At 38.1% G+C, this 72,089-nt stretch overlaps 1 protein-coding gene across 3 annotated transcripts; it reads right to left on the bottom strand.

Annotated features, from left to right (window-relative positions):
• Positions 1 to 14,455: 14,455 nt before the first annotated feature.
• Positions 14,456 to 66,782, bottom strand: Ppm1b (protein phosphatase, Mg2+/Mn2+ dependent, 1B). 3 transcript variants are annotated; one of them, XM_013017961.1, is made up of 7 exons: positions 66,293 to 66,695; positions 43,099 to 43,955; positions 33,619 to 33,736; positions 27,783 to 27,894; positions 26,922 to 26,979; positions 16,414 to 16,499; positions 14,456 to 16,245 (listed from the first exon to the last, which is right to left on the bottom strand). In XM_013017961.1, the coding sequence occupies exons 2-7, from the start codon at positions 43,939 to 43,941 to the stop codon at positions 16,230 to 16,232; spliced, it is 1,233 nt and encodes a 410-aa protein (XP_012873415.1). In that variant the 5' UTR covers positions 43,942 to 43,955; positions 66,293 to 66,695; the 3' UTR covers positions 14,456 to 16,229. The 3 variants fall into 3 exon arrangements, with proteins under 3 accessions (XP_012873415.1, XP_012873416.1, XP_012873414.1); XM_013017962.1 differs by lacking the exon at positions 16,414 to 16,499 and having other exon boundaries at positions 66,293 to 66,782; XM_013017960.1 differs by lacking the exons at positions 14,456 to 16,245; positions 16,414 to 16,499 and adding an exon at positions 17,200 to 18,242 and having other exon boundaries at positions 66,293 to 66,782.
• Positions 66,783 to 72,089: the final 5,307 nt, after the last annotated feature.

The raw sequence follows: 72,089 nt of genomic DNA, 5'->3' as shown, positions 1-72,089 counted from the left end.
ATATTCATTATTATTATATATTAATAATTATATATTATGTAATATATTATATAATATCTCCCATATATATTGTCTCCCCATATTATATAATATAGCTATATGCATTTATATATAACACATATAATATATATATAATATATATGTATTTATATATAATATATATATTATATAATTATATATATAATTATAATGTATAATTATATATATATATAAAATGTCTCCCCATAAATCCCTGGTGCTACTTACCTTGTACAAGGTGACAAAGAAGGTATTCATGTGAAAATTACCTCAGGGCATAAATAAAATTTGGAGTACTCTTGTCTTACTTTCATCTCAAGTTCCTAATATTTTTGAACACTTTAAAACAAGAATTATGAAACATAAAGCAGATTTGACTTTTACAACAAATATCCATAAATCCATTATCTAAATATTATTTTTCATAAAAAAACCAAGTGAGATACAAAATACATACTCACCACTTTAAAGGTAGTTTGCTGTTTTGACACAATTTATGGAATGCTCAGCACCATGATTTAGAACATTTTCTTTCATCCCATAAAGATCCTTTATACCCCTCCCTCCAACACAGCCCCTCAAAATATTTTGATGTTATTACCACAAACTTGCCTTTTCTAGCAATTCAGATATATTGATTCAGATGAGATATCTTCTGTCTTCTTTCATTTAGCATGATGCTTTTCAGATTCATCCATGTTTTGCTTAATATTTTTTTTCTGTCCTGGGCCTGGAAGTCAGGACCTGGGTGCTGTTCCTTAGCTTTTCTGCTCAAGGCTGGAGCTGTACCACCTGAGCACAACTCCACTTCTCACTTTTCTTCTTCTAGCTAATTGGAGACTTTATATCAAGGTTAGCTTCAAATCACAATTCTCAGATCTCAGCTTCTTGAGCAGCTAGGATTATAGGTAGGAACCACCAGTACCCAGCTAGTTTCTTTTGATTGCTAAATACAATTTATTGCATAGATATGGCTTGGCTACTTACCAGGTAACACATTCTTTGAGGGTTTCTAATCATAACTATTATAAGGGTTTTAGCAACATCCAAGTTTCTGTGAACATTCATGTATAAAAGTCCACAAGTTTTTGTATAAACACATTTTGGTTATTGTTATTTTTGTGTCAGTACTGGGGCCAAACTCATGGCCTCGTGCTTTAGCTTGGCTTTTTCTGGTCAAGGCTAGCACTCTTTCACTTTAGCCACATCTTCACTTCCTGTGTGAATGTATTTGTATTTCTCCTGAACAACTGAGGGGTAAAATTGCTAGGTCATAGGGATAGTAGAATATTTTAAAATGCTTATAAGAAACTGCCAACTTGTTTCCTAAAGTATTTGGGCCTCTGTACCTGCTCAGGAGAAGTGTGCAAGATTTTGGCCTCCATTCTTGCTTATAATTGAATTGTCAGCTCTAATTTAATCATTCTGGTTGGATTATATTTTGAACTTCCTTAATGATTATTCACACTAGTACAAGTTTCCATTTGCATATCCTAATGAAATGCTCAATTTATAATTTATTATTGAATCCTTAATAAATGGTTAATCAGAAGTGCTTATTATAAGCTTTTATCAGATATATTTTGCACAGGCATGCCTTTTTTAACAGTATCTCTTGAAATATAGATGTTTCTAATTTTTATTAGAAACAATATTTTATGGTGCTTGTTTTGTGTCTTTTTCTCTGGTGTTGTCTTAAACACTTCCATTCTTTTTGGGGATTGGGGGTTATATGCAGACTTGAACTCAGGGGCTCATACTCTCATTCAGTTTTTGTTTTGTTTTTGTTTTGCTTACAGTTCACATCCTACCTCCTGAGCCACACCTCCACCTATTTTTTTTCCTCCTGTACAAACTGGAGGTCTCAGATATATCTGCAGGCTCAGAACTGAAATTCTCAGATCTCAGCCTCCTGAGTAAGTAGATTATCCTCAAATACTATCAGATTGTAAATTTCATTTTGTTCTGTTATTAATTTGTTTAATTCTGGTATTGTATAAGGATAGAAGATAAGGCTGTGTGCTTGTCCTAGACTTGTGTCTTGGGAATTATTTTTCTTTGTTGCTAAGATACCTGGGCTGTTTCCTACTTAATGCTTTTGTGAAGAGTTTGTATTTTTTTATGAAAAAAATACTTTTAATTTTTTGAGGTTAAGTGCCTAAGACTGTAACTGATGGGACCTAATATAGGTATATGTTTTTTGTAGGAAACTCCCCCACTTTTTCCAAAGCAATTACATCATTTATACCTCCAACAATGATGCTGCGAACTCTAGTTGTTATACATCTTTGTTATCATATGGTATTTCTCAATCCTCTTAATTTTAGAAACTCTATCCATTTGGGTTTTTTGTTGTTTTGTTTTTTGTGCTGGTCCTGGGCCTTGAATTCAAAGCCTTGGCGCTGAGATTTTATTCTCAAGGCTCCTGCTCTACCAATTAAGCCACAGCTCCACCTCCAGGGTTTTTTGTTAGTTTGGTGGTTAACTTGATATAAGAATCTCAGGGACTTTCCTGCCCTGGGCTGGAAGGCCTCCAGAGTAGCTAGTATTACAGGCAGTATCTTGTTTTTTAAATCTTGTTTTTGCATCATGATCAGTGCCACCCTCAGCGCCATAGAATGTATACAGCTATCTAGAAGGAAGGGTGGAATGTGTTTTTTCCTGTTCTGGGAAATGGCTGTGGCATCAGAGGTGGCCCGGTATTCTCAGACATGACTTCACAATAATTTCGTGGTAGCTAGGCTACTCAGCCAGGGATAATAATTTCCCAGCCTTATACATTGCACACACAGGGAAGAGCAGCCATGTAACTAGTGTTCATCAATGAATTATTGACAGAAACAGTGCACCACCTTCAGGCTGAGGTTGCAAGATGCTGAGAACCTTTCTTTTTCCTTCCCCATCAGTCACTTGGATACAGATGGCAGTAAGGCTCTGGGTGCAGAGGTGCTACACACAGACAAAATTTAGATCTGAGATACCATATGGAAGAGAAAAGCCACACTGACCTGTGTAGCACCCAGCCTAGACCCAAGTGAGTAAGAAACGTCTAGGATGCTTGCACCATTGCAGGTTTGGTTTTTGTTTCTTACAACAGAAGGTTAGCTGCCTATCCCTTTAAGGTGCTCTGCTCCAAAAAGTAATTTCTTTAGTAGAATATGTAAGCTAGATTTTGATTTGTCTCTCAAATATTTGTCTACTCAAATATTGTCATGTGCCCTACCAACACAGAAAGTTCACTTAAAACACCTACGTGTAACTGCACCAGCTTGTAATCCTAGCTACATGGGAGGCTTAAGTAGGAGGCTGGAAGTCTGAGGCTGGCCCTGGGCAAAAACCATGAGATTCTACCTAGAAACGAACTAAAGGTAAAAAACAGCAAAGGTGTGGCTCAAGTGATGAGTGTTGGTCTAGTAAGCCCAAGGCCCTAAGTTCAAACCTCCCTGCTGGCCAAAAATAGTTTGAGGGCAGGCCTATTGGCATCTGCCATTATCATCTGAGAGGCAGAGATAAAAGGACCACAATTGAAGGATAGCATGGGCAAAAATTTGAGTGAGACTCTCTATTCCAGCACTCTAGAGGCTGAGAATGATTACAAGTTCAAGACCAATCTACATAAGATCCTACCTCAAAAACAAGTGAGAGAGAGAGAGAGAGAGAGAGAAAGGGGGAAGGGCAAAGAGGAGGGGGAAGAGAGATACCAATTATATCAATATTTGCTATGCAATTCCCTAAAATATTTATATAAATTCTCTTTAGAAAAGCAAGTGCTACACTTAAAACTTTGTGCTCAAGGAAGGACCTAATGAACTCCGTCCTCCAACCATACCTCCTTACACTTTTCAGTATGAAAGTGGGATATCATCTTCTCAGAAAAGGAATGTACACAGCTACTCTAGGGATGTTATTCACTCCATGATTCCAAAGGCATAATGCTTAGCAAATGAAATTGTGATAAATGGTTGGGGGAGGGGGGGAGGCTCACCAAGGTGATATACTATGGTCCTAATGTCCTGATATCCCTTAATACAGATCTTGGAAGTTACCTCTATTAAGCCTGGAAAGGGCTAACCTAAGAGGGTCACAACGATTTGTTTTCATGTTGAATATCTAGTTTAAAAAAAAAACCAATTTCCAGGCATTGGTGGCTCATGCCTATAATTCTAGCTACTTGGGATGCTGAGATCTGAAAAATCTCAGTTTAAAGCCAATGTAGGCAGAAGTCTATGAGACTCCTCATCTCCAATTAATTACCAAAAAGCCAGAAGCAGAGCTGTGGCCCAAGTGGTACAGCCTTAACCTTGAACAAAAAAATGAGAGTGCAAGGTCCTGAGTTCAAGCCCTAGTACTGGGACAGAAAACAAACACAGTATCTTTTTCACAGTAGTAGGTATACACACTACCTCTTTTCAGGAAAAACCTAGGAATGATAAACCAATCACAATATGGTCTCACATAAACATTTAGAAATCTAGAAAGTTCTGGGGCTGGGAAGGTGGCTCAGTGGTAGAGTGCTTGCCTTGCATGCATGAGGCCCTGGATTTGATTCCTCAGCACCACATAAACAGAAAAAGCCGGAAGTGGTATGGTGGCTCATGGGGTAGAGGGCTAGCCTTGAGCTGAAGAGCTGAGGGACAGTGCCCAGGCCCAGAGTTCAGGCCCCATGACCAACCAAAAAAGAGAGAGAGAGAGAGAGAGAGAGAGAGAGAGAGAGAGAAAAGAAATCTAGTAAGTTTTGACTTTAATGGTGCTTTTTGGATGTGAAAGCTGACCTATACCCACAAGAGTCCCTGTAATAAAACTACAAGAACTACCCAAGAAGCCACAAGTGTTTATCACAAGAACAGGGGCAAACATGACTTTGAAAGGCATGATGACGGCTCTTCTCTGCCTCCACTAATGGGCTAGAAGATTAAAGGTTAATAGCAGCATAAATATTATAATTACATAATGCTGGACTCATTTTTCTTTCAGGTTTACAAAAAAAAAATCAACACTTTTCTCCTTGTACTTCTGGGCTCTTGGTAGGTTGGTCAGTCACTGCCTTGTCACCAGAATTCTCAGCAGGTTTACAAGAGGATGTGCCCAACACTGCCATCTGGTGGAAATGATAGAAACCAAAGTGATTTTTTTTTCTCCAGTAAGTGAATAAAGCCAGTTGCCTAAGAAGGTATGAACTATGGTGGGAATAAGGAGATGGTTCATTCACAATAGCACTAATAAATGGAAATAAAATAAGGCATTAAAAATCAGACCATATGGATGAAACTATATAAACACTTCCATAATTAGAAAGATATAGCATGTTCCTGGAATGGAACTCACCTCTGCTTAAGATATCAATACCTTTCAAATTAATCTATCCAAATAACACAATCAGCTTAATAGCAGGATTTAAATTTTGCAAGGAAATATTGGCTATACTATTCAAAAGGAGTAACTTTTTTTTTGTAAAAGCCAAATAAAGTGCACCTTCCCTACCAGGAATTAAAGTATATGACAAAACTATGATATTTAAGGTGTATGGTATTGATACACAATATAAAGAAATGACATAAACTGCTCATCAAATTCAAGCATATCAATGGGGCTGGTGGCAGGGCTCAAGTGGTAGAGAGTTTGCTTAGTAAACACAAGACCCTGAGTTCAAACCCCAGTAGTGCCAAAAAATGAATATGAAATAATAAAGGGCATTGAGAAAGGACCAGCTTATGTAAACAGCTGGAGTGAAAGTTATTGGATAAATAACTTTTGGCCCATAATAACTTTAGCTTTATTAAATACTTAAAATACAAAGGCCAAAGTCATAAAAGAAAGTGAAAATATACTTACTCATAATATGAAAACATTGTCAGTGTATGCAACTGAAGGCTGATGAAACTGTTAAAGAAAATAATTAAAATCCTGAAACTTTTGAAAAACACGTCTTAAAATTCATCCAACACCTAAGATCATTGCAATTATTATATGTAATTTTTACTTCAAAATTATGTTGAAATAGTGAAGCAAAATACACCCCACCCTACTTTTTATTAAAAAGGGCACATGAGGACAAATGAGTGTTTTGACCAAAAACTTTTCAGATCTGAACATCTTAGCTCCCTCTAGTGCATAAAAACTGAAGCATAAAAACTGAAAACCCTTATTTGGTTTGTAGGGGAAAAAAGAATGTATGTGTAAGAAAAAAACCCACAGGAATAGAGTACCAAAAATGCAAAATTTAGGGGAGAGGGGACTATCATATATTGAGATTTTTTATTTTTTAGTAAAAAAGTCATTAAGCCGGGCACGGGTGGCTCACGCCTGTAATCCTAGCTACTCAGGAGGCTGAGATCTGAGGATGGTGGCTCAAAGCCAGCCCAGGCAGGAACATCCATGAGACTCCTATGTCCAATAAACCACTCAGCAAACTGGAAGTGGTGCTGTGGCTCAAGTGGTAGAGTGTTAGCCTTGGGCTGAAGAGTTGAGGGACAGCGTCCAGGCCCAGAGTTCAAGCCCCACAACCAACCAAAAAAAAAAGTTATTATACTATGGATGGGTGCCCTTTATTCTTTGTTTCATCTCTCAATATCTTTCTTTAAAAATTACACATAGGGTCCTCAGAAAGCTAAATATTGACCTCCCTTATGACCCAGTCATACGACTTCTAGGCATCTATCCTAAACAATAGGAACCAGTATACAAGGACACATGCACCTCCATGTTTATTGCAGCACTGTTCACAATAGCCAGGATATGGAAACAACCCAGATGTCCCACCATAAATAAATGGATCCAAAAACTGTGGTATCTATACACAATGGAATATTATGCAGCCATTAGAAAGGACAAAATAATGGCATTTGCAGGGAAATGGATAGAGCTAGAAGAAATCATGTTGAGCTGGGTAAGCCAAGAGCAAAGAGACAAATGGCGCATGGTCTCCCTGACAAGTGGCTGTTAAATCCAAAATGTAAGGTGATTCGACAAAATTAACAAGACTTAAGAAACAAAGGACTTCCACTCATCTGGTCGAATCACTACTAAATAACCCCATGCTGTTGATCACATATATGGTATATATGTGCACACTGGAGGGAAACCAGGAGGACGACACAGAACTAGAGGGAATCAGGGAAAAACATACAACAGTGGGACCCATCAGCTGCACTGGACATTGACTAAAATGAACTAAGCAACTCAATGGCAGCAATGGGAGGGAGGGAACAAGTGGGAAAGAAGGAACAGCTGATGCTATGCAAAACAAAAGAAATGTACATATCACCCAATGTGTTAGAGGTAACTGTATTGCAAAGCTCACAGAACTCAATATTATAGACCACGATAGACAATTTGCCCCCATGAAAGTTAGAATGTGTTTGTGGCTTAACTAAGCATCATTATCCCACAATACTGTGAAACTTGGGGAATTATGTAACCACTTAATCACAATAATTTGAAAAAAGTACACATAAACAGCATTATATCTATATCTATATATCTAAAGGCAGATAGTGAACTGGAATAATTCATGACATATAAGTTCCTAAATATAAATAAGTCTCAAAAATCAACAGGAAGAAGCCAGGTGCTGGTAGCTCACAATTGTAATCCTAGCTACTCAGAAGGCTGAGATCTGAGGATAATGGTTTGAAGCAAAGGTAGGAAAGTCCATGAGAATCTCATCTCCAATTAAACACCAAACAAGTTGAAAATGGAGCTGTGGTTCAAGTGGTAGAGCACTATTCTTGAGCATATGAAGCTCTGAAACAGCACCCAGATTCTGAGTTCAAGCCCCAGGACAGCACATGTGCGCATGTACAAGCACGCACATCACACGCGCGCATGCACGCACACGCGCGCGCGCACACACACACACACACACAAAATCTATAGAGGAAGAATATGTTAAAGGAAGAATTAATCTATATAAACAAACTTTAGTAAAAGACATACAATTAGGATCAGGTGTGGTGGCCCATGTAGAGGTAGGATGACTCTGAGCTAAGACCTTCCCCAGACAACCATCGAGACTACTTGAAAAGCAAAAGGAGCTGATGGCAGTTCAAGTGGCAGAGCATGTTGGGTAACATGCTAACAACAACCCCTAGTACCATCCTCTCCTGGAAAGCTTATAATCAAATAATTGAGAATTAAACCAAGAAAACACAATTATGTCACAGGCTAGAATTCTACATGGGCGAAACGGTCCAAAACACAGGCATTCTTGTACCCTATAGGGACAATTACAAATTGGTACCGTTTTTATAGAAAGCAATTCAGGACCACCAAATTGACTTTGTTTTACTTTTTCACTTAAAAATTTATTAATAAAACCTCAAAAATATTAAATTATGGAAAAGAATGGCATTCACTGTTATCTACTACCCAACTTTTACAGATGTATTTTAATGTTTTGGAAGGTGAAAATCTTTTCCCTCTGAAAAAGTCACCACTGCCCTAAAGTTAATGTGCTATCATGAACTTTCTATATCTTATTATGTATTCATAGCTTGTACATACCACACTTTAAGATTCCATTATCCTGTTGCATAAAAAAAAAAATGTTAGCTTGACAAGGTGGCTCATGTCTGGAATCCTAAGTACTCAGGAGCCAGAGATAGCAAGAAGGTTCACAGTTCAAGGCCAGTTTGGGGGAAAAAAAGTTTATATACAAAAGAAAGATGTAGAGGTGATTAGAGTGCGTTAAATTTAAACAAGAGGTTGGAAAGAGAATTCTTTCCATAATACCAAATGTGGTGGGTAATGGGAGTTGGTTATTTTAGAGACAATGCCTAACTAGATCATCCAGGTTGGCCTCAAACTTGCAATCCTCCGTGCTTCAAGCTTTTTTTTTTTTTTGCTGGTTGTGGGGCCTGAATTCTGGGCCTGGGCACTGTCCCTCAGCTCTTCAGCTCAAGGCTAGCGCTCTTAACACCTGAACCACAGCTCCACTTCCAGCTTTTTCTGCTTATGTGGTGCTGAGGAATGGAAGCCAGGGCCTCATGCATGCAAGGCAAGCACTCTACCACTAAGCCACCTCCCCAGCCCCGCTCGAAGCTTCTTAAGTGTTGAGATTACACATATGCACATCCAGCAGTGACTGACTTTTTATTATTATCTAACTCTCCTAATCTTTTCCCATCCTCTACTTGTAAATATATCACAGTAGTGGGTAGATGGGCAAATCAAGAACTATACACACACACATGCACAAAGCCTATACATTTCAAAACCCTTTTTTTCTGTCAATCATGGGGCTTGAACTCTGGGCCTGGGCACTGTCCCTCAGCATTTCAGCTCAAGGTGAGCACTCTACCACTTGAGCTACAGTGACACTTTGTTTTCTAGTTGTTTATTGGAGATAAAGAGTTGCACAGCCTTACCTGCCTGGACTGGCTTTGAACCACAATCCTCAGATCTCAGCCTCCTGAGTAGCTAGGATTACAGATGTGAGCCAACAGCACCTAGCTTTCAAAAGCTTCTAAAAAATATTTTTCAAAAAAAATCTCAGATAGAAACCTAACAACAACCAAACAAATAAAAAACAGGAAAGTAGTAACAGCAGAATTCCTCTGTAAGTTGAGAGAAGTGGTACGCTAGTAACTTGCTGATTTCCTGTAGGAACTAACACTCTGGGAAGACCTTAAATTATCTGATGAACCAGCTGTTTCCTTTTGTGTATAAGGGCTTTTAAACATGAAGTCTTGTGAAAAGGTTTATAGGCTCCTAAGTAACTTTTACCCCTAAGAATGAAACCTAGTGCTGTAAAAATGATGTCCTGTTTGAGGTCAATTTTCATAGCAGGCATTAAAATAAGTTCTATGCTGCATCAATTTACTAGCAAAATATTTATTAAATCCATGTTAATGTGGAATTTTGTCATTAAATGCTTCAGTTTCAAGTTACAGATGAAACAAAATCACTTCATAGCAAACACACAGTAAAAATAAGTGAAAACTCAAGAGAAGGAAAGTGGGTAAGAGATTCATGAATAATACCAGTCCTCTTCCCAAATGCATCCCTAGGTATAGTATAGATGAATGTGATCTGGAAAGAACTAAAAAGATACAATTGTTAAGAAGCAATCACTGAAAACACCACTATGTTCCACAGACAAAGTGTATATTAGTCAAGGGAAAAACAAGCAATTCAAACCATTGAGGCTACATGTACAGAGGCTCTTCTGCGATACACTAGAGTTGGGGTTAGTCAGCTTCATAACTCCCAGCTCTGAAATTAAGGACCCTCATTCCTCAATTAGGAAAGCCTAACTTCTGGATATATATATATATATATATATATATACATATATATATACACATATATATATATGGGTATAAAATGAAATAATAGTTAAAATCAATTTAATTGCAAAATACAGTAATTTACAAGAGAAAAATGTGGATTTGAGGCATCTTTTCAAAAATAAAAATAAATGTGATAATACATTGTCCAGATTTTTTTTTGGGGGGGAGGGTATTGGGCTTGAACTCAGTTGAAAGCCTTGTGCTTGCAAGGCAGGTGCTCTACCACCTGAGCCACACCCCTAGCCAAGACATCTTCAGGTCAATTTCAATGACAGCTGTATAAAGACTCATGAAACAAGTATTACTCTGTATGTACCTCCCAGATTTTCGAAAATACATGTGAAAGCTGGATACTAGTGGTTCATGCCTGTAATCCTAGCTAGATGGTTGAGAACTGAGGATCATGGTTTAAAGCAGGTCCAGCAGGAAAGCCTGAGACTCAGCTCTAATCACCAGAATACCCAGAAGTGGAGCTGTGGCTCAATGATAGAGCAAAAAAGACCAGCAATAGCACTCAAGGCCTGAGTTCAAGCCTCTGTGTGAACACACACACACACACACACACACACACACACACACACAAAGAAAATACATTTGTGTCACTAATTTATAATTTGCAAACAAAAACGTGACTGGTGGGGAGGGAAGGGTATACAAATCATGCTACCCAGTATACCCTATGTGGAAAATGACCTATATAACTTGTGGGCAAGGATGTGAGTGGGAAAGTGAGGGAAAGCAAAAGGGGTGACATTGGCAAAAAAAAAAAAACCAAAACAAAAGCAAGCCAGGTGCTGTTGGCTCCCGACTAACTACTAGTTATACTAGCTACTCATGAGGCTAATGGTTCAAAAAGCCAAACTGGGTAGGAAAAGTCTGTGACTTTCTTATCTCCAAAAAAACCACCAGAAAACCAGAAGCAGACCTGTGGATCAAAGTGGTAGAATGCTAGCCTTGAGCAATAAGAGCTCAGGGACAGCACCCAGGCCTAAGTCCAAACCACACAACTGACCAAAAAAAAAAAAAAAGTGTGCTCACTGCCTTACTTATGAAATGGTACCCCTCTGTACAACACTTTCATTATAAAATTGTAAAAAAAAAAAAAACAAAACAAACCCAAAACAACATTTAATAAAAAAGAAAAAAACTTGATTTGTGCCATAATACTTATTTGTTCATACCTAGTCTCATTCCATCCAGTATTCCAGATACTTGACAATGGGAACTAGTAAGGTTTTCCCATTTCCAGCTCAAATGTTGTACTAATATTGTTATTTTCTTCAAATGGTTACTTTGTTATTAACAAACCATTTTTAATTCCAAATAGAAAAAAAATGAATCTTGAAGGGTATGCATTGCCATCCTTTTCAAATAATTTTGTATCAATGAGTGCGATTCCTAAGAAATTCTGAAGTAGAATTCTAGGTAATAAACTGTAGTCAGATTCATTGACTACTGGTGCAGAAGCTTTGAAGCATTTATTGAATAGATTGTTTCTCCTTTACTACGGTATTAAAAAAAAATCTTAGAAAATGTGCAATTTGACATGTAAAAGAGTCTGCATTTATGTACTATACTTAACACTATACCCCCTTCATTATTCTTAAAGTTTGTTTCTTATGAGGGCTAATCATCTACATAGCTAATTTCATAAGGCTGATTTGAACTATAAAAAGACAGTAAAACCCAAATAAATCTCACAATTTGAAAATAAAGCTCAGTTAAGATGTTAGTAAACATTGCAATGCTCCAGACTTACCATTACAAGAACTTTAATTTTTGTTGATACTGCCATGGAATCTGTGCTCAACACTGTTGAAATCTCATTTTGAAAATGGAAATAACAAAAAAATAAAATCGGACCCACTTCATTGTCACAAAAAACAAGTCATAAGCCTACTGGCCAGCCTGTGGCAACATTTCAGTTGTGGTAAGTGAACTGAAACATTCGATAGAGTGCTGCCCAAAGGACACAAATCCACAAAGCACAAAACTCAATTTCAAAGATGAAAACTGCCCTGAATATAGATACACATATGCAATATGAAGAAGGCATAAAATACATATATGAAGCTCTATTGTAAAGCTTAACCATAAGTTAAAAGTTTCCCAAATCTAAATGATTCCATCTTGTTTATATTGTTTTCAAAGTTCTAGTATTATAGTATTATCCAGACATAACTTTTAAATCACCTCTGTATGTATTAAGACTCACTATTATATGTGATAGGAAGCCAATAGAAAGCTATCCAAAAAGACTAAGGCAACAGATGTCAAACTCTGGGGGTCTTGAAAGAATCCTGAGGGGTTCATGAAAACAATTTTCCTAATAACGTATCTTAGCATATTGAAACTTGGACTGATAATGCAAAAGAAACAGTGGGCAAACTGCAGATGCCTAACACACACAAATCAGGACAGTAGAATCAAAATAATTATTGTTTCATCACTGCCACAAGAAGAAAAAAAAGCCAATTCAGTCAACAATAACTCTGGGTCTAGGTGCTGTCCCTCAGCTCTTCAGCTCAAGGCAAGCGCTCTACAGCACCACTTCTGGATTTCTGTTGGTTAATTAGAGATAAGAAGTCTCATAGACTTTCTTCGCCGGGGCTGACTTTGAACAGTGATCCTCAGCTCTCAGACTCCTGAGTAGCTAGGATTACAGGTGTGAGCCACCAGTGCCTGGCTTAACAATGATCTTGATGAAACAATAGAAAATAAGTTTTATTAAACTTCTATCAGGAAACAGTGGCATCTGTATGCCTATCATCCCAGCACGAAAGTTTAAGGCCAGTTTTAATTACACAGTTAAATCTGGCTACATAATCAAACTTGGCTATGTACTGAAATCTTGTCTTTTAAAGTAAACACCAACAAAATACCACTAAATCCACATATGATATCCTGTTTGATGAAGTGGTTAATTCTGCTTCTAAAACATATCCAAGTGTAATGAATTAATTGTCTCTTGAGCTATTACTTTTAGCTGTGTACTGAACTAGCCACTTTTCATAAACAACCAATGTTAACTTCAATGGCTGATATAGACTATGATTATTCAAGAGACATTTCTTCTAAAATCAGTGAAGTCAAACTGTCACTTAAGGAAAACAGCTAACAGTATTTGCTGGCAGTAATAAAATTTCAGCTCTCAAAATCAGAATTTTCATCACCATAAACTTCCCAACTTCATAATATTTAAGATTTTTAGATCAGTTACATTAACAAAGAAATTTTAATCACTGTGTAATAATGGGTCAATACTCCCAAGAATTTCATAATTCAGCGAACCAGTTTTCTAATCACCAACTCATGACATTACAAAAATGATGGATGAGCAGATTCAATCAATGTACAAGATAAAAATCACCCAAATATGCTCATGTTAACAGGGTATAGAGTCCTTTGATAAGGCTTCAGATGTCACAATCCAGCCAATCAATTTTCAAGTTTTAATATCCACATTAACTAATGTTATTAAAATACTATTTTCGGTGTACATATCTGGGTAAAGTTAGATTTCTTCACATACTTCCAACTAAATGTGTGGCATTCCAACTTACTGAACACAAAGCAAATCTGAGAATGTAGCCCAACATTTAAAGGGTTTACAAAAATAAAACCTAGCACATTTTCACAACTTTTTTAGACAGACATGGACAATTATTTTGATACACCAGTGTTACCTGTGTTAACATGTAGTGGGTTCATAATGACATGTAAAAGTTGTTTTGAATTCTGAATGCAGTACATATTAGTTATTACACAGAAAAGTAAAAGTTCTTTGAGATATTAAAAATTTCAGAGTATAAGTAAAATGTGAAATAAAAATGTATGTGGACAGGCAGATGAGAAAAATTCAGTGAGTAAACATCAAATATGGCTTTTTCTTTTGCCGATTTATATACTACTTGTATTTCAAGGGCCATGAACCCCCCTGAAACAAAGGACACCCACCATAGTATAAAAATTATTTATGGAGTATCAAACAGGCCAGCTAGTATTTTCCTATGTGGTTTAGTTAATTTCTCGAGTTAAAACTCATCTACATTGTTTTGTATGCAATTTTCACAAGTATGTTAACAATATTTAAAAACAGCATTTAAAAGTTTTATTTTTCATAAGCACAACTGAATAGTAATATGTCACACTGTTTTTAAAATCATCTTTTTATTTAGGTAATAAGTTGGTTATGTTCACTGCATTGTATGAAACATCACAATATCATACTGGAAAGGTACTATCAGTACTCAGTACAGGGTTGGATCAGAGTGGACAGCTTGAACAATAAACCATTTGCATTCCTCATTCCCTATCTTTTAACAACCCTTCAAACCAGGGAAAGGGACAAATAGCTTTTAACACCATCATGTAAAGTACTTTAACTTACAAAGCTAAAATCTAAAGAATAAATAAAATATATTGTGGCAGTAATTCCTTTTAGACCAAAAATCAGGTGCACAATAAATCAAGTGATCAGGAAAGCTGTCTGTATTCAAAAGTGTGGCTCTCCAGAACAGCTTCAGGAAAATGTTACAGAAAATACCATGTATTCCATTTCACACAGGACCAGGTGATGACTCATTTTAACTACGCACAAGGGCAATTACAACCTGCTGAAACACAATTTAAACATATATGAAAATGTTTACAAAGCATCCACAACATGTAAATCATGTACAAATGGATACATTCATAACTTTTCCTATCCCTTAACTTCTTTTAAATACTTTACTCTTCCATGTTCAGCATTAACTGGACTTAACACATGCAACACCCAGGAGAGTTCAAGAATTCAAGGTTATTGTAAAAATAGAATTAAACTAAATTATCTTCAAGTACCTTATGTGACAGCCACTCTGTACCGTGCCCAATGTTATAAAATGAAAGGTTATTGAGCCCATGAAAATATCTCTGTAATATTTCCTTAGATCTAAAATAGATTATTTTAAATGTATTTATAGTAACTTCAGTGTGATATTCTGAGCTTTTAAAATAACATAAATAGTTAAAAATTATACCAAATTACATAAAACTTGCTGTATCTTAAAAGCTGAAAAAATTAAAACTATAGAAACCCACATGAAAAACAAAAATCACAATTTACATTATAAAGTCAAATCTCATCATTTAAAAGAATTCTCAGCAGGGAGATGTCAAAGCAAATTATAAATAGCCATAAATTAACCCATTTGGTTTCAAAAGATTTTCTAGAAGGAACTGAAGTATGTAGTAGACACATGCATAAAATTTCTAAGGGTTTATATTATTGCCAAATACATTTACTTTATCTTTAAGCAAGGCAACATTACAATTTGGACATTATTGGAAAACCCAATTTGGTAATACAGGTAGGGGGAAAAATTAAATAACAATTAGTAATAAATACATATCCTATAGCAAATTGCTCAAATGAAATTCCAAGTCATAGAATTGCAAAAGGCTTCCAACTTGTTGAATTAAAAAAGGAACACATCATACAATTGTTTACTTTTACATGCTAATATGTTGTGTTGTTCTGTTTTTTTGTAAAAAAAACAAAAAATAAAATAAAATAAAAACCATAATGTTATTGTCAGAGTGTAGCTAACTATATTCTCATGCACCTCAGGCACATGTTGATTTGTGGTAAAAGAATTCCATTGGTTTTTAGGGCCAAAAGTTCAATACAGGTTTAACCAGTGTGCCTGAGGTTAGCAAACAATACTGTAGGTGCAGGCAATGCTACGAGTGGCAATTACCAAAAACACAGATATGAACAAGTGACGGGAAATGCTAATGATTTTCTGCTCATATCATAAAACGTTGGGAATCCACAGAATATTTTCCCCTTGGATTGAAGAAAATTGTGATTAAAAGTTTTTCCCCAAATTTTCAGAATCAAAAGCATTTTAGAAGGTTTATAAGGCTACCATGAGTCTTCTAGATCTCCAGCACCCTACAGGAAGAGAAAAGGAAGAATATTATTATTATTTACCTATTCCACTTGTAAGTTGGATTGAATTTCAAAAGAAAACATAATTAGATGAACAAATTACCTTCCTTTGTCTGAAAAGGTACTCACAGAGAGATGTGTGTAATGTATTTTTTGTGTATAACCACGTACCTATCTAACAGGGACAGATAATTGATTGGGTTTTTCTCTCCCCTCTCCACCAAATGCTTTCCTTTCACAAAACACTTCAAAATATTCTGACATTGAAAAAATATATTCAAACATCAGCTACAGCATCTGAAGATTCCCAAGTTTCAAATTATTATATCTTATGCAACTTTAAACATAGGATACAAAATATAAACAGAAAAGTTAAAGTTCTCTAGTAAAAAACTAATTGCTTAAAACAATAAATCTTATACTTATTACTTGTAGCAAAATTAATAATGTTGCAATCGTTGAACTTTTTTGTTGTTGTTGTTGGTCGTGGGGCTTAAACTCTGGGCCTGGGCACTGTCCCTCAACTCTTCAGCTCAAGGCTAGCGCTCTACCACTTGAGCCACAGTGCCACTTCCAGTTTTCTGGTGGTTTACTGGAGATAAGAGTAAGACTTTCCTGCCTGGGTTGGCTTTGAACCTCGATCCTCAGATCTCAGCATCCTGAGTAGCTAGGACTACAGGCATGAGTCACCAGTGCCTGGCAATCGTTGAACTCTTGATGTGAAAATTTTCTTACATATCTACTGATGTGATATGTAAGAAAATGAGTATTTTGTACCACCAAGAGGATAACAAGATTACTTTGAGTAAATAATGAATATTAAACTTTCCCTTTCTGTTAGTGAAAAAAATGCTAAGCCAAAAGTGTGCTAAATTTAACATAAATATATATCTATTTCTAAAGGGTAGTTTTCTAATATCCCAAACCTGGTTGTTTAAAAAATAAGTACAACATGCATCGATTATTCCACATCACATGCTTTATTTGGGCTTAAACACTTATAATTTCATTCTAAACACTTGATTGACATACATTTTGGTGTGTGTAGTTAGGCTATACAGAACATACAAACCAAGAGTGTATGAATACATAAGTTTTTCAAAAATTATGTTTCATAAAGAATACAGCAAAATGAAAAATAACCACACATCCAGTATCTCACAACTTCTAAAAGTAAAACTACAGAGATGTAAAGTATAAACAAATCAAACAATACACAAATTATCAACCCTGAAAGAAAAACCTTAGGCTAGCATCAGCTATTCTTTGAAAAACAAATTATTAAAGAAAACACAAATTTATTACAAAGCTAACTATGAGTGTACTATTATTATATAAGATGTGAAGCAGTATAATTCTTCTACAGTAAACAGGTTATTCCACAATGTATAGTAATTTCTCTAATCAGTAATTTCTGGTCATTTCTAGTATGAATCTACTGCCTTTAAACTGGAAGCCTAATTTCTTGCATACAATGTGAAATGACATAGAATTTCATTAGATTCCAAGTACTATAATCAATTTTAAACTATCTCATAAAGGTATATGCAAAGGCCTTTTTAAAAAACAAGGCTTTTTGAATATAATAAAACTAGTTTTCCAAGATTCAAATAACAAAATGGTTATATAAATGCACACAATATACTTCCTAATTAAAAATCAAATCAAAGATCACAAAAATATTACCAAAAAAGTCATAGTTTTTCAGCACTCATCTTTGCCCCTGCATCTTCATTAGAGCTGTCTAATTCAGCAAGATCACTCTCTGATTCAGTATGGCTTTCCTGCATTGTCACTGGGTTTCCAGCATCACTGTTCGAAGAAGTAGCTGCAGCAGCTGGTTCAGCCGGGCTCTCTTCTCCCTCTACTTTAGCTAGCCTGTAACTAGTCAGCATCTCCTCCAGAAGTTGTCGGTAGTTTCCCCTATGATTAATTCTCATTTGCCTGAGAGCTTCCACCAATTTTCCCTGTGATCCACTTCCCTCTGCTTCATCGGAGGCCTTTTTTTAAGATTCAAGACCCCAGTGTCAGTAGACAAACTAGGATATCACACGTATTTCATAACATATCACACAAAACACTAATTTTTCTATCATAAGAAAATAATCGAAGCACGAGAACACTTTATTAAATATCAATTCTTACCTGAATCAAATGCTTAGTTTAAAACTCCTAATTATAATATCTCAAAAGTTATTTTTAACAAATCATGATTAACTAGTTTGTCTTATTTCAAATGCCATTTGAAGACAAATATGAAATTTATTCTGCTTTTAGAATTCCAAAAGTAACACAACCATTTCCTAAAAATGACTTACTTTTTGTTTTTTAATCTTGCCAATAATGACTTACTCATTAAAGGACAGAAAAACCAGCCATAAGATTATTAGTTTGTTTTCACTATAATTTACTCTTCATTTTCCCAGGTTAGGTAATGACATTATGGGTACGGAGGAAAATATCCTCTTTTTTAAAAGCCGCATTCTAAAATGTTTGCTGATTAAATATTGTGATATCTATCATTTGTTTCCAAAGGATGGAAAAGATTTTCAGCTAGAAAAGATTAAAAAACTGTACACACATACACATACAAATACACACATACACACAGAGTTAAAGCAACCACAGCAAATGTTAACAACTATTAAATTTAGGAAGAAGGTACAATGGTGTTCCCTATCATTTCAACTTTTCTATATCAGAAGTTTTCATCATTATATGTTGGGAAAATAAAAAACAAAAGTGCACTGTACAGGTTTTACAAGAAGAGATCTTAAACATCTTTGGAGGTTATCACTCCATAATTTTTCAAAAAATTATAATTTATTAGTTTTTATTATATGTATTTATTATTGTTTTTAGAACAATGGAAACACAATTTTTTTAAAGAAGTCTTTAATGGCAAAAGCAAAAGGTGACTTTATGTATATCTTCTATATGTTCTGGAAATGAATATTTGGTTATTCATTTTAGCTATATAAAGGAAATATATCAAGACAATGGTAATAGATAGTAGAGTTATTACAGCTGCTTTGTTTTCAATGAACTTCCCTGTTTTCTATAGCTAGCAAATTAAGAGTCCCTTTAAAAAAAATTGTAAAATTTGCTACAAATCAGTTGGCTTACATGTAGAAGTATCAACTCTGATTTTAGAATCAACCCTATCTATTAGCAACATTTGTGAGCCTTGTAAAACTACAAAGATCCCAAAGTTCTAATTCTAGAGGATGTAGGTTGGGTTTTTAAAGCCTGACAGTTGTTCTGCCTATTTACTGGCTGGTCTCCAACTCAAGATGCTTCTGCCTCCTAAGTGCTGACAGTTTGTAATTCTCATGGCTGAGAATCACCGATACAGAATGAATTCTACTTGAAGTGATAATGTGATACAGATAGATCAAAGGCTGTTATATTTGATTTTGGTGGGTTCAACAAAAAGATTTAAGATCTTAATTATAAAAATTATCACATTTCAAAGTCGTGCAATTTTACAGCAAATTACATTTCCCCACTGTGTTGGATAGATACTAGAAACATACTAGAAACATTTTCCTCAGATACTGCATTTGATTTTTCAAAATACTATTACACAACCTCATGAACCTTCACCAGTATCAAAAAGATATTATTAATTAGGCTCTTCTTTTTTTTTTCAGCACTGGAGTCTGATCTCAGGCCCTAATATACTCATCAACTGGCACTCTGTCATTTGAACTACATCTCCAGGATGCTATCTTCTATTATTTTGGAGATGTCTCATGGACTTTTCCACCTGTGTTGGATTCGAACCCTGATCCTCCAGATTTCAGCCTCCAGAGTAGCTAAGATTACTGGTGTGAGCCACTAGTGCCTGGCAGGTTCCTGAACTTCCTTTACTTGAACTCATACAGGAAGTAGATTTTTTTGTGTGCTAGTCTTGGGTCTTGAACTCAGGGCTTAGATCCTATACCTGAGTTTTTGTGCTCAAGGCTAATGTTGTATGACTTGAGCCACAGATTGACATCCAGTTTTTTGGTGTTTCATTGGAGGTAAGAGTCTCAAAGACTTTCTTGCCCAGGTTGGCTTCAAACTGTGATCCAGATCTCAGCCTCCCTAGTAGCCAGGATTATAGACATGAGCCACTGGTGCCCAGCCAAGTACATCTATTTTTATATATTTGTTATAGCAATTAACTCCACTGTGCAACTGTTCAGTCTTTCCAACTAGACTTGTAAACTCCGCAATAATTTCAAATTCCTTTGTATATTCTCCCTTGGCCTAGGAAAGAAAACCAATGCTAATACTAAAATGTTATTTTTCTATATACACATATGTGTATATATATACATAATATATATATCGTATATAACTTTTGGTAAATGTATATAATCTCATAGAATGCTAAGAAGCACTTCTGACTGTTAGCTTTAAAGTGAGGAAACTCAGAGACTTGTTTGTTAGTAAGTAGTAGAACTCAGATTAGTATGAGGGTGAAACTGACTTTAATGTCTATCTGAATGCTCTATTTAATACTGTTGAATACTGTTACTTAGTAACAGCTTTTGCATCAGAAGTACCCTTTGTAACTACTGTAGAATTATTCCAAATGTTTCTTATTGAGGCCTATATAAAAGTAGTTCCATGACACAGTAAAGAGCAATACAATCATGAGAATCTAGAGTTGGAAGTGTAGCTCAAGTAGCAGACTACTTGCTTAGCAAGCTCAAGAACCTGAGTTCAAACCCAAAAGCTGAGGATGGGGCAAGAAGGAAGGAGGGATGGCTTGAGCTTTGATTCAAGTCATAGAGTACTTCTCCAGCAAGCACAAGGGTCTAAGTTCAAATCTTATTATCTCCAAAAAATAAAATATAAAATAAAGTGGCTTAAAAACTTGTAGGTAAGCTAATTATGTTGATTTTTCTGTTTCTGAGATAAGACCTCATCATGTAGCTCTGGTGGTCCTCTAACTCACGTTCTTCCTGCCTCTGCCTCCCAAACTGCTGGGAAAACAGGTATGACAGGAGCATGGCCCTGTAGGTTATGCTGACTTTTTAAAAACTACATTGAATGAGATGCTGAAAATTATTCAGCAAAATAAATACAAGACATGTTATGAAGATGAATTTAGTACTCTCCCTCTAGTATTTCTCCTGTCAGCTAACCTAACATGGTTTAAGAAATAAATTCTCTTATTATGAAAATATAGCCTTATAACAAACAAGACATAAGAAAACAGATAAATCAACCAGAGTGCAAATGAGTTTTTAAACTTTTATAGCAATATGTATTTTTTTAAAACAAACTCTCTAAAGCAACGTTCTTCAAATGATAACATAAAATTTGGAAAAATATAAAAAACACATTTTGCGGCCCTACCTATATTCTGTCAAGTAAAGTTTTTGTTGTTGTTGTTAATGCTGATATTAGAGCTCAAACTCCAAGCTTATTACTATGCTTAGCTTTCTTTGTTTTGTCAATTCTGGGGCTTGAACTCAGGGTCTGGGCACTGTTCCTGAGCCTTTTCACTCAAGGCTAGTGCTCTACCACTTTAAGCCACAGCGCCACTTCCTATTTTCTGGTGGTTAATTAAATGGAGAGAAGAGTCTCAGGTTGACTCTGAATCATGATCCTCAGATCTCAGCCTCCTGAGTAGCTAGGATTACAGGCGTGAGCCACCAGCATGCGCCTGGCTTGCTCAGCTTTTTTGCTCACAGCTGGTACTCTACCATTTGAGCTATGCCTTAAATTCTGAAAAAATTTTTATAACTAAAAATTCTCAAATATGTAGAAGAAGCTGTACTATATTACATTTATCCATTTGGGGTAAAATGGGAAAGATTATATATACAGTTTAAAAATATAAAAACAATATAGAGTTTTTGGGGGGCTTAAAGGAGGATAAGCATTAGTCAATGTCATTCTGTGAGTTGTAGTCTCATGTAAAAGACGCTCTTTACTAGATTACAGATATTTTCAAACATAAAAATATGGATAAACTTTTATGCCTAATGGCAGTATTTGTAAGTATTTATAGCAGGAAGAAGTTTTTTTTGGAGGGTGCCAGTCCTGGGGTTTGCATTCAGAGCTTGAGTGCTGTCCAAGCTTCTTACTGCTCAAGGTTAGCCACAGCTCTACATCCACCTTTTTTGGTAGTTTACTAGACATAAAAATCTCATGGACGGGCTGGGAAGGTGGCTCAGTGGTAGATCACTTGCCTTGCATGCCTGAGGCCCTGGGTTCGATTCCTCAGCACCACATAAGCAAAAAGAAAAAAGCTGGAAATGGTGCTGTGGCTCAAGTGGTAGAACGCTAGCCTTGAGATGAAGAGCTGAGGGACAGTGCCCAGGCCCAGAGTTCTGGCCCATGACTGGACTCCCCCCCAAAAAAAATTAAAAAAAAAATAAATCTCATGGACTACCCTGCCCAGGATCAGCTTCAAACTGCAACCCTCAGATCTCAGCCTCTTGAATAGCTAGGATCATAGCTGTGAGCCACTGACTCTGGGCTAAAAGCAGCTATTTTAAGAGTGTAAAAGAATTTGATCAAAATATATGTATGTACACAAATATCACAATGAAACCCCATTTTGTAATACACACCAATGGAAATGTTAAAAAAAGGATTCAACTTTGAATGGCATTTTATGTATTTAAAAAACCTGAATATTTTTATGCTTTTATAAAAAGCATAATTTTTATAATCCCTTCCAACATTTTCATCTTCTGTACTTCTACTAAACTTCTACAAGTTGAGCCTTTGCTCCTAGCAATACTGAGGATCTAACAGGAATTTATGGAGCACAAGTGATTATGTCTAACTGCTAATTATAATGGATCAATTTAAGAGTTATACATAATGTATTTTTTCCACTCTGTTTGTTTGTTTTTTTGGTCGGTAGTGGGGCTTGAACTCTGGGCTTGGGCGCTATCCCTCAGCTCTTCAGCTCAAGACGAGCACTCTACCGCTTGAGCCACAGCACCACTTCTGGTTTTCTAGTGGTTTACTGGAGTTAAAAGAGTCTCACAGACTTTCCTGCCTGGGCTGGCTTTGAACCATGATTGTCAGATCTCAGCCTCCTGAGTAGCTAGGATTACAGGCGTGAGCCACTGGTGCCCAGCTTTCCACTCTTTCTGTTTCTTTGGTATTTTCAATACATTTCAACTATGTGTGCTATTTGTTTGCTATTTTTCTAAGGTAGTGATTATTCTGAAAGAGTAATAATAATGTTCCCCCAAAGAGGATTTTGGTATATAGCCAGTTTTAGTAGTAAATGGGTAAATGCTCTAACCCATATCTACTAATTATTTAGTCTCTGTAGATTATTTCACAGCTATCTGACTTCCAGCATGTCTAATATACTACTGCAAATGCTAATAAAACTGCTACAGAAATTCCAAACGTATGATAGTTCTTCATACTCAAGTTCAAAAGACTAGTCTCTCAGAAAATAGCTCTGCAACAAAGTGTTTATTTTTTATATAGCAATTTTCTACTCTTAAGAAAAAGATGCCTTTTCTTTCTTTTTTTTTTTAAGAGCAAAGGAGTCTTTATTGCAAGCTAGAACTTGGTCTCCCCACATACATGGCAGCAGCCCATGACGCTGAGAGGCCCCGAGCCCAGGGTTATAGTACTTTTTATACAATTTTTAGGGAAGGCAGGGACTTTGTATACATCATAGCATCTTACAACAAATTATAACACAAAAAAGATGCCTTTTCTAAGACCTATTTTGTTCTTGCCTGTATCCTTCACTTGAAAGGTTATCTTTCTCATCTCATTTCTGCTATTCATACTATTTATAAAATCCTAACTTTCCTCTCAGAATCTTTTACTTCTTCATTGAACTTGCATAATAATCCCTATAATTCAATTCACATGACAGTTAATTTTTTTTTGGAGGGGAGGCTGCTAAAGGTACTGAGGCCTAAACTCAAGGTCTGGGTGCTTGTCGCTTTGCTTTTTCATTCAAGGATGATATTCTACCACTTGAGCCACAGCTCTATTTTCCAGCTTTTTGCTGGTTAACTGGAGATAAGACTTTCACAGACTCTCCTGCCTGGGCTCCAAACCTCCATCCTCAGATCTCAGCTTCCTCAGTAACACTAAGATTTCAGATATGAGCACTAGCACCCGGCTTTTTTTCCCCTCTCCCCACCCCAATACTGGGGATAACTGAGTATCATAGTAGCCCGAGCCATTGGCTGAAATGAAGTCTCAACAACTATCATCCCCCAGGTAACTATGATTACAGGTGTGAGCCACTGTGCCCAGCAAGTTTTGAACTTTAAAAAAGAAAACATAACTACGCAACAATGAAATTGAGAACAAATGCCTAAAGTATAAAACTTGGCATGTAGGGATAAAGGTCTTAGTCCAGGCCAGCCAGGGCTTAACTGGAGACCCTATCTCAAAAATAACCTATGCACAAAAGGGCCAGTGGAGTGACTCAAATGGTAAGAGGGCCTGCTTAATAACAAGCATGAAGCTTTGAGTACTGAAAACAAGTTCAGAAGTTATTCTTTTCTTTCTTTCTTTCTTTTTTTTTTGTCAGTTGTGGGCCTGCACCTTGGGCCTGGGCACTGTCCCTCAGGTCTTCAGCTCAAGGCTAGCGGCCTACCACTAGAGCCACAATGCCACTTCTGGCTTTTTCTGCTTATGTGGTGCTGAGGAATTGAACCCAAAGGCTCATACATGCGAAGCAAGCACTCTGCCATTGGGCCACCTTCCTGACCCAGAAGTAATTCTTGATACACATGAAAAATGTAGGGCTAATGAACAAGTTTAAAATCTTGTTTGGAGTAAAAATTTTCTTCAGAAAGAATTATTTTTTAAGATTAGCCACCAGGATTCTAATTCTGAAGGAAATGAGAATGATCAGTAGCTAATGATCAATCATTATCTTTTCTGAAGACTTATTTCCTCTAACAAAGGCAGTGGATATCATGTTGAATATATAATCTAATTGAAGAGAGTTTTCTGCTCCTCACCACTTCGAGATTATCACCACTTTTTTGGTTGTGCCAACTTCCTATCCTCATTTGCATGAGGTCTCTCTGAGTTTATCACAAGGCATATATTTTTATTTTGTTTTGTTGGCGGTGGGGCTTGAACTCAGGGCCTGGGAGCTGTCTCTAAGCTTTTTCACTAAAGGATAGCACTTGAGAGCCACTTCCTGCTTTCTGGCAGTTAATTGGAGATAAGAATCTCATAGACTTTTCGGCCTGGGCTGGCTTCAAACCACAATCATCAGATCCCAGCCTCCTGCGTAGCTAGGATTATAGGTGTGAGCCACCAGCACCTGGCTTACTTTTAAATTAATGTTTACAACTTCTGTTTTGGTGGTGCTGGGGTCGGAACTCAGTGCCTTGTACTTGCAAAGCAGATATTCTCCCATTTGAGCAGTACCTCCAGCCAATGAAATTCTCAATACTTTGAAATGCCAACCACAAAAGGACTAAGAATCACTGCTCTAGACTCAGGTACCAACTTGGTTGTTAGCAATATACATTTTTTTTTTTGGGGGGGGAAGGGGAGTTGGTTGTGGGGCTTGAACTCTGGGCTTGGGCACTGTCCCTCAGCTCTTCAGCTCAAGGCTAGCACTCTACCACTTGAGCTTCTGGTTTTGTGAGTGGCTATTGGAGATAAGAGTCTTACGGACTTTACTGCCTTAGGCAGGCTTTGAACCGAGATCCTTATATCTCAGCCTCCTGAGTAGCTAGGATTACAGGCGTGAGCCACCAGCACCTGGCTTATAATTATATTTTTATTTAACCTTGTAAATTTGTATTAACAGTGAAATTTTCCTTTTACCAGGAAAATTCTTTTTAAAAAAACGAAAAAATTAAAAAATGTATTTACTGTTATTTAATAACAAACTCTGAAAAACAATGCAGTGGGAGTTGCATTGAGAGGTAACGTCTCCCAATGGCTTCTGCTTCTCTCAGATTTGCCAAGAGGTGGCAAAATCTGGTAGAGTGGGTATATGTCTTCTTTGGAATTTCATTATTAAGTGTGCCACCATTAAAGCTTTGAAACATACATATTAAAAAATAAACCATTTATGTTTACATGTCACAAACCTTGAAAACTCTAATGTGAAAAAGAACATGTATTTGAATTACTAACTTTGGAAGTAAGTCTTGGAATGTGTATTAAAAAGCTATGTAGAAGGATAGCTGCAGCTCATCAGCATATTAAAGGAGTAAAGAAATAAAGAATCTGTTGTAAAGCATAGCACAGTACACAGAAATGACTACTTCAGAGCTCACTGTTCCTACAGTCAAGAGCATGGTACTATAACTGGGTACACAGGGGAACTGAAACGACTGCTCCTTAAATTGGTAACTTACTAACCTCTGATGCTGGTACAGCAAGCTGGAGGAAGAAAGATGTACTTGCTTCAAAATTAAGATATAAGGGAGAAGGAAGGACAGACATACAGATAGTGAACAAGCATAGCCCAAACAAATAAAGGTTAACAATGAAGCTAGCTATAAAACAGAATTTTACTGTTTTAATATATTTCTCAATCTTTGATTCTTTAGAAGTGAAACAGAATTATAATTTGTTATATACAAACATACTATGCTCACATATTATTTGTATTTATATTATTATTGTATTATTATTTGTATTCATATTTATTATTAATATCTATTATCTGTAAAATTACTGCAAATGCTTAAGAAATAAGAGAAACTTACCCCATCACTTTCTGTATTTGGATTCAGTCTACTATAAACAGCTTCGATAATATTGCGCCTAAAAAAAAAAGCTTTAGTCTTATTAAACTATGAAAATTTTTAATCTCTTATTTCAAATAATATTGAATCTAGACACCAAGAGTCACACTCAACAATCTTCAAGAAAATTTCCACATTTCACTCAGAATTTGATAGTGCACAATCTGTTTGTTCTTAGTTAGCAAGATGACTTTCATCCCCAAAGACTTTTTTTTTGTCAGTCGTGAGGCCTGAACTGTGGGCCAGGGCGCTGTCCCTGAACTCTTTAGCTCAAGGTGAGCACTCTACCACTTGAGCCACAGCACCACTTCCAGTTTTCTGCTTGTTTATTGGACATAAGAGTCTCAAGGACTTTCCTGCCCAGCTGGCTTTGAACTGTGATCCTCAGATCTCAGCCTCCTGAGTAGCTAGGATTACAGGCGTGAGCCAACAGCTTTCAAAGACTGTTGTTTTTTTTTTAATCTAAGTTTTAAACTTCTTCTTTCAGGAACATTATCTCAATCTCTAGATAATGTTATACTTCCAATTTGTTTTTTAACCTAAAATTATTTAATTACTATTTATAAATGAAGTCATAATTAGTTTTTTTTTTTTTTTGGTCCGGTCGTGGGGCCTGAACTCTGGGCCTGGGCGCTGTCCCTCAGCTCTTCAGCTCAAGGCTAGCGCTCTACCACTTGAGCCACAGCACCACTTCCGGCTTTTTTCTTTCTGCTTATGTGGTGCTGAGGAATCGAACCCAGGGCCTCGGGCATGCAAGGCAAGCGCTCTACCACTGAGCCACCTTCCCAGCCCCTCATAATTAGTTTTTTATGTTGTACTTACTTGCTAGCAAGACCTCCCCCAGGAGGTAAATTTGGGATATTTTCTGCAGACAAAATGCGCATGACATGGGCAAGATCAGGCATTCCTTCCTCACCAGACTTCTCCATAATTTCTGTAAGTTTTTTTGAAAAGTTCCTTAATTAATGCTGACAGACAATCCAGTATTTGAAAAAAAAATGAAATAAGAGGCACTATTCAGTCGTACCAACTTTAAAATGCAAAGGAAAAAACCCACCACTAAACCACCAACTACAGTTATCTGCATTATATGTTCATTGGAGTATTATTACTCACAAAAGCACAAATATAATAAATGTGAAACAATAAGATGGCAAAGAAAATTGGCATAGCCATGGAGAGAGATGATTAATAATTACTAAAAATTAATCCTATATATATAGTAACTGCTACATAGAAAAGTTTTTTTTTATTGTAAAGATACTGTACAGAGGTATTACAGTTACATAAGTAAGGAAATAAGTACATTTCCTATCAAGCATTGTTACTCCCTCCGGAAAAGTTTTTAATCTAATTTTATGTAAAAATTAATTAAGCTATTAATGCCATAATTACAAGAAAACAAAAGTAATTATGTAGAGGCTATAAAGAGAAAGAGGGGCCGGGCACCAGTGGCTCATGCCTGTAATCCTAACTTCTTAGGAAGATTCAAAGCCAGCCCAGACAGGAAAGTCCATGAGACTCTTATCTCCAATTAATCACAGAAGAAAAAAGAAAAATAAATCCAGAAATGGTGCTCTAGCTCAATTGGTACAGTGCTGGCTCAGGACAAAAGAAAGAGAGAAGGAGAGAGAGAAAGAGGAAGCGAGACAGAGACAGACAGACAGAAAGAGATAGAGATTTTAAAAATCACTTCACTTCTACTGGTTTTGGGGTTTTTGTTTTTTTTTTGGTTGTTGTGCTGTTTCTAATATGTGAACCTAGGGCCTGGGCGATGTCTAATATGTGTTTTTGTTTTTTTTGTTTTTGGGTCCAGCCGTGGGGCCTGAACTCTGGGCCTGGGCGCTGTCCCTCAGCTCTTCAGCTCAAGGCTAGCACTCCACCACTTGAGCCACAGTGCCACTTCCGGCTTTTTTCTTTCTGCTTATGTGGTGCTGAGGAATCGAACCCAGGGCCTCAGGCATGCAAGGCAAGTGCTCTACCACTGAGCCACCTTCCCATCCCGCGATGTCTAATATGTGAACTTAGGGCCTGGGCAATGTCGCTGAGCTTTTTGCTCAAGGCTAATGCTCTGCCACTTAAGCCACAGTTCCACTTCCAGATTTTTTTTTTCTTCTGGTTAATTAGAGATCATAATCTCATGGACTTTCTTGCCTGGGCTGGCTTGGAACAGTGATACTCAGATCTTAGCCTCATGAGTAGCCAGGATTACAGGCGTGAGCCAGTTTCTATAGGGCTGTTTTTCTGTTGTCTGTCATGGGGTTTAAACTCAGGGCCTGGGCCCTGTCCCTTAGCTCTTTTTGCTCAAGGCAAGTGCTGTACCACTTAATATTAAATGTCCCATTCTATATGGTTTATAAAAAAGATATTTTAAAGCATTTTTATTTAAATAACGGGAAGATTAAATCCCTAAAAATAAAAATCAAACAATGGTGACTTAATACTTGGGGGTAAGACAGGGTAGGGTAAAGATTAGATCTTGCAGTCTGGGTACAAATTCCCAATCCTCTTGCCACCACGATGATTGGCAATTTACTAGTAAGACAACAATAAAGGAGCAGCCTGTAAGAAACAAAATTCAAACCTTTCATCATACCTCACTACAACCCTGGCTTTGACTATAAAGTTACTTTCTACTCTGCCCAACTCCTTCATCTCCAAAGATTCTAATCAAAGAATTACTCTGCAACCAGGCTCTATGGCTCAGGTTCAGCCTCCTGGGAGGTGGAAGGGTTCAAGGCTAGTCCAGGCATAAATGGGAGATCCTACCCAAAAAATAACTAAGGGAAAGAAAACTGGGAGTGTGGATCAAGTAGTAGAGCACCTACCTAGCAAGAACTTTGAATTCAAATCTCAGTATGAGAGGGAAAGAGGGAAGAAGGGAGGGAGGGAAGTAGAGAGGGGAAGAGGAGGGAGGGTCAGAGACACTCCTCCCCAGCTAGGTTTTGCATGTACTCTGTACTCTTCCACAAGTACTTTTCATATCAGTCCAATCAACCCCTTTTGTGAAATTATATCCCATGCATCCTCAGTTTCAACTTCAACTGGTCTGTCTCTTTCTCAAATCCTTTTTGATCCAATACCAGAGCATGTATGTTGCTTGGTAAGCCCATTTACAAGATGTTTACTGTGATTGTGTTGCTACAAAGGCCATAAGGATGATCAATGACTCAATCAATCCATAGCTGAAGGGGCTATTAGGAGGTGATGCCTAGTTGAGGGAAATAGACTAGGAATGTGCCCTTGAAAAGTACACCTGTTTGTATATACAGGAGAGAGAATGTGCGCGCACACGCACATGCGCGCACGCACACACACACACACAACAGCTCATCATGAGGAGAGCAATCTCTTCCACCACTTTTCTGTCTCTGACACTGTCTTGCCTCAGACCCAAAGCAGTGGAGATAGCTGGCCAAGGACTAAAACCGCTAAAACTGTGAACAAAAACAACCTTTTTTCCTTTGAATTGTTTCTGTAAGGTATTCTGTCACAGTGATAAAACTGAAAATTAAGACGGTCAAGATTTTAATTTCTCTTAGACTTGTACCTCTATAGCACAAGGCTTCTCAACCTTGGAACTGCTGGCATTTTGGTCAAGACAATATTCTGATAAGGCTGTCCTGTGCACTGTTAAAATAAATCTAAGGTAGTACCCCTTAGGGTGCTTCATCATTACTTCAATGGAAACATCAAAAACATCTACAGGTAGCCAGGAGCAGGTGGCTCACGCCTGTAATCCTAACTACTCAGGAGGCTGAGATCAGAGGATCAGGGTTCAAAGCCAGACTGGGCAGGAAAAGTACGTGAGACTCTAATCTCCAATAAACCAGTAGAAAACCAGAAGTGGTGCTGTGACTCAAACAGTAGAGAGCTCACCTTGAGCTGAAGAGCACAAAGACAGCACCCAAACCCAGAGTTCAAGCCCCACGACTAACAAAAAAAACCTCAACAAAACATCTACAGGTATTAGCACATGACATCTAGGGACAAAATCTCCCCCAAATGAAAACCACTACAGTTTGGTACATTGCCAACCAATTTTCATACCCTCTACTATTGTCATCCCAATTACCTGTGCCACCTGCCATGCATTAATGCATAGCTTCTAATTGGTATTTCATTGCTTCCTTTCTTGTCCCTTCTCCACACAGCAAGTGAGTGAAATCTTTTGAAAATCAATAAAACCAAGTTGGTTTGTGCTTAAAAGTTTCCAATAAATTTGACTTAAAGTCTTCATTTGTTCTAGCCACCTCTCTTTTTTATATTGGTATAAAGGTGATTTACAGAGAGGGTACAATTACTTAAGTCAGGTAATAAGTACATTTCTTTTTGGGCAATGTCACCCCTTCTCTCACTCACGCCCAGTTTTTTCCTGTTGTCCCACCCACAAGTTGTATAGTTTATTTTTAACATAGTGTCCTGTGAGTACTACTGCTGCATTTGTTCACTCTTTGTCCCTCCATTTCTGTGCCCCTCCTCTCCTCTGAAAGACAGATAAGTGAAAAACAAGACAAAATGAAAAGAAAGCATAAACACAACAAAGAAAAAAGCCTCTTCTTTTCATGTCCTGGAGTTCATTTCGATAAATATTATTTTATATGATCGGACGCACACAGATATTGTTCTTTTCTGCTCCTCTCCTAAAAATAGCCGCCTCCTCCTTTGGTCTCTGTGTGTAAATGGCTAAGAGTCCGGTATAATTTATGATGTTCTGGTGCATATTAGATCTAGCTTCTGCATATGAGAGACAACATGTGCTGTTTATCTCTCTGTCTAGCCACCTCTCTTAATACTTAATATTCTTCTACTTTCCATTCTCAGGCAATGTTGCTCTCTGCCTGGTATGCTCTGTATGTTCTTCAGATATATGATCTCAAGATAAAAATCTTTGCTTAAATGTCCTGCCTCATAGTGACTTCCTTAACAACATTCCTTCTTTATTTCTGGATTTGTCCTTTATTAGATTATAAACACCATAAGGCTTGTCTAACTTTTTTACCATAACCTTGGTGACACACACACTCAACAAACACAGAATAAATGAATATAGGTAAAAAGCATTCACTAAGTAATCAACTTAGGTTAAATACTATTCCTTGTTTATTTACACTATATTCTCCCATTTGCCTCTTCTTACTGAAAACACATATACAGCGATGGGGATGTTCTCAGTGGTAAAACACTTAGCTTATGTGTGAAATCCTAGTTTGATTCCCAGCCTACAAAACAAAATCCACATACATAGCCTTGCTCAATACCCCAGAATGCTTTTGCTTAAAAAATTTAGCATAATTTAAAATTCTAATAGAAATACAATACTCTTCAAGACCACTATTTAGTAAAAAGAAGTTATTCTTAAGTACCAACGAAAATCGATTTGCAGTGGCTGCTTGCTAAGGATTTTATAGTCATCTGACTGAATCTGAATTACAACCAGGTATTAGCCACAAGCCACGGAAGTTTATGATATTACCTATTTGCTATATCTGACATATAACATATACTTTGCAAAGATACAAACTATATAAAATTATTAACTATATCTATATTGGACTGAGATGCTTTTGAGAATTAAAATTAAGCTGTTACAGAAGTCAAAAGTTGATAAAGACATAATCTGCTGAAGACTTATATGCTAGGTATCATGCTAATTGCTTAAATATCTCATGTTTCTGCTTTAATCAACATTTTATCAGGATGGAGTTCTGACTAGGCCAACCTTGGGCTTCCCTCTCAGCCCTTGAAGAATATGGCCTGATGAATGAGGATGAATACAGTCCAACAGTTTGTATACATTCATGACAATGAAGCCTGTTGTGATTATTTTAAGAAGGGGAGAAGAGAGAAAGGGAAAGTAACAGAGGGTGAGACGAGGCATATCAGGATGCATTATACACCTGTATGGAAATATCCAAATGAAGCCCCTCTTGTGCCACAATATATGAAATACAAGAAAATTAAGTCAGTTTAGGGAAAAAAATTATTCACCCTTGATATCTATTCTCATTACCCTCACTGGCTTTCAGCAATATAGTCCTATAGTGCTCTACCATTTTGAGCAACAGCTCTACTTCTGGGGTTTTTTTTGGTAGTTTTTAGTTGAGATTTGAGTCTCACACTTTCCTGCCCAGGCTGGCTTTGAACAGTGATCCTCAGATGGCTGAGGCCACCTGAGTAGCTAGGATTACAAGTGAGCCACTAGCACCTGGCTCTTATTTCTTTCCTGAATGTGAAAATAAGATATTAATAACTATTCTTCTGTCTTCTGATAGATTTTAGCTATCAATACACCACCCCAAAGTATTCCAAATATGCTTCTCATTTTCTCATCACTCCCAAAGCAGGACTCACTGAGACCTATAAACAAGACTAATTTAGAGGTAAAGAAACTACAGACTAAAAAGCCAAAGTATTACACACTTGTTTAGGGGAGTTATGCAGGTACTTACAAACCTAGAAAAAAAATTAATCAACTCTCTTCAAAGTCAAATACCTTGGGGTACAAGATAGTAAACGTTAGGCAGATAGACACAGTTTTAAGGTTTTGTTCTCAAATAATTGTTCCTAAGGAAATTTTAAAAGAATCATCTGATACTCAAGGAGGAAAATCCTTTCTTTCCTTATGAACTAAAACATAACTAAAAATCTTTCTTACCTTCAACCCTTGATTCCAAGTGTTTATCCAATTCTGAATCTCTTTTCACTGCTTCATCTGAGACCTTAGGAGCATTTGGAAAGCAAACTAATACAATACTCATGTTATCTCGACTCCCCTATAAAGAAAGAAAAAATATATTTCTATAGTCTTACCAAATTTTTATTACTTCTGAAATTACTTTTAAAAATTAAGATTTAATTATTCCTCTAGAATGTATTATTCAACACATTAATTTTTATTCCAAAATAATATATTTTTTTTTGGGTCCGGTTATGGGGCCTGAACTCTGGGCCTGGACGCTGTCCCTCAGCAATTCAGCTCAAGGCTAGCGCTCTACCCCTTGAGCCACAGCGCCACTTCCGGCTTTTTTCTTTTGCTTATGTGGTGCTGAGGAATCGAACCCAGGGCCTCAGGCATGCAAGGCAAGCGCCCTACCACTGAGCCACCTTCCCAGCCCTCCAAAATAATATTTAAAATACAATCTGAAGAGGCAAAATGTCTAGGTGTAGGCATATAGTTACTTCTGAGCTTTAATTCTAACTATTCTTAATGACGATTTCACAGCCTTAGAAATAAGAATGTCCTAAGAATGGCTTAATACCACAACTCTACTGAACTTAACGTAGCTTGTCAGGATACCTGAAACTGTCTGAGAATATAGTATGAAACAGTAGAACATAACTAGATGGCTGACACATAGGGTTATAGGCAGGTAACTTTTTCTTTTCTTTTCTCTTTTTTTTTTTGAGACTAGGCCCAGGCTAGCCTTGAACTCAAGATCTTCTTTTTCTTTTTTTTGTCAGTCGTGGGGTCTGAACTCTGGGCCTGGGCACTGTCCCTGAGCTCTTCAGCTCTTCAGCTCAGAGCCAGAGCCACTTCTGGCTTTTTCTGCTTATGTGGTGCTGAGGAATCAAAGCCAGGGCCTCATGTATGCAAGGCAAGCACTCGACCATTGAGCTACCTTCCCAGCGCCTCAAGACCTTTCTGCCTCAGCCTCCTAAGTGTTCGGATTACAATGCATGTGCTACTAAGCCCTGAGCTCATTGTGGCAAATTTAAAAGCTATCAGATAATACTGTTTTATAGAATCACAAATAATTTCAGGTTCTTTAGAGAGCCACTAAAAGGGTTAACTTAAATATAAATTTTACTTTCATTTAATCATATTCTTACAACTTTTATTAAGAAGGAAATGCTACCATGATATAAACAATATATCTCTTACTATTACTCTTTTCCTTAGAGGAGATCAAACTGTTGTTAAGACAGTCATTTTTTTTAAAGATAGTTTTGGCCCTAAGCTTTGTGATTCTCCTGCCTTCATGTCCCAAGATTTGGTTAATTGGCATGTGCCACCATAGGCAGCAAATAATGACTTTTAAAAATATAAATAAATGGAAGTGGTAAATTATTTTGTCTGATAGTGAAGTTTAGCAACACAAGTAGAAGATAATAGACTTTTTAGTCATCATGGCAAGAATCTAGGCTGCAATGCTTCGGTCAGACTTGTCAGAATCCACATAGCATGGCCAAAATGACAGGCAGGATTTGAAGAACTTATGCTTCGCTTTCAAAATTAGAGAACAAGGTTTAAAAACAGTGAAAGCCAACTGTTTACAAGATTTTTAAAAAAGTAATTCACCCTACAGCCTCTTTAGCCTTATTCTAAAAGACCCATCATGAGCATATAAACCAATTTCTTGGTATCTAGAAAGTCAGGGTTTCTACATAGGCCAAAGTAATTTTATTCATAATAAAATCTATATAAACTTTTATGGCTTGCTATTACAAATACTGTATGTAGAAATTGAGACATATCTCAATTAGTAGATCACCTGCCATCAAGTATGTATGTGAATGTAGGTCAAGCAGAAATTTCAAAATCTAAAGAATTTTAAACTATATATAAATAAATGGAGTGAATAACTAGTATGTTTAGAAATTTAATGATTCCTAACCATTTCCTACTTTGGTAATTGCATTGTTTAGCAATTTCCAATTAATATGCTATGTATAAAATTTCCATTTGATCTCTGTAAGTTATAAAATATAACCCTATCATTTGGAAAATGCAGTGAAAAACTCAAGAAGTTAATGACCTTCCAAAGGTATTTAAAGGATATAATTTAAAGGATATAATTGACCTTAACCCTAGCTACTCAGGAAGCTGAGATCTGAGGATCATAGGTTAAAGTCAGCCAAGACAGGAAAGTCCATGAGACTCTTTTTTTTTTCTTTTAAACAAAATTTACCAGTGGATGAATTCAAATAATGCAGTAAAACCCATTGGCTTTATAAAAATACAGTTCAAGATTTTAAAAAGTCAGCAAACTGGAAACCCAGTTTCAAATGTACAATTATTCCCATGTGTACAAGTGACTTATGTCTTGGCATTACTGGTACAAGCATGGAAAATTACAGTGGGGTTTCAGCATTCAATCTAGATAGAAACCAAATGGCATTCCGATTAGGAAGTAGAGGTAGTGGAAAAGGTATTTCCTCAGATACTGATGCAAAGCACTCCTTTGTGAGGAAGCCAATCATGGCCTCCATGTCAGTAGCTGGCTCGTTCTGATGAACCTTGAGACTCTATCTCCAATTAAGCACCAAAGAAGACAGAAGTTAAGCTGTGGCTCAAATGGTAGAGTGTTAGTCTTGAGAAGGAAAAAAACAAAACAAAACAAAAAAACCCCAAAAGCTCAGGGACAGCATCCAGGCCCTGAGTTCAAGTCCCAGGATCGACATACAAACAAAAGGACAAATTTACAATAACACCTCCTTCACATGTGCATCATTTCAATGATGCTGCTATTTGTATAAAGATGATGTTTCCCTAAACACCAGGTTTTGATACAGCAACTGAGAGATAATAGCTTTTTTAAGCCTTTTCAGTTTTATATAGACAAATCATCCTTGCATCCTCAGTATAATCATTTTATTACATCCAAAATTGAACTATGTTTGTTAAAAGAAAAAAAACTCAGACTAGATATCTAAAATAATTAACTAAATATTTAGAACCAGATTATAAGTCTGTACTTGGGAGAAGGATGGTGACTAAGGTCTGAACTCAGGGCCTCGTGCTTGACAGGCAGGTATTCTACTACTTGATTTATACTCCTAGCTCTTTTAGCTTTATTCTTTTTAGGCCAGGACAAGCCTGGACCACAATCCTACTTAAACTTCTCTAGCAGCTGAAATGATAAGACACACACCACCATGCCCAGCTTTTTATTGCTGAGATGGGCATCTGTTTGTAGCAGCTGTTCTCAAACTACAATCCTCCACCTCTGCCTACCAAGTATATAGCTATGATTCCAGATGTGAACGAGTATGTTATTTGTGTGTGTATGTGTGTGTTTGTCTTTTTTTAAACTTATTGAATAGCACAGTAGTAACACACTTAAAACATTTGAACATTAAGAACTACTAGATAGCAATGAGTCAAAAAAGCCAGTAACTAATCCATAAATAAGGGCATCTAAATTAAAAGTTTGAAATCATTAGCTTTAAAGATAAAACTGAATGGTGAAAGAAGTACCCAGAAGCACATCTTCACAAAGTACATGTGGTAATTAGGACCAGAATCTACAGATTTGTAAAAATATATCAGATGGAAATTGCTAACATCTTTAAATCCTTTTTTAAACTGACACTCAAAATAGTGATCTACTATAGCTTCAAATACCAGCCAGCCCTAAGGAACAGACCTATACCTGTGTACAAAAAGATGGAAGCTTATGACTAACTCCTTTCAAGAACTGCTTCCATCATTACCCTATACTTGAATTTAATCCTCTATATAAATGTATTTCTGCTTTTAACCATCAATAGAACTAAAATTTACTGAGGCCTATAAACCAGAAAATGTTCTGTCACTGCAAAAGCTTTATGCACAGTAACTCATGAAGATACTATCATTCTTTTCATAAAGATTTAAAAAAGAAAGCAGCTAGGTGCCAGTGAGTAATCCTACTCAGAAGGCTAAGAGCTGAGGATCCTAGCTCAAAAGCCAGCCCTGGCAGGAAAGTTTGTGAAATTCTTATCTCCAATCACCATCAGAAAACCAGAAGTAGAGCTGTGGCTCAAAGTAGTAGAGTGCTAGCCTTAGCACAAAAGCTCAGGAACAGCGCCCAGGCTCTGAGTTCGAGCGCCAGGACTGAAAATTTTTAAAAAAGCTTCACCCAAATTCAGTAAATGCCTTAACATAACTTACAACCCAGCTGGCTGGCTCCAAGCCTATGTTCTATTTTTCCCCACTAAGCCTATGTTCTTAACACTAAACCCATGTCTTCTCCCAAACAGTGTACCTAGGAGGTAGGTCCGAGGTGCCAGTGTGCTATTTCTATATAAAGATAATTTTTCCCTAAACACAGACAGGCGTTTTAAATCGGGGATTTGCACTTGCTTGCTCAGCTGGTGCTTTCTCACTGAGCCGTCTCTGGTGTGGCTTCTTGCTGGTTATTTTGGAGGGAAGAGGCTCGTAGACTTGAAACCAAGTTCATCAGGATCTCAGTCTGAGTTGCTAGGAATACAGGAATGAGCCACCTCCCCACCCCCTCCCATGCCCAGCTAAGAAATGCTACTGATTTTTATGGTACAAGCAAAATAAAGTAGGTGGTAAGGCACCATGGAAATGATTATTAACTTTTGTAAAACGGGGGGGGGGAACTATTTTTACTGTTAAAATTTTTAGGTTGAGTGTTACTGGTAAATATTTGGGTCTTTTGTTATGTGGGAGACAGGGTCTGGCTATCCTAACTCCCAATCCTCTTGCTTCAGCCTCCTGAGTGCTGAAGTCACAGACGTACACAATCATGCCTAATTTTATGCTTATATCTTTGTAGAAGGCACCAGTGGTTCACACCCTAGCTACTCAGAAGGACAAGACCTGAGAACCGCTGTATGAATTTAGTCCAGGCAGACTCTTATCTTCAATAAACTAACAAAAAGCCAGAAGTATGATTCAAGGGGTAGGATAGTAGCCTTGGGCAAAAAAGCCAAGCAAGAGCAAAAGTACCTGAGTTCAAGTCCCAGTTCCTACAAAAGAGAGAGAAATAGAGAGAGAGAGAGAGATTGGGGGGGGGTATCACTTGGAAGGATAAACAGCAAAACTCTTAAAAGAAGTAAAACTGGAAAGGAACAGAAAAAGGAGTAATTTTACTTCAAACATATTTGTATTTATTATGAACATTTTCATAATTGAAAAAAGAAATGTTTTTGTTTCCCTTGGGGGAAAACTTTTCAGATAAAATACAACAACAACAACAACAACAAAATCCAATACCACACATACACATAAACAGAAACATTCTATCACACACCATTCTGGAAAACATTTCTAACAAATATACCAAACTTGATTCAGAAATTTTTTTTTTTTTGGGTCCGGTCAGGGGCCTGAACTCTGGGCCTGGGCGCTGTCCCTCAGCTCTTCAGCTCGAGGCTAGCGCTCTACCACTTGAGCCACAGTTCCGGCTTTTTTCTTTTTGCTTATGTGGTGCTGAGGAATGAACCCAGGGCCTCAGGCATGCAAGGCAAGCACTGTACCACTGAGCCATCTTCCCAGCCCCTTGATTCAGAAATTTTAAGATTCTAGTCTCAGCTTCAAGAATCCTAAGTATAGGACAACTATTTTTTAATCTTGCAACTGGAAATAAAAATAAAATATTTTAGCCAGGCACCAGTGGCTCACACCTGTAATCTTAGCTACTTAGGAAGGTGAGATATGAGGATCACTGTTCATAGCCAGTCTATAAAAGAAAGTCCCTGACTCTCATCTCCAATTAACCACCTAAAAGACAGAAGCGGAGGTATGGCTCAGCTGGTAGAGCAAAAAAGTTCAGAGACCACACCCAGGCTGTGAGTTCAAGCCCAAGGACCAGAAAAAAAAATCATTTTGTTCATTGCAGATTAGGACAAAGATTAATAAAGTATATATGATTTGTAAGTTTTAAAATAGTATTCTAATAGAAATTAGGTATTTTATAAAAGCTGGTATTATTTGGTGATAAATACCAGGAATCGTATCACTGGTAATAAAATGAAAAGGTTGTTTTCTGAGGGACTATTCTCTACAGTTAAATATGTAATATAAATAGGATATCTGACCTGAATCATTTAACGATTATAGCTTAACAATCATAAAAAAGGATTATCACTAACAAATAGGATGTTAACTTATTCAACTGTTGTAAAATTAAGTGAGTTAAAACATGTTCAAAATGCTTAGAACAGTATTTGACTCACAAAGTCAAGAATTTACTGATAATTTTGTGATTAAGTACCACAACCTTCCAAGGTATTATGAAATTAACATACAAAAGTGTTATAAGCCATTAAGACATGACAAGTGTTAGAGGTGTTAGAAAACACTGACTTCACTTAAATCTCTCAGGGAAATATCTCCTTAATAGGATCTTCTCTCAAAGTTGGTAACACTACTGGGAAGTCCCTGTTTTCTGTGGATTTAAAAGTTTACATCTTTTTTTTTTTTTTTTAAAGAGAAAACAATTTCTTGACACTGACACTGAGCATGGCATTGGGAAATGTATGTCTCCCGGCCCATGTGATTCCTCCCCACCCCCTTTTTTTGTCAATTCTTTTTTTTCCCTTCCAGTCCTGGGGCTTGAACTCAGGGCCCAGACACTGTCCCTGAGCTGCTTTTTTTGGTGGCTTTTTCTGTGTATGTGGTACTGCAGAACCACACCCAGGGCTTCATGTATGCTAGGCAAGCACTCTACCACTAACCCACATTCCAAGACCTATATATAATCTTTCATATTAAATTCCAAGCAGTTATATTCTATCTTATAGTAGAGCTAACTAACCTTTGGTTCTACAATACCATCAAGTAGAATGAATGACAAAATTATGGAGCTACAAAACAGAAATGGAGATTCCTTAAGATCCCTTAAGTATTTTCAGTGGTTAAGAGAAACTCATAAACCTGTCACCTTTTCAGCTAAGTTTCTCAAAAATCTATTTCAATTTGAATGCATCTTTATTTAAATGAAATATAACAGCTTTCACAAAAACTGAATGGATTTCCTGACCCAACCTTTCATATGCTACTAGAATTCCTCATTTCTGAGATTTTAGACTAGGTCTAATAGCATCAACATTTAATTACCCTGATAAAAGTTACCAAGTTTAAAACGGGCGCCAGCGCTGGTGGCTCATGCTTGTAATCCTAACTACTCAGGAGGCTAAGATCTGAGGATAATGGTTCAAAGCCAGCCCAGGCCAGGAAAGTCCATGAGACTCTAATCTCCAATAACCCAGCAGAAAACCAGAAGTGGCACTGTGGCTCAAGTGGTAAAGCACTGTCCTTGAGCTGAAGAACTGAGGGACAGCACCCAGGCCCAGAGTTCAAGCCTCACGACGGACAAACAAACAAACAAACAAAAAGTTACCAAGTTTAGATCAGCATTAATCTAAAGGTTTGTCACAGTTCTGACAACTAGTTTCCTTTCCAGCAGTGGAAAACCCTCTAAGAAGTATAAGACTAGACAAATCATTTGCAAATCATGTAACAGCAACGTATGCTTCTCATTGGCTGCCAGTAGCTCATTTAGCTATTGTGTTTTCCTGAATTCATAATTTCATATGGTGCTATTTTGAATGGTGTTGTAAATATCTGGATGGCCGTTGGCAGAAAAAAAAGGGTTATCCATCATTGATTCTTTTAAGGATGGAAAAGTTTGGACCAAGGCTAAAACATGTTGCTTACAGAAAATGAAAAATGCAGCTATGAAAAATGTAGCTCAGTACTTTCACAAAGGTATCTTTCTACAATATATTGTAAGAAAAAGCAGGCATAGCAAGTGTAATGATTCTTATTTTTTCTTTTTTTAAATGGAGGTACTAGTAAGGCCTCACAGGCATCCTACCTCTTGACAGCCTTGCTCCTAACCCTATGCATCTCATTATTTATTTTTTATTTTTATTTTTGCTGGTCGTGGGGACTGAACTCTGGGCCTGGGCGCTGTCCCTCAGCTCTTCAGCTCAAGGCTAGCACCCTACAACTTGAGCCACAGGGCCACTTTGACTTTTTCTGCTTATGTGGTGCTAAGGAATTGAACCCAGGGCCTCATGCATACAAGGTAAGCACTCTACCACTGAGCCAACTTCCCAGCCCGCATTTCATTTTTTTATAAAAACATTCACATTTGCTTAGCATAGTGACTCATGCTTGTAATTCCAGATACTTAGCAGGTAAAGATCACAAGGCTCTCAGTTTGAGGCCAGTGAAAGTTAGCAAGATCCCAATCTCAACAAACAAGTTGGGTGTGGTAGTACAAGATTGTAATCTCAGCTACTCAGAGACAGAGGTAAGTGGATTGCAGACTGAAGCTGGCCCCTATCAGAAAGCACAAATCCTTATCTGGAAAACAGCCAAAGCACAAAAGGGTTTGGAGTATAGTTCACGAGGTAAAGAACCTGCCAAGAAATACAAGGCCCTTAGATTCAAATCCCAACTGGGCACACACACACACACACACGCACACGCACACGCACACGCACACACACACACACTCTTTCTGGCTAAGTCTCTGCTTACCACAGAGACAGTATGGTTCTAATGCAGACAGAGTAAGCTAAATTCTGTTTCACAATCATTTTTGGTGTCTTTCTAGTCAGGATCATAGAATACATACATGCACACTCAAGGCACTTGCCAAGTTCACTCAAATTTTAGTTATTTTTTGTATAGGTATTGGCAAACACTTAAAATATTTAAAACATTTAAAATAAATATATTAAAAACATTTAAAATAAATATTTTAAAGATATTCTGGAGAACCAACTATTAAAACTTCTAAAGGAATTTTTTTATAGGAGTACATAAGGGTTTGGGTTTTAATCAGTGACAATATCTATGAAACCAATTTTGGTATCTTCTACAAAAGTGAGAGACTATCCACCAAGTCATATATTACTTAGTTATATGAAAATTCCACTTAAGTTTGTATTGATATGGAAAGCTTTCTAGACAGTGAATAGAGAATGCTAGAAGAATTAGAACTAAATTTTAATTAAGCGTAGCTTCTTGGTATAGGCTATATATTATATATACTATGTAGTATGTACATATTACATATACTTTTAAGAAAAGTAAACTTTTTTAGTAATGCAGTATTTTAATAAATACATCTTAAGCTACTACCAAATTATGAGTAGGATGTCCACTTCCAATACCAAGAATTTGAATCAAAAGTTACAATTCTGTATAGATGACTCTGCTACAGCAACAAGCCACAGAATAATCAAATGACGTATGTCTTAAATTTACTGAACTTACTATTCAAATAATTAGAAGACTAGGGCAGATGGAAGTAGTGAAAAGAATAGTTTTCTTTTTGATGAAGAAAGTCATTTAAAAATAAACAGTTTTAAAAACTTGTTTGCTTAAATTTACTTACCATGCTTTTTCAAAATAAAGTATTTTAATCGTTTAAAAAAAAAGCTTACATACCTTATGTAAACAAGTGTCCACTACCCAATTGCACACATTTTCCAGGTCATCAGATACCTCAAGCCTAGATTTAACAAATTCACAGAGCTCCTCATTACTCATAACATCCCAGATCCCATCACAAGCCAAGATGATAAATTCATCCTCTTCTCTTAAAATTTCATAAACCTCAGGCTCTGGAGAAACAAGTTGCTCTGTTGGGCCTTTGCCATCAACACACTTGTAATCATAGTCCCCCAGAGCACGAGACACTGCTAATGAACCATTAACACGCTGTATCATTACGCTGCCTCCTGCATTTTGGATTCTCTCCTTTTCTCTTGGATTACAAGGTTTGTGATCCTGCGTAGAAAAGCAGACTTGTCCATTCCTATACAGAACAGCACGTGAATCACCACAGTTGATAAAGTAGATATGTGTAGGTGAAATCATAACTCCCACTGCAGTTGAACCACTTCTGTCCATCCCGTTTCTGAGATCTGAAAAGTTACGCATATATTCATCAATTTTCAAAAAGCCAGTTCTGATACCATTCTTGACATTTTCCACTGAAGGTTCCTGAGCAGGTCCTGGTTTGCCCACTGCCCGAAAGTCTTCATTGGTAGTGATATGTTCTAACAAATGTGTTGAGCAATAATTTGCCACTCGGGATCCAGCATGACCATCATAAACTGCAAAAAACGACCAGTCTTCCAAGCCATGAGGAATACCTACAACAGCTGTGTGTGCATCTTCCATTTCCACTCTCCATCCTTGCATACTGCTCAGGCCATAGCGTAAGCCATTCCCAGCACCATGAGCATTATGTTTGTCAGTTTTGGGTTTATCCAAAAATGCACCCATTTTTAGTAATGAACCTGGAAGGGGGAAAAAAATTATAGGTGTTAAATGTTTAAATTTCTTAACTTGTCTACAGTATTCTACTTGTTCTCAAGTAACTCTTACCTTAAGTATTTTTCAGTATTATCCCACTTTACTGGAATAAAAAAAAAATTCTCCCCCTACTTCTAGAACAGTTAAAATCAGACTAATTAAATCAGAATTTCTGGGAGATGGAGTATAGGTATTAGTAATTGGGGGGGGGGTTCCAGTCCTGGGGTTTAAACTCAAGTCCTTGAGCTCTCACTTGGCTTGCTTGTTCCCAAATGGCACCCTTTATTTGAGAAAGGTCAAAAAAAAGATCTTGGATGAGATCTTCAAATAGCATGCTAGTATTGTCTTTTGGGGGGATGGGGGGGGGCTAAAAGGCACAGCAATGAAAGGAGGAAACGTGACCAAACGCAGTCCTTGCATTCAATAGTCACTACATAAAAAATGAACTATTCAACTTGTAGGGAGGGATAGGAAAGGAAAAATGGGGGAAAACAAAAGAAGGAGTGACAATGTCCAAGAAGCACTGTAATTATTACCTGACTTAGGAATTGTAACTCCCTAATTATCTCTGTGTGTGTGTGTGTATATTATAAATATATATATAAAAGCAGCAAGCTAGTGATTTGAAAATACTTTGGAAGACAATAGCCTAGATTAACTTGACTTCTATTTGATTCTTGACTATGCTGTTAAGGTGTTTTTTTACTTTTTCTTTTATTATTTTTGAATTAGCATAGTTTGTAATAAAAGTGAGTTTCATCGTGGTATTTCTATTCACTAATTTCTAATACACTTGAAACAGACTCACCTCCTCCAAGAAATCTTTTAAGTCTTTGACCATTATTGAATTTCATAACAAAATTCCATATCCCATTTATAAAAAGTAAATCCACTCAATTTATATGGATGTATGCATATATTATCCTCATAAATTACATAACTTTATTCATCCTGAGTTATATATTCCTATTACTTTAAAGGGTAAAATTAAAAATACATTAAAATTTTTATCATTTTGAGATAAATGTAATAGAAATGCTTATTTGTGATCATGGGGCAGGCACTGGAAACCCAGGACCCATATTATAGACAAGTGCTCTATCACTGACTGAGTTACATTCCCAACCAAATGCTTATTTTCTAATATGCGGCATGGCATTAAAGTTCCGTGATACAATGATTTGAAAACTTGATTTCAAGTATTTTTATTTAGATTTTATGGTCTGATGGCTACTTCACCTGAAAAACAAGATAACTTACAAAGATACCTAAATGCAAATGAAATTGGATTCTTGACTATTTTGTTTCCAATTCCATGTATCAAATGAGAAAAAAGTTTTTTTGTAGCTTTCAACTTTCCTAATATTCTTGCAATTATGATACTGTTGTTTTATATTAATAGGTTAAAAATCCACAAAAGTTCCTCATTTACAAGATTTTTCAAATGGTTTTGAAAGAAAAGGATGGAAGGTGAGGTCTTAAACAGAATGCTTTTAAAAAGGATATCAAGAACTAAAGAAAGTCTGGATGGACATAAAAAAACAGAGGAGGGGCTGGGAGGTTGGCTCAGTGGTAGAGTGCTTGCCTTGCACGCATGAGGCCCTGGGTTCGATTCCTCAGCACCACATAAGCAAAAAGAAAAAAGCCGGAAGTGGTGCTGTGGCTCAAGTGGTAGAGTGCTAACCTCAGCTGAAGAGCTGAGGGACAGCGCCCAGGCCCAGAGTTCAGGCCCCACAACCAGACCCCTCCCCCCCAAAAAACAAAAAACAGAGGAGCCTCAGGTTGAAGCAGGCCAGATCCAAGTTCAAGGGTAGCCTGGATTATAACAGGGAGATACTGTCTCAAACCAAACAGCTGGGCATATTGGTATATGTTCCATAACCACAGCTACTAGGGAGGTGGAGGCATGAGAATAGCATCCAAGATTATAGATCACACTAAGTGACGTAAGCTAAGCTCAAAGAAACAAACGGGCTGAGAAGGTGGCTCAGTGGTAGAGCGCTTGCCTTGCATGCATGAGACCCTGGGTTTGATTCCTCAGCACCACATAAGCAGAAAAAACAAAAGCCGGAAGTGGCTCTGTGGCTCAAGTGGTAGAGCGCTAGCCTTGAGCTGAAGAGCTGAGGGACAGCGCCCAGGCCCAGAGTTCAGGCCCCACGACCGGACCCCCCCCCCAAAAAAAGGAAAGAAACAAACAGTGCATTTTCTGTCAATTGTGGAAGCTGGATCTAAAATATAACTGGGCATGATAACCTATATGGGACTCTAGGCATTCACACACAGACTAAAGGAGGATATCCTTAGGGGAAGAACCCAAAGGTGTAACTTCTCTGAACATTTAGGGTATTATTAATTAAAATGGATTCTAAGAAATGGAAACTTTTGTGGTTATTGTTCATGATGGTGGTTGTTTTTGCTTTAGGGTTTTTGGGGGGAGGGGAAAAGCAGCAGCAGGGTAAACAAATTCAACCATGCTATTCAGTATAGACTATGTGGAAAATGAACTATGTACTTTCTGGCAGGGACTGACGGCAGGGGGAAACTGGAGGAAAGTGAAGGAAGGAGTGACACTGTCCAAATACAAATGTACTGATTACCTGACTTATGAAATGGTAACTCCTCTGTACAATATCTAATAATAACAATGAATTATATATTTAAAAAAAGAATCCAAGGTTATCACTTTGCAAAGCTAACCAGATCATGTCACACAAACAAAATGAAAACAAAAGGGCTGGAGACATAAATGGTAGAGGCTCTGGGTTCAACCCCTACTATCACAAAACAAACAAATGAAGCTCCTGAGGCTGTGTGGAAGTTACACTGCCCTGCTTCTCAGCCATGTTCTTAACTGCAATGATTTTTGTTCCTGTTTTCTTTATAAAAATCAATTCTTCAAGAACTGAAGTTTAGGAATATGCATTTAGCATACCTTTCAGCAGTTACCAGGGATTGCATTCTTTTGCAACCTGCTTTTTCTAAGTTCCAAACTGATCTCAAAAGCTTAGATTGTCTCATACTTTAACACATTATAAAGTTATCACATATATCATATAATGTGTATAGACAGCTAGAGTTTTAATAAACATCCATGAACCTGCCAATAAAAGTTACTAAAGCCTCCTATTTAATCTCTGAACCCTTTTCTCCTTCCCAATATGGAAATCACCTTAAGTTTGTAATTAGTATTCTTTGTAGTTTAACTATATTCATGTGTGACTGTTTATATGCATAGCATTTTACACCTATGCACAGTATCAAATTACTTCACTTTTTCCCCTGCTCAACATTATACTTTTAGATTCAACTACACTGATGCAGTTAAAGTCCATTCACTGTATTGTATTACATACCAGGGCAGGTATACCTATACAGTACAGCACACGAATCATGAATCATTGAAGTTGATGAAGTATATATACAACTCCCACTGCAGTTGAGCTGCACTGTTCATCCCATTTCTGAGATCTGGAAATTTACATGTATATCTGTAATTTTTTTTGGGGGGGGGTCCAGTCGTGGGACCTGAACTCTGGGTCTGGGCACTGTCCCTCAGCTCTTCAGCTCAAGGCAGGCATTCTACCACTTGAGCCACAGCGCCACTTCCAGCTTTTTTCTTTTTGCTTATGTGGTGCTGAGGAATCGAACCCAGGGCCTCATGCATGCAAGGCAAGCGCTCTACCACTGAGCCACCTTCCCAGCCCAATATATCCATAATTTTTAAAAAGACACTTTTGATATCATTCTTGACATTCTCTACTGAAGCCTCATGAGCAGTTCCTGTTTTGCCAGCTGCCCCAAAGACTTCATTAATAACAGCAAGTTCCTAGCAAGAATTTTTTCTATTTAGTGCTGCTACACTAAAAGCAAGAATCAAATTCTACCCAATTTGCAAGTCTATAAAAACTAAATGAACAAAATTCTTCTCTACATCTTGTAATTTCACAGATATAGAATTAACAGATTTTTTTAGAAAACAAATAAATACTGTATAAAGCATGGCTGTAAAAAATCTAACATATCTGACAAGTCTTTCAGAAGAACATTTCTTCAGTCTATAACACCACAGTGTAAGAGCACACTCAGAGACACTTGACATTGAGACACTATTAAGGCAGATTGCAGATCTTTGTTAGCAACAAACAGCTATTAAAAAAAAAAACACAGTATTTCCATATGGTTAACAGTATGTAGACTCAAAATTATCCTTGTAAAAACCTGTAATCTTAGCACTTGGTAGACGAGACCAGAAAGTGACAAGTATGAGGACAGCAAGACCCTGCCTGAAAAAAACCAAACCCCTAGAAATAATGAAAACTAATAGTATATAGTCTCCAATCTAAGCAAACACTGGAGTCTATATTAACTTGATCAATTTCAACTCATTTAATTTTGCAACAGTCTTGTAAACTGCATGTTACTGCCTTCATTTTATAGATGAAGTAATGAATTATAGAAATGCTGGGGAACTTAGTCCACGTACATAGCAGAATGGGCTGGCTCCAGAGTTCATACTCTTAACTACCTCCTACAAATGCTATACTAGGTAATAAAAGCATGATACCTTTTTTCTCTAGAGATAAATGTTTCTTCACTCAAATAAAGCCATCTTTGTTATGCAGCCTTGATTCTACTCTTTCACACAACTGAATTGCAAATTCTGCCAGTTTTACCTTCAAATATAGTCTAAATGAGTCCAATTCTCTTCATTGCATTATTCCAATGGACCAGACAGAGCCATCATCATCTATAATACTTCATTTTGAGAGGAGGGTCTTGGATTTGAACTCGGGATCTGATGATTGCTAGGTATGCACTTTATCGCTTCAGTCATGCCTCTCTAGCCCTTACAGTAACCCCTAAATTAGCAGCCCTATTCCTGCTTTGCTTTCCCCTATAATTCCTTATCCAGAGTGACATTTCTTAAATGTAATGGAATTGTGTTTTTCTAGAATTTCCAGTCAATTCAGAAGAAGATTCAAGTTTATTATTGCTCTCTAAAATGTAACCCCTTATTAGTTCAACTTTACTCTTCCTGTAACTCTTATCATCTATGTCCCCAGTGGCCTTCTCTCTATTCCTACAAGACATTCCCAATCTTTGGACTTTTTTACTGCTGTCTCTGCCCATAATCATTTTCAACTCTTCGCCCCCATAGCTCGGTTCAAATATAATGCAAAGAAATTTTCCTTTCTGGCTAGGAAGGTGGCTCAGTGGTAGAGCGCTTGCCTTGCATGCATGAGGCCCTGGGTTCGATTCCTCAGCACTACATAAGCAAAAAGAAAAAAGTCGGACGTGGTGCTGTGGCTCAAGTGGTAGAGCGCTAGCCTTGAATTGAAGAGATGAGGGACAGTGCCCAGGCCCAGAGTTCAGGCCCCACGACTGGACCCAAAAAAAAAAAAGAAAAAAAAAAGAAATTTTCCTTTCTTTTCTTAGCTAGCTGTCTGTCTGTCTGTCTCTGTCTCTGTCTCTGCCTCTCTCTCTCTCTGTCTCTCTCTCATCAATCAACCACAGAGCTGGGGATCTATCTATCTATCTATCTATCTATCTATCTATCTATCATCAATCAACCACAGTGGTGGGGATCAAACACTTATGACTCAAGAAATATAGGCAAGTCAGGCACCAGTAGTGATTCTTATTTCCAATTAACCAGCAAAAAGCTCAAAGTGGAGCTATAGGTCAAATGGTAGAATGCCAACTTAAGTGAAAAAGCTAATGACAGCCCTCAGACGCTAAGTTTAAAGCCCAGTACTGACAAAAAGAAAGGAAAGGGAAAGGGAAGAAGGAATCAGGCAAAGCTTTTCATTGAGAAGGGGAAATCTCTCGAGCATTTTTTTTTTTGGCCGAGAGTGGCCTCAAACTACAACCCTAACAATCTCAGTCTCTGAAAAGGATAGGATTACAAGCAAGAGGCACTGGCATCCTGTTCAGCTACTGCTTTCAATACTTCACAAACATTTAACTCATTTAAATTCTACCCTTTACTAAAAACAAGTACCAAAAAAAAAAAGTATCAAAAAAAGTAAGTAAATAACTGTCAGAGAACTTAAACCAAAAATCTTCAGACAAAATAAAAACAAAGCTTCAACAAACAACACTCACATACTGCAAAATTCTCCTTCCTGCAGTTGGCACACTTTCAATAAAAGGGCACACGGACATTGATAGGCCTTGCTTACAAAGAACACAATCTGTTGGTCCCATCTATTTCCCAGCGAAAAGATATGTCAGGGATGACTCAAAGCTCATTTTTCTCATGGGTTTCTCAACACTAGTATTTTGTTCTTTTGACTTTGAAAAGTAATATAAGGGTGTGGGAAGGTGGCTCAGTGGTAGAGTGATTGCCTCACATGCATGAGGCCCTGGGTTCGATTCCTCAGCACCACATAAACAGTAATAAAAGGCCAGAAGTAGCACTGTGGCTCAAGTGGTAGCATGCATGCTAGCCTTGAGCTGAAGAGGTCAGGGACAGTACCCAGGCCTGGATTTCAAGCCCCACAACTGACCAAAGAAAAAAGGTAATATAAAAAGTAATAATAATGTTTTTTCTTTCACGAGTCCTACATGCTCCAAGGCACTCTATTTAGATATTGGTGTACAATATAACATTAAAATTAGTAACAGTTTTAACACTCATCTAAAGACTGAAAAACATGAAATACAAAGAGGCTTACTAGAAAAACTGGTGAAATCCAAGTAAGATCTAATGTTCTATAGAAGTTAAAAGCATGGATGACATTTAAATGTTTTACCATGAATATCAAAAACAAAGTTAGCTGGAAAGGATATAGTATTTATATTTATATATAATTATAAAATTAACAACAAATTTAGATGTGAACTATACAGCAAAAGTATTCAAAGCATAATTGAATAATATAAAAGCTAAAATTATCAAGACAACCTTAATAGTTACTTCTGGAAGGAAAAGTGATTATTGTAGTAGTATACAGATAAAGCTGATGATGTAAGATGATGCTAAGTGAAATGAACCCCAAGACAGGGACACAAGTAGTTTTATCTTTCTTGCTGTTTTTTTTAAAAAATGTATTTATAATGTACCTTTTTTTTGTTTCTTTTGTATGTTCTTCCTCCATGGGACAACCACTGTTTTCACTGATTCCAGTGCCTTGCATCTTGTATATACATTTTGGGGAGGGGAAAGGAAATAACAAAATGCTGAAATAAGGATACAGGTTGACCCATCGTAACAATGAGATGTACAAGACACCATGTTCTAAGTGAACTTTACAACTTGGGGGCTGGGGAGAGGAGTTGGAAAGGCGGGAAAAAATGAAAAAATAAAAAAAAAAAAAAGAAATAGCAAAATGTGCCCAGCACCAGTGGCTCAGGTCTATAATCCTAGCTACTCAGGAGGCTGAGATCTGAGGATTGGGGTTCAAAGCCAGCTGGAGCAGCAAAGTCCATGAGACTCTTATCTTCAATAAACCACCACAGAGGTGCTGTGACTCAAGTGGTAGAGTGCTAGCCTTGAGCTGAAGAGCTGAGGGACGGCGCCCAGGACCAGAGTTCAGGCCTCATGACTGACAAAAAAAGAAAAGAAATAGCAAAATGTTTTACTGGGGGCAGGGGAGGAGAGACAGAAAAAGGGATCACAGGAATGAAAGGAGAGTGAGCAAATACAGTCAATATATTCACTGTATATTATATTAAAAAGGGAACTATATAATTTGAGTATAGGGATGGGCAGATGGATAATAGAAAACAATGGATGACACAGACCAAAATGCACTATACTTAAACCTGACTTATGGAATTGTAACCTCTTTGTACAATTACTTAAAAATATTTTTTAAGAGCTGGGAAGGTGGCTCAGTGGTAGAGCGCTTGCCTTGCATGCCTGAAACCCTGGGTTGGATTCCTCAGCACCACATAAACAAAAAAGAAAAAAGCCGGAAGTGGCGCTGTGGCTCAACTGGTAGAGTGCTAGCCTTGAGCTGAAGAGCTGAGGAACAGCACCCAGGCCCAGAGTTCAGGCCCCACGACTGGACCCAAAAACAAAATTTTTTTAAGTAACAAAAAGTTTGAAGAAAATAGCAAAACACTAATATGTTAAATCTTGATAATAGAATCAACTTAAATTTGCATGCTAATCCATGCACAGGCTGCTCACATCTTTAATCCTAGCTACACAGGAGACTGAGATCTGAGGATAATGGTTTCAAACCCACCCTAGCAGGAAAATCTGAGAGACTCTTATCTCTAATTAACCACCAGAAAACCAGAAGTGGCACTGTGGCTCAAAGTGGTAGAACACTAGCCTTAAGCACAAAAGCTGAGGGACAGCACCGAGTTCAAGCCTTATGACCACAATCACCACAACCTCCACCACCACCACCACCACCAACAACAACAACAAAAATCATGCTATAAAACTAACCAAAAAAGCTGACCATACCAACATAAAAAACACAGATACCACCTTTCTTAGTTTGAATGGTCATTATCAAGAAACCAAACAACAACAAATGCTTGTGAGGATACCGCCAAAAGGGAAGTCTAATACACTGTTTGGTAGGAATGTAAGTTTGTTCAACCACCAGGGAAAGCAGCATGGAGGTTCCTCAAAAAAAAAAAAAGTAAATAGATAAAAAATAAAAAATTAACATAGATGATCCAGCAATTCCATTCCCAGGCATCTAACCAATAGAACATAAACAAGGCTATAGTAAAACCACCAGCACAACAATGTTCACTGCAGCATTATTCACCACAGCCAAAATATAGAATCAGCCCAGATTCCCCTCAATGGATGAATGGATCAAGAAAAACAAAGTGTGGGGCTGGGAAGTTGGCTCAGTGGTAGAGCGCTTGCGGCCCTGGGTTCGATTCCTCAGCACCACATAAGCAGAAAAAAAAAGCCGGAAGTGGTGCTATGGCTCAAGTGGTAGCTTGCTAGCCTTGAGCTGAAGAGCTGAGGGACAGCACCCAGGCCCAGAGTTCAGGCCCCACGACCGGACCCCCCCCCAAAAAAAGAAAACACAGTGTGTGTGTGTGTGTGTGTGTGTGTGTGTGTGTATCTATACACACACACACACTATGATATTGTACCATTCATAAGGAAATGGAAAGACTTGTAAAGTATTAAATGAAGTAAAGCAGACCCAGAGAAACAAAGGTTGCAAGGTTTCTCTTATTAGTGGTAAATAGAATATGCCTATAAATCTATAAGTAAATACTCCAGGTGGTATACAAGCAGTTCCAAACGAATTAACTGAATTATAATAGGTGCTATGGAGATTTCAAATACAATTTTTTTAGAAGACGAAATCAAAGTCCAACAAAACAAGCACCAAGAAATGGGTATTTGCATAGTGGTGGGGGCCCAAAGGGAAAAGGAGCCAGGAGAGAATGCAGACAAGAACTCATGTAAGCCAGGGGCTGGTGGCTCACACCTGTAATCTTACCTACTCAGGAGGCTGAGATCTGAGGATCTCGATTTGAAGCCAGCCCAGGCAGGAAAGTCCATGAGACTCTGATTTCCAATTAATCACCAGAAAACTGGAAGTAGAAATGTGACTCAAGTGGTAGAGCGCTCACCTATAGCTAAAGAGCTGAGGGGCAGCGCCCAGGCCCACAGTTCAAGCCTCATAACCAAAAAAAACAAAAAAAAGAATTCATTGTATATATTACAAAATTGAGACATGTAAAGGAAGGGGTGAGTCAAAGGGGATGAGATTGTTGAAGGGGGTGACAGATCAAGATGCATTGTATTCATAAGCACCTTTGTTAAATGACACCTCCCTTATACAACTACTTAAAAGATTTTTAAAAACTCATATTTCAGTAAAATTTCACTCCAACGCAGTAATTCTATAACAATGAATGGTCATTGCTACCCATTTCCTTTTCAAACAATACAGTTAAACACCACCACTCCTGTCCTCCAAAACAGGGTACTTGTTCTGTTCAATTATGGAGTGTGAAAACACCATATAAACACATATGTAGAATTCAGAACTGTTTAGCTAAAATAAATGTTACTTCTGGTTTTAACAGACGCCTGGTCTAACACTTATAAATGAAACATTCATTCATTTAAATTTGCTTGCTATGCTTTAAGACAGTTCTTTAAAATTACTTTCAAAAGAAATGGAAAGAACTGGGTTGGTCATACACACCTATAATCCCAGCACTTGAGAGAGAAGCTGAGGCAAGAGGATCAAGAATTTGAGGAAGTTGTAGGACTGCCTGGGCTACATAGAGAGACCTTATCTCAAAAAAACTAAAAAAAAAAAAAAAAAGATATAGAAAATAATAAATGAGAGCCGGTGCCAGTGGCTCACGCTTATAATCCTAGCTACTCAGAAGGCTGAGATCTGAGGATCGCAGTTCAAAGCCAGCACGGGCAGGAAAGTCCATGAAACTCTTGTCTGCATTAAACCACCGGAAGTGGCACTGTAGCTCAAGTGGAAGAGCGCTCACCTTGAGCTGAAGAGCACAGGGACAGCACCCAGACCCAGAGTTCAAGCCCTACAACTAATAATAATAATAAATGAGACTTTAAGTTTCAGTATTTTCTCAAAATCAAATCTATTCAAGCCTGAGGTGAGGTGGTGGCACATAAGCATGGCGGCACACACCTATAATTCCAGCTACTCAGAGATGGAGATACAAGGTCACAAGTTCAAGGCCAGCCCAGGCAAGGGTAGGAGTGAGATTGTCCCAAAAACACAATTAAAATAAAAGGCTGAAGAGTAGTGGTTCAAGTGGAAGATCATCATACTAGGAAGCACAAGACCCTGAGTTCAAACACCAGTACTGTCTAAAAAGAGAAAAGTAGCTTCTATGTGATTTAATTTAAATGAAATATAAAAAAGCAAAACTAGTGTATGAGGTCAGAACCCAGGAAAGCATAAAATGTACATAATAATTAGCATTATCATGAAAGTCAGCAATAATATCTAGCAGCTAGTCTAATAAAGTAATATAAATCTGAAATGATGAGTTTAAAAATATTTTGAGGGCTGGGAATGTGGCTTAGTGGTAGAGTGCTTGCCTAGCATGAAGCCTTGGCTTCGATCCCTCAGTACCACATAAGCATAAAAAAGCCGGAAATGGCACTATGGCTCAAGTAGTAGAGTGAGCAAAAGAAGTTCAGGGGTAGTGCCTAGGCACTGATTTCAAACCCCAGAACTGGTAAAAAAAAAAAAAAATATATATATATATATTTGAAAATTATTGAAATTATATATTGAAATTATTTTATTTATTTAATTATATATTGAAATTATTTTACAAAGAGAACAGGTAAAATAGTATTGCTACACTACAGTGATTTAGACCTACACTGTTGTTGAACAAAATCAAAAATTAGTAAAGATTTATATAATCATCATTTACAGACCTATAGGTGAGGGTCTATAGGTACCATCTTAAGAAATGCTAAAGCTGGGCACTGGTGGCTCATGCTTGTAATCCTACTCAGGAGGCTGAGATCTAAGGTTCAAAGCCAGCCTGGGTAGGAAAGTCTCTGTGAAACTCATCTCCAAATAACCACCAGAAAACTGGAAGTGGTGCTGTTGTTCAAATGGTAGAGCACTCATCTTGAGCTGAAGAGCTCAAGGACAGCGCACAGGTCCAGAATTCAAGCCCTACAACTGACAAAAAAAAAAAAAAAGCTAATTTAGTATGTGACAAGAAAAACGTCAGGGAAAAGGGAGCAGGCATTAATACTTCAGGTAGTCAGTTTTAAACATGATACCTAATACAGATCCAAGTAGAAACAGTTCCCTATCAGACATAAAAAATTCATCACTAGCATAAACTGCTTTATATTCACCACGAAAAATCTTAAAGATTATTAGATGTGAATCCAATCCATAAAGCTCCATTCTGTAGTCCAACAGAAAAATTTTTTCTTTGTAGGCTTATGTAGCTATTTTAGTGCTGTGTTTATAAGCAAATAGTGAAATGGGACAGAACATGACCATACTCTTAACATATATAGTCACAGCCCTAATACTTTTAAAAGAATTTGTCCTGGAACATGGTGGTAGAATGTCCAACATATCTATAATATATGTATCATGATATATAGCCATTTCTGTACCAAAATTACCAGTATTTCTGGTGAAACAATTCAAACATTTGATGTCCTGGCTTGTAAGAATTAGCCCTTCTATTAGTTTGGTCCTACGGAGGCTTTGTAACACAATAATTCACTCTGTTTTTGTTTTTTTCTGTTGGTCATGGGGCCTGAACTCTGGGCCTAGTGCTGTCCCTCAGCTCTTCAGCTCAAGTCTAACACTCTACCACTTGAGTCACAGTACCATTTCCAGCTTTTTCTGCTTATGTGGTGCTGAGGAATCAAACCCAGGGCCTCATGCATGCAAGGAAGGCAAGCACTTTACCATTGAGCCACCTTCCCAGCCCAAGAATTCACTCTATTGGTAACTTTTCCCTTCTAGAAATATTTTAGATTGTTTTTATGCTGAATTTTAAAATACTTAGAATCACTGGTTTATTCTTTTCCTTCAGCTTCTTTAGCTAAAGAAAGACAATGCTGCCTCCTCTTTAAAAAGTAACCCTCCAGGGGCTGGGAAGGTGGCTCAGTGGTAGAGCGCTTGCCTTGCATGCCTGAGGCCCTGGGTTCGATTCCTCAGCACCACATAAGCAAAAAGAAAAAAGCCGGAAGTAGTGCTGTGGCTCAAGTGGTAGAGCGCTAGCCTTGAGCTGAAGAGCTGAGGGACAGTGCCCAGACCCAGAGTTCAGGCCCCACGACCGGACCAAAAAAAAAAAAAAAGTAACCCTCCATCAGGTGCAATGACTCATACCTGTAAATCTTAGCTATTCAGAAAGCTGAAATCTGAGGATAGCGGTTCAAGGCCAGCTGGGGCAGGAAAGTCCATGAGACTCTTATTTCCAATGAACTACTTTTAAAAAAGCCAACTAGAGGGAAGGAGTGACATTGTCTAAAAAGAAATATATTCGTTAACTGACTTACATAACTATAACTGCTTTATAACTGCACCTTTATAATAACTATTAAAAATCAATATGAAAAAGAAGTCAATTAACTACCCAAATAAAGCCAGAAGTGGCGCTGTGGCTCAAGTGGTAGAGCACTAGTCTTGAGCAAAAAAAGCTCAGAGACAGCAGCCAATTCATGAATTCAAGTCCTAGGACTGGCACTAAAAATAAAATTAGCCTTCAACTCAAAACAGTATCTGACAAACTTCTATACTGACTTCTAGGATGAATTTTATCTACATTTCAAACATTCAAACCAAATACCACCTCTGCACCCAAACTATATTCATATTCCAATCTATTTATTAAACACAAGCAGTCTTTGAGGTCCAGCAGTTTTACCTCTGGTGAGTCACACTTAAAGTGCCTAGCCTATTACACCCACTTACTGAAAACAGAAGGTACACTAATGAATTTGTATCTGTTTGTGATGCTCATAAAGCAGCTCCTATTTCCTATCAGTCTAGTCCTAATAGCCTTTTGTGTGAACATCTTCGGTTTTAGACTAGAATCCATTCAGCATAGCTTTTCCTAGGTTCTTTAGGTTTCAGGTTAGGGAAAGATCAGCAAAATATACTAAAGAATTCATGAAGAAATATATACAAAGGATTGCTTAAAGCATAATGAATCACCTTACCCCTATCATCTCTTCCCAAACATGATTATTACCATTCAAGCATTCACTTGAGTGCAAATCATTTGGGGGTGATTTTACAACTATCTTTAGGCTAAAATCTTTAATCAGCATTAACACTTCATACACATAAAATCTAAGGGATCCCTAAGAGCCCATAAATGCAATTAACAATAAGAAACACCTATATTCTAATGGCAAAGTAATCCTACATTTATGCCTGCAAGATTTAGTCATTAAAGGAAAATCAGGAAAACAAAATACAACAAAATGGGACCTCTGGGAGACAACTGGATCACAGAACCCTCAGGACTAAGTTTAGTTCCCTTATACAAAAGGACCCAAAAAGAACTCTCTAGCTGTTTCTGACAGGTAAGAATACAAGAAGATGACCATCTACAAACCAGAAAAAGGACCTTCACCCAAACACCTTATTCTTCTGGGAGTTCCTACTCTCCAAACAGTGAGGAAAAAATAAATTTCTAAAACTATTTCTATCTAACTTTTCTAGAACCATTTTAGAGTATCCAACAACTAATTAAAACATCCCATTATCTTTACCATGTTAAAACACTTTAAGCCATCCTCAAAATTCAGGGTAAACTAGGTGCCAACGACTCAAGCCTGTAATTGCTACTCAGGAGACAGATCAGAGGGTTCAGAGTCCAAGCCAGCCCAGAAGGAAAAAGTCCTCAAGAAGACATCTCCAATTAATGAGGTGGAGTTGTGGCTCAAAGAAAGACAGCTGTGAACAAAAAAAACATAGCAAGAGTTCAAGACCTTGAATTCAAATCTCAGTGCTGCCAACATACACAAAAATCTACACACATATGTAGAAGGTTAATATGAGTCCACTTCTCCAAAATTAACTATTCATCTCCTATCCTTTATATTCAAAATATATGCCTTATACTTGACTGCATAATTTGGTCTGGACATAACCACAAAGATACACCTACACAAATCTCCCTTTTCAGGTTGATCATAAAATCTGAAAACAGGTATTTTAACATATTTTGTAACAAGTTCCAAACTTGGTGATCACTCTGTACTTAAAAGTCAAATAAGAAAGAACACAGACAACCCAATATAAGCAAAAGTGCAGAAAGAACAAATAACCTGAACATATATAAGGCTTTCACAGAGGAAGTTAAGATATAGGATAAGCTCAGTAATGAAATCTGAACAATCCTTTTTCCTTCCAAACCTCTACTACCCTTACAAATCAGTTTATAAACAAAAATCAAAAAAGGGGAGGGTACTAACTGAAAACTGTGATGTATTAAAAGTTGCTAGCGCTGGTGGCTCATACCTGTAATCCTAGCTACTCAGAGGCTGAGATATGAGGATAGGGGTGGGAGCCTGTCTGGGCAGTAAAGCCCATGAGACTCTCTCCAATAAACTATTCAGAAAAAGCTGCAAGTGGTACCGTGGCTCAAGTGGATAGAGCATTAGCCTTGAGCAAAAGAAGCTCAGGGATAGCCAGACCCTGAGTTCAAGCCACAGGACCAACACAAAAATAAACAAAATAAAAATTATTTACCTTCACATTAAGATTTAAAATACTCCAGAACAGTTGAAGAGAAAGAAATAAACTCATTTCCTTACATTTAGTATCATAAAACATCAAAAACCTTAATAAAAACTTAAGTAATATCTATCAAATAAACCATAAGGGGCTGTGGGACAGAAGCTCATCATTAGAATCATGGTTACTATGGTCAAGGCCCTCGATTCAATCCCCAACAACTGACCCCCCCAGCACAAAAATTATCTGAAGGCTTACTAGAGTTCAATAAATGAGGTCTCTTAGGTCATGAATGAAGCTATTGTTCATTTATACACACACACACACTAAAATAAATCATAAATACAAGTTAATTTGTTTTAAAGTAAAAAACCAATCTTGATTCACCAAAGCAATCAAGATTACATGTTAACTGTCTTAGAAAAGCAAAAGAGAAGCCGGGCACTGGTGGCTCAAGCCTGAAATCCTAGCTACTCAGGAGGCTGAGATCTAAGGATCTCGGTTCAAAGCCAGCCCCGGCAAGAAAGTCCGTGAAACTCTTATCTCCAATTAACCACCAGAAAACTGGAAGTGGCGCTGTAGCTCAAGTGGTAGAGCGCTAGCCTTGAGCTGAGGGACAGCGCCCAGGCCCAGAGTTCAAGCCCCACGACCGCCAAAAAAAAAAAAAAAAGAAAAAAGAAAAAAAAAGAGATCATTAATAATTAAACAAAAGGTCAAAGATTCACAAGGTATCCTAAATGTCTAATGTCTGTGCAAACTCATGAAGAAGCATCTTAAATAAACTGTATCATCACTAGGAAAGCTACAGAACAGAAAGCAGCAACTAAAACACCTGTTTCACATGTAAGTTCAACATGCAGAAATTTATGTTGTAATAAAAAACCTCATACTGTAGCTATTGAATTAAGGGAAGCAGTGCTAAATGTACAATTTGAGCACCATAAACTAACAGACAAAATGACTCTAAAAGTTATCTTTTAGTAAAACTGTCAAATATCCAGAGAACTAAATTCAAAGCCACACAAGTCATTAACACTATTACCAGACACTAGTTGGTTAGCCTCTAATCTTCCAGGTATATCTCACAAAAACAGCAATGAAGTCTTTTTCAAAGACAAATAATATATTTTTACATGTATATCCCAAACTGTTTATTTTTGCAATGTTACGGATTGAGCCCAAGGCTTTCCTTGCACATGCTTATTAACCCCTGTAGTGGTTACTTAAGCTGGTGGTGGTGAACCACCAGGGTCTGGTTTGTTTTATTTTCTTTTATATTACAAGTTTGATTCTATCTGCTAACCAATCACATTTCAATAGTTTTCACTTAATTTTTTTTCACAGTCTTCAAATTCTTATGAAAACACCAGAGATTCCCAAACAGCCAAAATAATCCTGAGCAAAAAGAACAAAGCTAGCGTCTGCTAGTGGCTGTAATCCTAACTGTTCAGGGTGCTAAGGTCTGAGGATCATGGTTCAAAAAGGAAAGTCCACGAGTCTCATCTCCATTTCACTATCAAAAAAGCCAAAGGAAGGCTGTGGCTCATGTGGTAGAGCACTAACCTTGAGCAAAAAAGCTCATGAGTTCAAGCCCTAGGACCAGCATGGGGGGGGAGGGGGGAGGAGAGACAGGAAAAAAAGAAAAGAACAATGCTGGCTCACACCTGTAATTCTAGCTATTCAGGAGGCTGAGATCTGAGGACCGTGGTTCAAAGCCAGCCCCGGCAAGAAAGGCCATGAAACTTTTATCTCCAAAAAAACCACTAGAAAAAAAAAACACGAAGTGGCGCTGTAGCTCAAGTGGTAGAGTGCTAGTCTTGAGTGAGCTGAGGGACAACGCTCAGGCCCAGAGTTCAAGCCCCACAACCAACCAAAAAAAAAGAAAAGAAAAGAAAAGAGCAATGCTCAGGGCTGAGAAGGTGGCTCAGTGGTAGAGCGCTTGCCTTGCATGCCTGAGGCCCTGGGTTCGATTCCTCAGCACCACATAAGCAAAAAAGAAAAAAAAAGCCGGAAGTGGTGCTGTGGCTCAAGTGGTAGAGCACTAGCCTTGAGCTGAAGAGCTGAGGGACAGCGCCCAGGCCCAGAGTTCAGGCCCCACGACCGGACCCAAAAAAAAAAAAAAAGAAATAATCATTGAGAGCACAAAATTGGAGGAAAAAGGTAAAAAAGTGCAGCAGTGGAACGCACTGGACATGGATGAAAGTGAAATATACAACTTGTGGGTAAAGATGGGAGGGAGGGAATTGCAGAGAATAAGGGGACACTGTATGAAAAGAAATGTACTTGTTACCTAACTTATGTAAAAGTAACCCCACTCTTCATCACCTCAAAAATAACAATAAAGTAAAAAAAAATCATGGCAAAACCAGTAAATAAAATCTTGATATTTCTTTTTTGCTTGTTTTTGTTTTGTCTTGCTTGAGGTTAGATTCAAAATTACCTACTAAGTGCTTAATGGCATTTCAATATTCCCTAAAACTTTGAATCCATTTTATTTTTAGCAAATTAAACTAATAAAAGTATTTGAGAGGCAGGGAAGTTGGCTCAGTGGTAGAGTGCTTGCCTCACATGCATGAAGCCCTTGGTTCGATTCCTCAGCATCATATAAGCAGAAAAAAGCCGGAAGTGGCACTGTGGCTCAAGTGGTAAGAGTGCTAGCCTTGAGCTGAAGAGCTGAGGGACAGTGCCCAGGCCCAGAATTCAGGCCTCATGACCAACAACAACAAAAAAAATATTTGATAAGCTGGAGTGGAGGATATAATTCAATGGCAGGAGACGGAATTCTATAGAGTTCACCACAAATACCTATTTGGTAAATTATAAAAGCTTTAAACTGATACATTGTACTTTTGTGTATGTGTCAGTTCTGGGACTTGAACTCAGGACCTCATGCTCTCACTTGGCTTTTTTACTCAAGGCTGGCGCTCTACTACTTTGAGCAATAGTTCCACTTTTGGCTTTTTGCTGGCTAATTGGAGATTTAAGAGTCTCATGGACTATTTTATCCAGGCTGGCTTTGAACTTAGATCTTATAACTTAGATCGTCCTTAGATCTTAGCTTTCTCAGTAGTTTGGATTATATATGCATGAGCCAACAGTGCTGGGCATAAACTGCACTTTAAATGTTACAAACTATGTTAAATTAGGTTGGTTATACTAACTAATATTAAAACATGATAGCTGGTTAAACTACTGGATTTATGAAGTTAAATAAATTGTTACAAAACAAATCATTATGAAAAGGTTTATGTTATGCCAAGCAATAGCAAGTAATTATAGATGGCTGACACGCTAGCTAGTAAAAGTAAGACATTTACTTGAGAATTCTTCTGTCTCATGACAGCATTATTGAGAAGCAAAGTGTTTCTATATCCTATTAAAATCAAATTGAAGAGGAAAAATAAAGAACCCCAAATATAAAAATTTTTTGGGTCCAGTTGTGGGGCCTCAACTCTGGGCCTGGGCGCTATCCCTCAGCTCTTCAGCTCAAGGCTAGCACTCTACCACTTGAGCCACAGCTCCACTTCCAGCTTTCTTCTTTTTTGCTTAATGTGGTGCTGAAGAATCGAACCCAGGGCCTCATGCATGCAAGGCAAGTGCTCTACCATGAGCCACCTTCCCAGCCCCCATATAAAAGCTTTTTTAAAAAAGGTATGAGCTATCTAGGACACTAGATGTTACTAAAAATTAAATCTCAATAATAATTTTAATTGTCTGAGAAATAGGTATTTTTTTGAAAAACTCCCTAAAATGGTTAAAATTTTGTAAAAGGTTCTTTTCATCATAACATCAACTCAGTTACCTGGTCACATCACTAAGCTGGTCTAAAGAGTGGTGGTTCTTTATGGAGTAGAATACAGAAGGAATGCTTTTAAAAAAATCTCTCAAAACAAGTCTATACAAAGGGATTTAAAAAATGTTTTAATTGTAAAAAGATCCCAACTTGGGGCTGGGAAGGTGGCTCAGTAGTAGAGTACTTGCCTTATATGCATGAGGCCCTAGGTTCAATTCCTTAGCACCACATAAACAGAAAAAGCCAGAAGTGGCGCTGTGGCTCACGTGGTAGAGTGCTTGCCTTGAGCTGAAGAGCTGAGGGACAGCACCCAGGCCCAGAGTTCAAGCCCCATGATGGACCAAAAAAAAAAAAGATACCAAAATACTTAATCAAAATAGTAGCATATTTTGTCAAAAAGACCAAAAGTTATTTTAAATCAAAGTGAACACCTCAATTTAAAAAAATTATGAAACTCATGTCTCTCTTCACCTGTACTTATTAGGCTGACTGCTAGAAGCTGATTACAAGTTGTTATTTTATACATCTTATACCATCAAGTATTTTCCACAAAAACCAAAATCTACTCTATTTTACTTTTACTATATGAGTACAGTATAATGAAATGAGATATAATCTAACTTACATATTTGGGGGCTATGTTAATTTTCAGGAATCTTATATATATCCTCAACTGTCAGTCCTCTTAAGTCAGTAATTCTGATATGATTCTCAGATAACCTTCTACATTAAAATTGCTAATATAGTGTATTCAGCTTCATTCCAAATCTGAAATTAGTTTACTAAAGAAAAACAAAATCAATGACAAAGAGAATCACTGAAAAATCCAAAAATACCATATTCCTCTAAATTCTCTTGAGTATATTCTGCTATTAAAATTGTGACTGCACTCAATCACTGAGTTCAGGCCCCAGGACAGGCACAAATGAGCACAGACAAACATACACACACACACACACACACACACATACATACATACACACACACTTTTATTAGTTTGATGTCACTGGTTTTCAGAAAATGTGAAGTATCATATGATAACTAAGAATTTCTTATTTTTCTTTTCACTAGGTAGCTAAGGTTGGCCTCACTCAACCTTTTAATCCTCCTGCCCCTGCCTCAGAATCCAGAGTGCTAAGGAAGAAAAACCACTGTTATTATATTCTATTACTAATTTACATTCATAAAATATAGATTATATACCAATGAACATGGAAATATGTACCATTCATACCAAGAACATATACAATAAATGTTTACCAATCAATGTAAAAGGGCATTCCACTAGTGGCTCAATCAGGGTATGAATCTCCATATCCTCTAAGTGATACTATTGCAAATTGTACTCTTTCAAGAGTGCCAAAAGATAGTTGATTTGCATCACAATTCAAGTTTCCATAAAAAAATGTACATTATAGGAAACTAATTTTTGTGAGAGCTACTTTTCTGACCTTAGCAGCTTGTGAATCAACTGTTCTTAGAAGCACAGCTATTTAGATACTTTACCATTTCTTCATGTGATGTAATCTTAAGGGATTTAGTAATTATGCCATATACTCACATAAAACAGTACTTCTTCACATGCTAAAAAGGCTTTCTCACCTGCCTCTTGAATATCCATAGAAATCAGATACCCAATTTTAGACTACAGGTGTTGAAAGCTCTGCTGGTCACTTTTAAGACAATAATAATCTCATCAATAAATTGAAAAGATATGTACAAGTAACTGGGGAAACATTAAAAGGCAGGAAAGCAACAAAAAAACACTAGTCCATCCTAACACAACATAAAGAACTATGCAGAAACTGTTAGAAGACTTTATGAAAGCAAATGAAGAAGGAAAACACAACTTTTGAAAAAGAAACAAAAAGGACAAAGGCATTGGCAAGCCAACAATAAATGTCCCAGAAAATATGTCCTGAATACTAAATTTAATTTTTTTATTATAACAACACAAAAGACATTTGGGAAGCCTATATAAGATTTATTTTAAGATTACCAAGTTACTATTACTTCAACTACCTATTTTTTAAAAGCTGATGCCCTAGATAAAGTCTACTATAATCAGAATAACTAGCCTCTCTATTTACTTAGAAATGCTCTATTTAAAAGTAGGCCAACAATAGGAACTCTGCTATTGCACAACAGAGAAAGTAAATGAAATAACATTTATTAACATTCAGTGTCCATGGCATGTTCTCTCATCTCCTAGAACACACTGTGACTTACACTGTCTTCCCTGAACAATTACCACTTCTCCATCCATGCAGTAGCTTAAAAAAAAAAAAGAAAAAGTTCCTGTGTTAATCCCACAATAAACCTTAGTAATTCTCACACCACAGTAGTTGTAAACTGTTGGTAATAGAAAAAGAATGCTCTCCCCCACCAGAATAGCTACATAACACTAAGTTAAATTCCTTAATAATCCTTTTACAAGACTCCTGCCAACTTTATTTTGATACATTAAACATGTGAAGCTTGACTTGAAAGTTCTTTAAACTGTGACTTATCGAATCGGCTTCCTGGTTGTTTATATTTTTTTTTAAGTTTTCGAATTGTTTGTAGAAGATCTTGATAGCCTTAGGAAGCATTTTGGCCAATAAGCAAACGTCCTAGATCAGCTTAAAATGACATGAGAGGTCACAAAACTTCAACAAAACAAAGAAACAATTCTTTGTAACCTTAACTGGGTCTTTTATTTTTTTTTAAAAAATAGATTTCAGTGTTATATTCACCCTACGCTTAATAACATAATCTTATTTGTAAGGAGTTACAGTACATAAAAAGAGGCTCACACATAATGCTGTCCCTGTTCTTAATGGGTCTCCTGTAGATTTGGGGTAGACTGATGATATAGCACTTTCAATTAAGAACTTCCCAGTTAAGAATGACATCCTAGCAGGGTGAGACAAGCCGGGAATCGGCTTACGAGGAAGAAACACGACTTGAACGCAGTAAGGAGGCAGGAGGTGGTGAGAGTCGTGGGCAGAAAATCGAGAAAGCTTTTAACAAGTGAAGCGGAGCGCAGAGCGGGGCAGAAGCTGACGAGGAAACAAACGCGGAAAGGTGGTGTTTTCAAACAAGGCAAGCACCAGGAAGGAAGAGTCATGGACCTGGAGAGAGATGCTGGCGGGACCAAGCAGGGCAGGGGAAGCAGTCGACTTCCAGGCGTCGGAGCAAACTCTATTCTCTCCCCCTCGAGAGCGGAGGCGGTGGTCGGGCAAGGGGCCTATCCCGAAACCAGGCCCAGCGTCCCGCTCCCCGGCTCCGCGAGCCGAGGCAGGGCAGAGGCCCCGGCTGCAGCCCGGTGGCATCCGAAGACGGTCCGGGGCCTCGGCGGTGCGCCTCGACGGGCGCCCGGCGGCCTTACCTGGGGCGAGGGAAAGAGGCGACGTTTCGGGCGTCTCGCTCGCGCCCGCGCTGAGTCCCCCGCTGCACTCAGCCCGGGCTTCCACCGGAGGCGCGACCCTGCCTCAGCGGCCGCTTTGCCCTCGAGATTTCGGCCACCGCCTCCGCGGGCTCCGGGGCTGTTTACGCCGCCCGGCCCCTCACACCACCGCCGCCACCGCTGCCGCCTTCTCTCCACCCCAGCGCCGCTGCCGACTCGGCCACCGCCACCTCCTCCGCCGCAGCCTCGTCTCTCTGGAGCATCTTCCAGCCACCGAACACTGAGAAACAGAGACTCCAGCCGCACCGGCAGGAAACTCCCCCGCAAGTGCCAGGGGGACCAAACAGTCAGAAGACCGGTGGCTTTTCCGCCATTGAGCAGCAGCCGCACGGCTCCTTCTGCAACGCCCTCCCCGCACCCTGCCCTTTCCCCGCCCCTCACAGAACCCCGCCCCCAGAACCCACCCGTTGGGCCGTCGCGCGTCCTTTAATCGCCTGCGATTTGCTGAAAGGCATATCAATCTTCACTCTCCCACCCAGTTCGGTTCCCCAGGTGCCTCCGTACTTCACTTTGCCCGCCCACACGGCCCCGCCCCCGAGTCTCTAATTTCCCATTGGGCACCAGTAACCACCTTCAATTGGCAAGGTCAACTATCCATCAAACACCGCCCACTGAGTGAGACCCAACCTTTCATTACCATTTACTTGATTCAGCCCCGCCTCCGCTATGTTCTAGCTCCCGGACGTCACGGACCAGCCCACCCTACCAGCCATAAGTAGAGCCTTCCGTCAGTCAAATTACGCCCACCTGCGCTCAGCCTCGCAGAGACCCAGCCCCAGCCGTTTCCCTGTCTTATTGGTTCAAATGGTGGCTTGAACCCACGGGCATTGGCTTTCTGTACGTGTCCGTCAATGAACCAATTTCCAAGTCCGCCACACTGGCTTTTTTTCGTGTTTTTAAATAAAACGCGCAAAAGGCGGGGAAGCATCTGAAAAGCAATTGGATAATTTTCGAAGATGACCAAACCCAGAGCGTCTGTTCAGATCCGTCCTGTTCTTCCGAGAACCGGGCTCTCTTATCTTTGACCTCTAAGCCTCGAGTAAAACAAACGCCATGTAGGAGCCAACGGGATGTCCAGTTATAGGTGTGGAGGCTTAGTCCCACCCGGAACTGCAGGGGTCTGGTTACTGATTGGCTTACAAAGTACTCCTTAGCCCCTCATTGGAGGAAGTAAATGCCTCTCTTCGGTGTGGAGACGCGGAGGGATAACGCAGCCCCGGCGGACAAGAATCGAACTGGCAAGAAGTGGTTGTTTTGATTTAGCCACGGGTGGGGCGCACGAACAGTGCACGCGGGAGAGGGAAACTGGGGCTGGCCGGGCTCTCGAGGAGGTGTTTGGGAATGAGAGAGGCCCGGATGTTTCATAACAATGAAATCATTACTGACCAATCAGAACCGCCGGTCTGGGATACCTGCCCGACTCGTCTCCTGGAGGAGAGAGAGTGGGCGGGAAATTGAGGTGTCAGAAGAGGCAGAAAAACTATTAGAGAAAATGGGGCAGATAATCCCTTCAGAAGGCTTCTGTGACGTGGAAGATTATTTTTATTTCTTCTTTGTCCCCCACTTCGCTTTCCGTGTTTTGTTTCTCAGCATTGATTTTTAAAACTGCGGCTTTGGTATCCGACGTTCACTAGATCATCCCACAGTTAATGAGCGACGGCTGCTGTGTTAAGCTGGAGATACGAATCCAAGTTAGGCTATGCAGGTTCAATGTTTAAGATGGTAAATGATCGTTCAAACTTACGTGGGGAAGGTGATAAGAAGGATTTACTAAGAAACGCTTCACAAAACTAACCAAGAAGATGATTCCAACAGGCAGATGAACGAGAATCCGGCAATTCGATTAAGGTGGAAGGTACTATCAGGCTAATTCCCAAAGCTAACAAAAAAGTGTAAGATAAACATATATATATATATATATATATATATATACATAAAATGCAAGTGCTTTTAACTTTATTCATACTTTTGGTGTTAATTGCTTTGGACAGTTAAGCCAAGAGTGCTAGGTAACTATAGAGAAAAGGGCAAATTTAAGAGTAGGACATTTCTGGCCATGCAGAAATCTGATTGCAATACAGGTTTTGTTTCCTTTTTTTTAACCTACTAAAGTTTGCTTTGGATGGTATTCCTTCCAGCATGGTGAATAAACAAACAGCATCAGAATCATAGGGATATAGATTCCTAGCTACACTAATGCCCGCAAAACCAGAAAAGTCCATGAGACTTTTATCTCCACTAAACTACAAGAAAGCCAGAGGTGGAACTGTGGCTCAAGTGGTTGAGCACTAGCCTTGAGCACAAAAGCTTGAAATCAGTGCCTGGGCCCAGAATTCAAGTCCCATGGGTGGCAGGGAGAAAAAAAAACACTAAAGGATGAAAGAAGGCCTAACAAGATTTACAACGTTAAAAAGGGAAACTGGCATGAATCTAAACACATAATATGTCATAAACATTAATTATCATAATAGGATCTGCCACTAACTAGTTGTATGACTTCCACAAACAACTACACTCTGAGTTTGGTTTGTCCTGTAAAATTGGAATCATAACTTCCTCTAGAACAAGTATTGCCGATTTTTTAAATCTCTCACTTTCATAAAACTACAGCATAATTTCTTAAAAATATTTTTCCAGGGGCTGGAAGGTGGCTCAGTGGTAGAGTGCTTGCCTTGCATGCCTGAGGCCCTGGGTTCAATTCCTCTGCATCACATAAGCAAAAAGAAAACACCCAGAAGTGGTGCTGTGGCTCAAGTGGTAGAGCGCTAGCCTTGAGCTGAAGAGCTGCGGAACAACACCCAGGCCCAGAGTTCAGGCCCCACGACCAGAGAAGTGCAACTAAGGACTGTATCCCTAAATATCCTGGAGATTTGGAGATTCAGCAAGAAGTGAGCCACACATGCTGAAAAATGACCTTAAAGATCTGTAAGAAGCCAATTCCTTTTTTTTGTCGGTTGTAGGGCTTGAACTTTAGGCTTGGGCACTGTCCCTCAGCTCTTCAGCTCAAGGCAAGCACTCTACCGCTTGAGCCACAGCACCACTTCTGGTTTTCTATTGGTTAATTGGAGATAAGAGTCTCACAGACTTTTCTGCACAGGCTGGCTTTGAACTGAGATCCTCAGAGCTCAGCCTCCTGAGTAGCTAGGATTACAGGCATGAACCGCCTGCTCCCAGCAGAAGCCAGTTCTTGATGGTGCCTGTGTATCACACTTACTACTCAGGAGGCTATGCTGTAGAGGTCTTAGTGTAAAGCTGAGCCAGAAAAGTTCACTACATTACATCACCAAAATAACTAGCAAAAAACAAGTCTGTAGGTATGATTCAAGAGATATCGCATAAGCCTAGCAAATACAAGGTCCATTCCTGAAAGAAAAAAAGTCACTCTACTGCAGAGTATGTGTTAATACTAATTTCATCATTGAAATCGTGTTTAAAATTTTTGCCATCCTGAAGAGTACAGTCTTTTAAACTTTTAAACCATGTCATATTAGAAATTTGTTTGGCAATATAAAGGGAAAACCTTAACTGAAAAACTAAATGTGCCTGATAATAGGAGTGATATTTTCTTACCTAATAAAAGGTTGGAAAGTAGGTGCTAGATCAGTGCCTCCACAATTAGGGGTGGTGACTGGAACTTCATTTAAGATACCCAGGTTCAAGGCACTAAGAGTGATAAATCACATGACCACCTTAGCTGCAAGGGAGGTCAGGAAATGATGGGATTGACGTCATGAATTCCATAGGGCAGAAATTCACCAAGCCTCAGCATTACCTGAAGGAAAAACCCACATTGACAAACTCTCCACCGTTTCTTATTCTGTAGGGTTCAATTGGTGCCTGAGAATTTACATTTCTGACATGTTCTCATAGTGCTTTGGTAATAGGGACCACATTTTAAGAACCACTGGCTGGAGCTGCAGATGTAGTGTAGTCTAGAAAACTTGTGAAGTATTCATGACATCCTAGGTTCAATCCCAGCACCACAAAAGAAAAAAAAAAGGAAAGATGGAAGGAAGGGAGAGAAGGAGAGGGGAGAAGAAAGAAAAGAGACAGTGGCTTGGGCTAATCATGAGCCTGGCATTGGTATATAGCACCCATTGCCACATTAGCATTTTTAAACACTTTCACAGCTATGTTTCTGTCTTGTCTTGCATAGGTGAGAAGAAAGCCAAGAAGAAGTAAAATCAAGGCTCCTAGACTGACAACCAGTTGGGTTTCACATACCCAGCTCTCTTTCCAGAGGCTCTGAGATACCAAGGCTTCATGCTTTCTAGCCTCCCTTAAAATTAACGGGACCAATGTAATGCATAATACTTCAACTGAAATGTATTCTTCAGGTAATTCTTTCATTGTATCATGAAATCAGTGGTACACTTAAATTTGCAATATTAAGTAGAGTTTAATAAAGTGACTATTTCCAAAAGTGCAAGCAAGGTAGAGATGAACCATAAGGTTTAGTACCCAAGGGCTAGTTACTGGGGATCATGGCATGTTGTGCTATCCTTCTATCAGAGAGATGAGGGAAGGAAGGGATTACACACACTTGTTGATAGAATGGGCTTTGGGCAGAGGGTTTCCTGACAACAACTCTTGACCAGCAAGTTAGCATAACCTGTTAGCATAACCCATTGTCTAGCTGAAGTCAATGGATCAGGAGGCATCTTACTATTAACTGTACAAGTCACAGCACAATATGGAGAAAGATGAAAGAGCAGTCTGGCATTTAAAGGAACAAGAAGTACCTAGCACGCACATACTTGATTTTTTGAGGGGGGGGCAGCCTTGAGTTTGCTAGGCAGGCCCTTTGAGCCATATACACACCTATATTTGGATTTTTAAGTCATTTATTCCTAATTGATCTTTTTCTATAGTTAAAGGACAATTAACTTGTAACAAAAAGAGAAATGTTTAAATTTCTAAATCAGAGTTCTCAATGTATTAGACTAGAGACCTCCTAAATATCCATAAGCTAAAAACAATCTTCACAATAATACTAAAATATAGTTTGCCCATATCCCTGTCCTTCTCTTACAACTACTATATAGAGTTTCCTGGAAGGTATATAACATGATATTGTAACATGTCAATGCAAAAGAATATATATGAGAATCTAGATGTCTTCTGTTAGCTATCAAAAAGATTTGTAAAAATTTAAAACAAACCAGGAGCCAGTGGCTCACACCTGTAATCCTAGCTACTCAGGAGGCTGAGATCTGAGGATCACGGTTCAAAGCCAGCCCGGGCAGGAAAGACCATGAGACTTCTATCTCCAATAAACTACTAGAAAACTGGAAGTGGTGCTGTAACTCAAGTGGTAGAGCGCTCACCTTGAGCTGAAGAGCTTGAGGGACAGCGCCCAGGCCCAGAGTTCAAGCCCCATGAACAACCAAAAAAAAAATTAAAACAATGCCTTTTACCTTACTATTTTTTAAATATGGTTGTATTTTAGCTTTTTTTTTTTTAAAAATGTGTTTATGTGGAGCCAGGTGCTGGTGGCTCACACCTGTAAATCCTAGCTACTAAGGAGGCTGACATCTGAGGATCACAGTACAAAGCCAACCCTGGGAAGTCAAATCCAATTAACTCTGAAATCCAATTAACCAGCAAAGGTATGGAAATGCAGGTGTGGATCAAATGGTAGAGTGCCAGCCTTGAGCAAAAATGTCTGATGCCCTGAATTCTATTCCAGTACTGGCACTAGTAAAAAAAAAAAAAAAGT

The sequence above is a fragment of the Dipodomys ordii genome, unplaced genomic scaffold, assembly GCF_000151885.1.
Source record: "Dipodomys ordii isolate 6190 unplaced genomic scaffold, Dord_2.0 Scaffold37, whole genome shotgun sequence".
NCBI classification, from domain to species: Eukaryota; Metazoa; Chordata; class Mammalia; order Rodentia; family Heteromyidae; genus Dipodomys; species Dipodomys ordii.
The sequence above is the reverse complement of the archived record's forward strand: the minus strand, read 5'-3'. Positions and strand labels throughout refer to the sequence as shown.

Bases quoted from the DNA above. Each gene is read 5' to 3' on its own strand.
- Ppm1b (XM_013017960.1), bottom strand. From the start codon at position 43,941: ATGGGTGCATTTTTGGATAAACCCAAAACTGACAAACATAATGCTCAT. The intron at 27,895-33,618 runs GTAAGAAAGATT...AAAAACTTACAG, and splicing joins CTTGGAATCAAGGGTTGAAG to AAATTATGGAGAAGTCTGGT. The intron at 26,980-27,782 runs GTAAGTACAACA...TTTTTTTTTTAG, and splicing joins GGGGGAGGTCTTGCTAGCAA to GCGCAATATTATCGAAGCTG.